This window comes from Triticum dicoccoides, chromosome 4A, assembly GCF_002162155.2.
Source record: "Triticum dicoccoides isolate Atlit2015 ecotype Zavitan chromosome 4A, WEW_v2.0, whole genome shotgun sequence".
Lineage (NCBI taxonomy): Eukaryota > Viridiplantae > Streptophyta > Magnoliopsida > Poales > Poaceae > Triticum > Triticum dicoccoides.
In genome coordinates this window covers 340858109-340930197 of record NC_041386.1, presented here as the reverse complement: position 1 = coordinate 340930197, position 72089 = coordinate 340858109, and the positions used below count along the sequence as shown (strand labels likewise).

General features: G+C 45.1%; 1 protein-coding gene across 5 annotated transcripts; it reads left to right on the top strand.

The window, feature by feature from the left end:
• Positions 1 to 26616: 26616 nt before the first annotated feature.
• On the top strand, positions 26617 to 68024 carry LOC119285891 (1-phosphatidylinositol-3-phosphate 5-kinase FAB1B-like). 5 transcript variants are annotated; one of them, XM_037565220.1, is made up of 13 exons: positions 26620 to 27045; positions 27140 to 27226; positions 36092 to 36754; positions 37027 to 37767; positions 37996 to 38149; positions 38230 to 38574; positions 38952 to 39920; positions 40021 to 40352; positions 40480 to 40603; positions 40765 to 40947; positions 59143 to 60627; positions 61255 to 61515; positions 67327 to 68024. In XM_037565220.1, the coding sequence occupies exons 3-13, from the start codon at positions 36147 to 36149 to the stop codon at positions 67669 to 67671; spliced, it is 5547 nt and encodes a 1848-aa protein (XP_037421117.1). In that variant the 5' UTR covers positions 26620 to 27045; positions 27140 to 27226; positions 36092 to 36146; the 3' UTR covers positions 67672 to 68024. The 5 variants fall into 5 exon arrangements, with proteins under 5 accessions (XP_037421119.1, XP_037421117.1, XP_037421116.1 ...); XM_037565219.1 differs by lacking the exon at positions 27140 to 27226 and having other exon boundaries at positions 36095 to 36754; XM_037565221.1 differs by lacking the exon at positions 27140 to 27226 and having other exon boundaries at positions 40765 to 40920.
• Positions 68025 to 72089: the final 4065 nt, after the last annotated feature.

The following is a 72089-nucleotide window of genomic DNA, read 5'->3' as shown; positions in this document are numbered from 1 at the left end:
AGGAAGACGGGGTCGGCGAGGGAGGACCTGAGGCCGGCGTTCTCAGCGGTCTTGGTCGCCGGCGGCGGACGGCGGGACGTGAGGGAGATGAGATCGGGGCTCTCCCGATCTAAAACGAAGGTGGTGGCGTGCAGGTTCGGGGACGGATTCGTCCAGGCCCAGATTTGGCCCAGCGGCGGGCTCCGCGGGCTGCGGTGAAGTGGGGCGCGGGGAGGCGACATGGCGGCTTGCCACTGGCCACAGGTGGCGCTGGGTGGCAGCGCAGCCAATGGCTACGCGCCAAGTGGCAGGGACAAGGCCGAGGGCGCTGGGAAGCAAGGAGGATGGCAACGGCGGCTGGTTAGGATGGCACGGGAAACGAGGGAGGAGATGGATGACCAGATTTGTAAGGGGGAGGTGGTTTAAATAGGCATGTTTAGGGTTAGGGGGAATTTGGGGGCTTCCGGAGTCCTCCAATCGTGATCCGACGGCTCCGGTCGGAGGGGAGGGGTTAGATGGGCTGCAGGTGGGCTGTGGATAGACCATGGGCTGAGAAGAGAGAGAAGCAGAGCGGTCCGGCGACTGTTCCGGAGACCGAAACGTCCGACGTTAAGACCATCTATACTGCCGTTATAGTTATCCGTTGGGGCATCAAACAGACTCCAAATGCGATGAAACTTGACAGGCAGTCTATCTACACTATAATAAGACCACACGCCAACTTTCATCCCATTCCAAGAATATTTTCTGGCCACTTATAAAATAATATTTCGGAGGTGCCGCGGGCGCGTGCAAGTGTGTCTGGGCTCAGAACGGACAACGAAAAGAACGAGGAGACTGGGACGGATGCAAGTTTTGAAAACATGATGATGCAATGCACATGATGACATGCTAATATGCGACACGCAAGCAAATGACAAGGCAACAACAACGAAATAACTGGAAGACACCTGGCGCGTCGGTCTCGGGGCATCACATGAGTAGTGTTGTAAAGGTGGGATGGTTTTTAAAGTGTACTGAAGTTGTGTGCAATTTCTTAGACAACATAATTATCTACCTGCAATAATCCACATGCTTCGCAACGGGAGAAACAAACTCACGCGCACCCATAGTGAGTCATTTGTGTTGTCACTTGTAACATCCCAAATATTCAATTTGGAATGTTATACATTAGATCATCATGCATATCATATTTTATTTTGCATTTTGGTTGATCCTAGAAATTCTATGCAACTCAATGACCCATGGAGAGAGTTGGGGATTTCGTTATTTTCATATTTGAGTTTTCTCAAATTTTGAGAATAGGATCATTTGATTTTATTTATTTTATCATCAATTATTTCTACTACAAAAATATGAGAGAGGGAATAAATGACTTTCCCAAAATAAAGAAATATTGAGGATTTAATAATAAAATCAAATAAGATTTTATTTCAGAGTTTTTTTGGTGTTTTATTTGAATTTAGGAAAAATGTGCGTTATTCAAAATTGCATTTAGGTCCCAAATAAATGTTCACCTTGTGCGGCTTGATTTTAGAAGCCCGTGAAAATTTATTTCAGAATTTTTGGAGTCCGTTTAGTATTTCTTTTTATTTTTCTTCCGAGCGGAATAATTTAAAAAAAACGAACCGACCTAGGGGCCGTGTCCGACCCGGACTCCCGGCCCACTAGGCTTTATAAGCCGGGGGGGAGGCCCAGCCGAAGCAAGCCACCCGCGCCCCAACCCTAGCGCCGCCCGCCGCCGCGCCGCTGTCCCAGCGCCGGCGCCGCCGCCCCGCCGTCGCCGCCGCACGTCGCCCGAGGTTCGCCGCCGCCTCGTTTTCCATGCCGTCGTAAAAAAAATCGGTGTTTGTCGTTTTTTTCTTTTTCTCGGATTAAATCCGCGATTTTTCTGATCGTGATTTCTGATCCGATTTTCGTTTTAGTATAACTTTTCGCTCGTTTATCGGAATCAGGCGATTCAAGCGCCTAGAGTTTCGTCTCGAAACCCTCTATCTGTTTAACCAACTTAAACAAGATTTTGCTACTGTAAACTTTGCCCTAGGTCCAGATTACTAGAACGAAGTTGTTTTCTTTCGTCGTTACTTTCGTTGCTTCGTTTGATTTGATTCTTTTTGCCAACCGGAGCTCTTAAGTTGAACCTTCTGGTTAGATATCTTATTTGAGTTTTACCTGTGCATTAGATGAGTACTTATTGTATGCTTGTTTGTTTGTTTGCGATAGAATACCCGGAGTGCGCCGCCTGTTACTTCGAATCGTTAGGTTTCGCGGATCATCAGCAAGGCAAGTAACACTTTGATCATACCTTTTCTACTACCCAGTTTTATTGCATTAGATCAATCCTCACACATTGCATGATTAGGATCTAATTAAATTGTGGGATGGGAAGTAGATGAGGTAGTACCTATTACCTGTTATTATCAAACCTTTGGGAGTTACTTCTACATTTGCTTATTATGCCATGCTATGCTAGTAGACGTGGATTGGGTGAGTGATATCCATGACAGATGTGAGATTGTTAATTAATGGTTTATCTAAGGTGGCAACTTAAATACACATCTGGGTGGATTGAGGCACCTGGGTATTCCAGGACTTGCCTATTTTCTTTTGGACCGCCACCCAGGCTCAAAGGGATCATGAGACTATTCATACTAGAAACTTCCGTGTGCAGCCACAAGCTATTATGGGCTCTAGCATAGTTGACTAAGTCGTGCGAACTCTTACAGTGGTAGACTAGCAGATGTAGGGGATGTAGGTGGTACGGTCTACCCGATCGTAAGGTGCTAGCGCTTCTAAAAGACTATGTCTCGGTCATCCGTCTTCTCAAACACCATGTAGTGCGAGAAACCAAACGGAGGCGGTCGAGTCTTGTGGGGAAAAGTGCGCAAACCTCTGCAGAGTGTAATAAACTAATCATGGTTAGCCGTGTCCCCGGTTATGGACATCTTGAGTATCTAGTACTTGGATTATCATGTGAATCTCAACATGTTACTCTAAACTAATTTTGTTGGGTTATGTTTAATGATGATGCTTAATTGAGATTGAGAATGCTGTCAACCATTCTCAATGATTAACAACCACCATGATAGTTAAATAAATTTATTCCTTTGAAGTAGGGAAAATTGGCTTTATGCAAAACTGTAACCATAGAGCTTTACACTAGCCAAATATGCATATAGTATAGCTGTTACTTTCCATTACTCTCTATGTGTTACCTTGCCAGCATATTCCATGTGCTGACCCATTTCGGGCTGCAACGTTAATGTTGCAGACTTTTCAGACGACGATTAAGGAGTTTTTAGGTCGTGGTTCTATACTCAGTGATGCCATTGGAGTGATGGACTCACCTATCTTCCAAGCCTTCCGCTGTTATAGTTATTAGATGGCCTTAAGCCATATTTATTGTAATAAGTTCTCTTTTGAGACACTTGATGTAATAAGTGTGTGATTGCTACTCTGCTATAAATCCTCCGAGTATTGTGTGGTGTCAGCATTACTGATCCAGGGATGACACCGGAGCACAGAGATCAGACTGTTTGAGGTCTGGTCGCTACAGAGATGGTATTAGAGCACACACCGACTGTAGGACACGACCACTAAGCTAAAGACCTAGATCACTATTCACTCTCTCCTCTTCTGACCTCTCATCTTTTCTACTCTTTAGGATGGCGGATGCAAGGAACAAGTTCACACAACCGGATGAAGATACACCCTTTGGACGACACTTGAAGGAAGTCACTAGATACCTGAACATAGGAGTACCAAGCTTCACGGGAACCTACAACGCCACTTTACCTGAAGAAGAGCGCTGGATGATTCAAGTTCAAGTTCCAGGAAGGACGTTCATGCCAGTCACTGAGCCCATAGAATTTTCTTTTGATGCACCAACTTGGAGTCTAGGAAAGAGCATGGCAGCTCACATCGCCATGGGACGCATTGGAGAAGGCTACCGCAAGGATCTCAAGGATACTATCTACCAGATTTGTGGGCGCCGAGATGAGCACTAGGAGATGATCAACACCCGGAAGGATAAATCAATTGCAGCTTTTATCCAGGAGTTAAACCAACACATTCAACGACAGGAGAACCAGATGTGCGCCGACATGATAGACCTGAAGAAGGCTAAGACTAGAATCAAGGAACTGGAGGAAGAACTCAAGGCTACACGTGAAGATTATGAAGAGGAAATTGAAGTATTAGTGGATAAGAATGCCGACCTAACTATGAAGCTAGCAGTATTTATGGGAGGCCCTATGCCAGTAGATGAAGACGCAGAACCCCAGGAGATTAGCCCGGAAGACTACATCATCATCGACGGCACCGACTCGGAACCAGATAGTAGCGATGATGACTATGTTGATGAAGCTGGAGCAGATATCATGGAGTCTGCAACCGAAGAATATTTCTAGTAGACCACCTCATCAGTAGTAGTAGTCCACCATGTAAATACAGTAGTCCGAGCACTTTTGCGATAGTTAGATCGATTGTACGCCCTTGTTTGATTGATTGAAGTGAATTGTTTGCTTTTGCCTCATGTGCATATGGGTAGTGTTTTCTCTTTAGACCCCCTCTATTCTTATATCTCATCTTTTCTAAACCCTCAGATGCCTCCGAGACGTGACCCTGGATTTGCCTTTCCACCGGAGCTCACCCAGTTGATCCAGCAGCAGAACACATTGATGCAGTTACTAGTACAGAATCAGAATCAGGGGAACAACAACAACAACCCACCACCAACACCACCACCTATTGACCACTTAGCCCGTTTTCTTAGGCTGAATCCACCGGTGTTTTCCAGTAGCACCGAGCCGATAGTAGCAGATGATTGGCTCCGCAGGACAGCTAGGGAGTTGACCACAGCAGGATGCACAGATGCGGAGAAGGTGAAGTTTGCCGCACATCAGCTAGAAGGACCCGCAGCAGCATGGTGGGAGAATTTCACAGCCACTTTCCCTGTCGACACTGTCACATGGGACCAGTTTCAGCAGGCTTTTCGTACTGCACATGTTTCAGCAGGAGCTATGGCCATGAAGAAGCGTGAGTTTCGCAACTTGCGCCAAGGAGGAAGGACAGTTGGCCAGTATGTGGAGGAATTTAGTAAGCTAGCACGTTATGCCCCAGATGACGTCGGTACAGATGCAGCAAAGCAGGAGAAGTTTCTGGAAGGACTGAATGATAAGTTGAGCATGCAGTTGATGGTAGAAACCTTCAACAACTACCAGGAGTTGGTAGATCGTGCTCTTATGATTGAAGGGAAGCAGCAGCAAATTGAGAATCGCAAGAGGAAGTATGGACAAGGAAAGTACAATTCAGGAGCTCAGCAGAAGCCACGTTTTACCCCTACCGGGAGGACATTTTCAGCATACCCATTTAGGAGGTAGCTCGCACAATCACAATGGCACCAAGAATGGTAATGGCAACGGAGGAAGCAACGGCCAGAACCGCACCAACCCCTCAACCCCAGCCAAGAAGGACTTGAGCCAAGTCACTTGTTTTAAGTGTTCGAAGACCGGACATTATGCCAATGAATGTCCTGAATTACAAAATGGAAATAGCAATGGAAGTTCTGGGAAGAAGCCGAGCCCTTTTAACAGGGGACAAGTGAACCACGTTAGCGTGGAGGAGGTTGAAGCTCAGCCCGATGCAGTAATAGGTAAGTTTTTGGTTAAGTCATTTACTGCACTCGTTCTTTTTGATATTGGTGCATCGCATTCATACATCTCAAGGGGATTTGTGGATAAGTATAACCTACCAACCCAAGCCCTTAGGTCACCCATGTTAGTAACCTCGCCCGGAGCAGAGTATGTGGCTAGTCTATGGTGTGATCGGTTACCATTAAGGATTGGTAACTACGTTTTTCCCTCAGACCTAATAGTATTGGAATCTCAAGGATTGGATGTGATATTAGGCATGGATTGGTTATCAAAGTACGAAGGGAATATTGAATGTGCTAGTATATCAATTTTGCTTACCATCCCAGAAGGGAGAAGGAGCAAGTATGTATCCCGGCATGTGCCAAAGAGGACTCAAGTAAATTGCTTAACATGAGTTGTGCAGGAGGAAGTACCAGTGGTAAGGGATTTCCCTGGTGTATTTCCAGAGGAGTTGCCAGGCATGCCACCGGATAGAGATATTGAGTTTTTGATTGAGCTATTGCTAGGCACAGGGCCAATATCAAAGAGACCAAATAGGATGCCAGCAAAGGATTTGGTGGAAATTAAGAAGCAGATTAAGGAGTTACTGGATAAGGGATATATTCGCCCAAGTTCTTCGCCTTGGGGATCGCCAGCACTTCTAGTGGAGAAGAAGGATGGATCGTTAAGGATGGTTGTTGATTATCGAGGATTGAATGAAGTAACAATCAAGAACAAGTACCCACTACCAATGATCAACGATCTGTTTGATCGATTGCAAGGAGCTAAGGTATTTTCCAAAATCGATCTGCGATCAGGATACCACCAGTTGAAGATTCGAGAACAGGATATTCCGAAGACAGCTTTTACCACCAGGTATGGGCTGTATGAGTATACCGTTATGTCATTTGGTCTGACTAACGCACCTGCCTATTTTATGAACATGATGAACAAAGTGTTTATGGAGTTTTTGGATAAGTTCGTCGTAGTGTTCATTGATGATATCCTGGTTTATTCGAAGAATGAAGAGGAGCATAAGGAACATTTGCGTTTGGTACTTGGAAAGCTCAGAGAACATCAATTATATGCCAAGTTCAGCAAACGTGAGTTTTGGTTGAAGGAAGTAGGATTCCTCGGACATGTTATATCTGGAGAAGGTATAGCAGTTGATCCCACTAAAGTTGAAACCGTGACCAAGTGGGAAGCCCCAACAACAGTTGGAGAGATCCGGAGTTTTCTTGGACTCGCAGGATACTACCGGAGATTTATTGAGAATTTCTCAAAGATTGCGAAGCCTATGACTGAGTTGTTGAAGAAGAGTACCAAGTTCATATGGACAGAGGAATGTGAAGCTAGTTTCCAGGAGTTGAAGAAACGTTTGGTTACCTCACCAGTGTTGATTTTGCCAGACCAGACCAAGGATTATGAGGTGTATTGCGACGCTTCACGTCGAGGACTTGGAGCAGTGCTTATGCAGGAAGGGAGAGTTGTTTCATATGCCTCAAGACAACTGAAGCCTCATGAGTTGAATTATGTCACACATGATTTGGAGTTAGCAGCCGTAGTGCATGCATTGAAGACATGGAGACATTTTCTCATTGGAAATCATTATGAGGTGTACACGGATCATAGGAGTTTGAAGTACATTTTCACACAGAAGGAGTTGAATCTCAGACAAAGGAGATGGTTAGAGCTTATCAAGGATTATGGTATGAAATTGCATTATCACCCCGGAAAGGCTAATGTAGTAGCTGACGCATTAAGCCGTAAGAGTCATGTCAATATGTTAATAATGGGAGAAATACCCGAGGCGTTAGCAGAAAATCTTCATGAACTATGTTTGGAAATAGTTCCGAGAGGCTACGTAGCAGCATTGGAGATTCAGTCAACTTTGATGGATAAAATCAGGGAAGCTCAGAAAGCTGACAAAGAGATTGTCGCTATAAAGGAGAAACTGAGCAAAGAAAAAGCTAAAGGATTTCGTGAGGATGAGCACGACACCCTATGGTTTGAAGACCGCGTTTACGTGCCCAATGACTCGGAGATCAGGAAGTTGATATTGCAAGAGGCACACGACTCACCGTATTCAATTCACCCAGGAAATACCAAGATGTATCTGGATTTGAAGGATATTTTCTAGTGGACCGGAATGAAGAAGGATATTGCGGAGTATGTAGCAGTTTGTGATGTATGTCAGAGAGTAAAGGCAGAGCATCAGAAGCCAGCAGGATTGCTACAACCATTGTCGATACCCGAATGGAAGTGGGATAAGCTAGGCATGGATTTTATCACGGGATTACCTAGGACTCGTTCAGGCTATGACTCGATTTGGGTTGTAGTTGATCGATTGACGAAGGTAGCTCATTTCATCCCAGTAAAGACCGCTTATACCAGTGCTAAGTTGGTAAAGATATACATGACCAGGATCGTATGTCTGCATGGAGTTCCGAGGAGTATCGTATCAGACAGAGGAACCTAGTTTACCTCAAAGTTCTGGAAGCAGTTGCACGAAACTTTGGGTACCAGGCTAGAATTCAGTACAGCTTTTCATCCACAGACAGATGGACAGACCGAGAGAGTCAATCAGATTTTGGAGGATATGCTGAGAGCTTGTGCGCTAGATTACGGATCTAGTTGGGACGATAATTTGCCATATGCAGAGTTCTCTTACAACAACAGTTACCAAACCAGTTTGAAGATGGCCCCTTTCGAAGCTTTGTACGGAAGGAGGTGCAGGACACCGTTGTCATGGGACGAAGTTGGAGACCGCCAGTTGTTTGGACCTGACTTGATTAAAGAGTCTGAACAGAAGGTGAAGTTGATTCGCGATAGGCTCAAGGTAGCCCAGTCCAGACAGAAGAGTTATGTGGATTCTAAACGCAAGGAGACAGTTTACGAACTTGGAGATAGAGCTTATCTTCGAGTATCACCACTTCGGGGAACAAAGCGTTTTGGAGTTAAAGGGAAGTTAGCACCACGATTTGTAGGACCATATCAAGTTTTGGAACGTATGGGAGAAGTGGCCTACAAGTTGGAATTGCCCGAAGGATTGTCAGGAGTTCATGATGTGTTCCACGTTTCTCAGTTAAAGAAATGTCACGCGGAGATGGCTGACATACCATTGAGAGACACAATGCCATTGGACACTATTCAGTTAGATAACGATTTGACCTACGAGGAGAAACCAGTTAGGATTCTCGAGTTTGCCAGTCGAGTCACTCGCAGCAAGGTTATCAAGTTTTGCAAGGTTCAGTGGAGCCACCACACAGAGGATGAAGCCACCTGGGAACGAGAGGAAGATTTGCTCAAAGACCACCCTCACCTATTTTCTAGCCAACCCGAATCTCGAGGGCGAGATTCATCTTAAGGGGGGTAGGTTTGTAACATCCCAAATTTTCAATTTGGAATGTTATACATTAGATCATCATGCATATCATATTTTATTTTGCATTTTGGTTGATCCTAGAAATTCTACGCAACTCAATGACCCACGGAGAGAGTTGGGGATTTTGTTATTTTCATATTTGAGTTTTCAAATTTTGAGAATAGGATCATTTGATTTTATTTATTTTATCATCAATTATTTCTATTACAAAAATATGAGAGAGGGAATAAAATGACTTTCCCAAAATAAAGAAATATTGAGGATTTAATAATAAAATCAAATAAGATTTATTTCGGAGTTTTTTTGGTGTTTTATTTGAATTTAGGAAAAATGTGCGATTTTCAAAATTGCATTTAGGTCCCAAATAAATGTTCACCTTGTGCAGCTTGATTTTAGAAGCCCGTGAAAATTTATTTCAGAATTTTTGGAGTCCGTTTAGTATTTCTTTTTATTATTCTTCTGAGTAGAATAATTTTAAAAAAACGAACCGACTTAGGGGCCGTGTCCGACCCGGACTCCCGGCCCACTAGGCTTTATAAGCTGGGGGGAGGCCCAGCCGAAGCCAGCCACCCGCGCCCCAACCCTAGCGCCGCCCGCCGCCCAGCGTCGCCGCCGCCACCGCCACCGTCGGACGCCACCGCCGCCACACGTCGCTCGAGGTTCGCCGCTGCCTCGTTTTCCGTGCCGTCGTAAAAAAAATTGGCGTTCATCGTTTTTTTCTTTTTCTCGAATTAAATCCACAATTTTTGTGATCGCGATTTCTGATTCGATTTTCGTTTTAGTATAACTTTTCGCTCGTTTATCGGAATCAGGCGATTCAAGCGCCTAGAGTTTCGTCTCGAAACCCTCTATCCGTTTAACCAACTTAAACAAGATTTTGCTACTGTAAAATTTTCCCTAGGTCCATATTACTAGAACGAAGTTGTTTTCTTTCGTCGTTTGACTTTCGTTGCTTCGTTTGATTTGATTCTTTTTGCCAACCGGAGTTCTTAAGTTGAACCTTCTGGTTAGATCTCTTATTTGAGTTTTACCTGTGCATTAGATGAGTACTTATTGTATGCTTGTTTGTTTGTTTGCGATAGAATACCCGGAGTGCGCCGCCTGTTACTTCGAATCGTTAGGTTTCGCGGATCATCAGCAAGGCAAGTAACACTTTGATCATACCTTTTCTACTACTCAGTTTTATTGCATTAGATCAATCCTCACACATTGCATGATTAGGATCTAATTAAATTGTGGGATGGGAAGTAGATGAGGTAGTACCTATTACCTGTTATTATCAAACCTTTGGGAGTTACTTCTACGTTTGCTTATTATGCCATGCTATGCTAGTAGACGTGGATTGGGTGAGTGATATCCATGACAGATGTGAGATTGTTAATTACTGGTTTATCTAAGGTGGCAACTTAAATACACATCTAGGTGGATTGAGGCACCTGGGTATTCCAGGACTTGCCTATTTTCTTTTGGACCGCCACCCAGGCTCAAAGGGATCATGAGACTATTCATACTAGAAACTTCCGTGTGCAACCACAAGCTATTATGGGCTCTAGCATAGTTGACTAAGTCGTGCGAACTCTTACAGTGGTAGACTAGCAGATGTAGGGGATGTAGGTGGTACGGTCTACCCGATCGTAAGGTGCTAGCACTTCTGAAAGACTATGTCTCGGTCATCCGTCTTCTCAAACACCATGTAGTGGGAGAAACCAAATGGAGGCGATCGAGTCTTGTGGGGAAAAGTGCGCAAACCTCTGCAGAGTGTAATAAACTAATCATGGTTAGCCGTGTCCCCGGTTATGGACATCTTGAGTATCTAGTACTTGGATTATCATGTGAATCTCAACATGTTACTCTAAATTAATTTTGTTGGGTTATGTTTAATGATGATGCTTAATTGGGATTGAGAATGCCGTCAACCATTCTCAATGTTTAACAACCACCATGATAGTTAAATAAATTTATTCCTTTGAAGTAAGGAAAAATTGGCTTTACGCAAAACTGTAACCGTAGAGCTTTGCACCAGCCAAATATGCATATAGTATAGCTGTTACATTCCATTACTCTCTATGTGTTACCTTGCCAGCATATTCCATGTGCTGACCCGTTTCGGGCTGCAACGTTAATGTTGCAGACTTTTCAGACGACGATTAAGGAGTTTTTAGGTCGTGGTTCTATACTCAGTGATGCCGTTGGAGTGATGGACTCACCTATCTTCCAAGCCTTCCGCTGTTATAGTTATTAGATGGCCTTAAGCCATATTTATTGTAATAAGTTCTCTTTTGAGACACTCGATGTAATAAGTGTGTGATTGCTACTCTGCTATAAATCCTCCGAGTACTGTGTGGTGTCAGCATTACTGATCCAGGGATGACACCGGAGCACAGAGATCAGACTGTTTGAGGTCTGGTCGCTACATCACTTCTCTTCGTCACCATCTTCCACTTGCAAATAAATTCATAACTGGGAAGTGACTGGATCACCTATAATAGTAGAAAGTAGAGTAGCATATACCTATTTTCATCTCTCACGCACATCACATGAGATTCAACAAAAACAACATCATTAGAAGATTCAAAAGTAAAATGGTCATTTTTGACAATCTCCTCCACGAGTCTGTTTTTGATGTATTAGTGTGATCTCATATATTCCTAGGTAGAGGCACAATGACTTTTTTATGCACGCACAACCGATGATATATTTGATCGGTCCATAATGGAATTTATTTTGTGTTGTTAATTCCTTAATAGTGAATTTTTTATTTCTTATTTTAGTTCCCAGCGAATTTTATTTTCTCTTTAATTCCTTCCGTTCATGCTTCATATAATTAGCAAAATCTATTCTTTCCTTCCGAAATTTATTTCTACTTTAATTCCTTTGTTCATGTCTGGTATATAATAGGGAAATTTATATATTCCTTCTTTAATTCTTTCCATTAATTCCTTCCCTTCCTGCCTTATCATAAAGGATGGATTTTTCATCTTTTATTATTTCCTTTAATTCCTTCACTGTCGGCCTCATAATAAGGATGAAATTCATTCCTTTTTCTTTTTTTTTTCCTTCTATGCTCATAACAGCAGAAGTTACTCCTTCATTAATTCGTTTCCTTAATTGAACTTTTTTTAAAAAATTGTTTAACTCGTATAAAACATATCTTCCTCATATTTGTCGAACAACATAATAGGCAGGTGGATTGGTTAGTGCGGGAGCTGGGTTCGATTCCCATGTGAAGCACTTTATTTTTTGCATGTTGGCGGGGCGCGTACGAAGAAAAAAATGACGTACAAAAAAAGGGGTAACGCACAAAACAATTGATTGGACCAAAAAAAGATGGAGAAATAATCCTTCCTTTAATCTCTACTCCTAATGTCTCAGTTGGTAGGTCGCGTTCCGGGTTTTATTTTCGTCCCACCTTATCCGGTCATTTTTGGTACCTGCTCCCACCTCCCGCTCAGCCGCGTGGAACCAAGGAAAACCCTCAGGGCCGAGTCCCCAACCCGCCCCCACACGCCAAAAACTCCTGTCGCACCCATCTGATACGGACAAATCGGCGACAATTAACCAGCGAAAAAAACCCGATGAAAATTAACCAGCGAAAAAAAATCTCTACTCCTAATGTCTCAGTTGGTAGGTCGCGTTCCGGGTTTTATTTTCGTTCCACCTTACCCGGTCTTTTTTGGTACCTGCTCCCACCTTCCGCTCAGCCGCGTGGAACCAAGAAAAACCCTCAGGGCCGAGTCCTCAACCCGCCCCCACACGCCAAAACCTCCTGTCGCACCCATCTGATACGGACAAATCGGCGACAATTAACCAGCGAAAAAAACCGGTGAAAATTAACCAGCGAAAAAAAATCCGATAACGAATCGCACGAGCGAGGCCTTCTGCCCTCGAGCGAGCAGTCGCACGCACCAGTCGCACACCAGATCCCTTCGCCGCCGCCCTCCATCCTTCGCCATCGCAGATCCATCCCGCCGCCGCCGCTCCATCCTCTCTTCCCTCCAAGCTTGTCGCCGGCGGCGAAGCGTACGACGCTCCATCCCTTCGCCTGCAGGAACCTATCACGCGCGCCGAGGCGAGGGCCTCGTGGACTCCGTCCGACGCCGCTTGGCCGACGACCCCACCGCTGGGCAGGAGGAGTGTTCCGCGCCGTGAGGAACCCGCCACGCGCGTCAAGGCGAGGCGCCTCCTGGGCTCCGTCCGTTTCCAGAGCGAGCGCCCGCGAATACCTAGCTAGCCGCCGTCCTCGTGACTGTTCCAGCCACCGCCAAGGTAAGGTGCTTTCTCCATCTCAATTTTCTTCCTTCCCCATCAAGGTTAATTTGGATGCGTACTTAAGTGATTTTGGTGTTGCTCATCGGATTTGTATATGTACGTACGTGTGTCTTCGATCTACTTCGTTTGGATACGTTGTTAAGTAGTAATTCACATCTTCCCTTTTACAATACGTGCATGATCTTGTCTTGTGCTCTCGGGTTTATATATTTGCTTGCATAACATCTATCCTACTGCCTGAAATCAGCAGTCAATTTGTTCAGGAAAAGAAATCCACTTATTAGGAAGTAAAGTGAAGCAACCATATTGATCCATCAATTTGTTCATTGTATTTTGTTTGATGTGTGATGTGCTTGTGTGGTGAGAGGCGAGGAGTGGCTTCAGGTCCCTCTCCTTTTTGCCTGACTGAGCAAGAAGAGAAGAGAAACAGTAGGAGGAATTCAGAACTGTATGTCCTCAATTCAGATTTACCTTTGTTCAGTGACAAGTTCAGACCAAGTACATTACCCAGCCGGCACACAGGCCCCACTCACACATGATTAACTCACACGCACACCTGTACCCTGCGCCACCGAACACCACATATGGAGGAGGTGGCGCCAGTGTACAGCTAAGGCACGGCGTCATGCATGACATGGTTCTGTATTCTGTATACAGTGTGATACAAATAGTTCGAACATGCTCTGAGTGTTGAAAAATTCAAATTTTGTACCGCAATTTCTCTTGAACGATTTACTTTTGTGTTTTTATTTATCCTGTATTTATTTTTCGATGCTGATATTGCAGGGTTTAACGACTGCATCAATATTGTAGGAAGAAGTTGGAACTAGAAGCATCGGTAGAAATAGTAATGAAGGCAAGACCGACTTAGAAAAGCTTTTGTTTTTTTGTTTACTGTGTTCTTCTTACATAATTTAAGTTTTAGATCCAATGCATGAGCAGAAAATGCTAGGTTCTTAATACCTGTGAGACGATATGCAAGATAGTATATTTATTTATTTACTTAGGGAAGGAGAGAATATAATTTAGGTATAATGTACATGGTCATTTTACTTTTACTTTGACATATGCTTATGTTCCTTTTTTTGTAGCTAGATCAAACACGGCACAGATGCACATGCACCGCGCGCCTCACTGATGTGAGGATCCATTTCCTCAATCCCCTCTTAATCTCCAACATCTCCCCCTTCCAGTGTTGGCGTACTTGACCGGAAGTGAGTGCGCCGCGGAGCAAAGCTCAGCCTGGGTCTTCATCAATGTAAGACGGGGCAGGAGGGAGCGGGAAGTTTTTCAGCCGCATGAATGTGGAAGGCGCTTGACAAATCAGAGATGTATGAAGCTTCTGCCGAGGTAATTGATGAGAGAAGCTCTCATGTTTTGTTCTTGATCCTCAAACAAAGCGACTGGTCAGCGTGTTTCTGTACTATGCCCAAATGCCCTTACATGTTTCATCTTTCATTTTTGTAGTCTTAATATATGGGTCTCATCTATTTTTGGTTGCAGATGTTTGAGAGGGGCAGCATAGACATAAGAGGGGTTCAATATTGTTAACTCACATCATCCAGACCAGGTTAGCACACATGCCATGCATATTCTACTACTTGATGTAGCCTTTCTCTTAGATGTAAGTAGTATTTTTACTGTGCTACTCTTTGATCTCGAGTAGTTTGTTCATGTATTGTTTAAGATGCCAAATAGAATTAAATGGAATATAAGTTTCAAAGTTTCATTATGACAGATGAAAAGTACACGAAGGTAAACTAATATGTCTCCTGCCACTCGTATAGTCGTGGTTGTCCTTGACTATAGTGTACTTAGGAGGAGGAGATGAACATGAAGAATGAGTTCGTAATGTGGTTGTCGTTGATTAATGGCACCCCCAGTAGCGGTGATAATGACCATGGGGAGGAGAGCACGAACATCAACAACCTCTTGGCCTTGTTGGCTTCTCCGACATCAATAACGACGACTAGCTCGCCATACAGTTGCTAGAGTGCTAAAGAATGGTCGAGAAGAACAATGGATTGTTGATGGAGCCAATCAACAAGGATGATAAGGACGGACGCAACAGTGAGAATAAGAAGGCGGAGCTCATCGCCGTCGGCCGCCAGCTCTGCAGGGAGAAGAAGAACGACAATGCGTTAATTATAAAGAAGTCAACAATGCCACCTGGTGTGCAAAGGGTCCTAAGGTATATGTTATCCACCATTGGTATTGACCAATTAGAATATGTAAGCCCCCGATACAACATACGGGCAATTTATATACATCGTAGCCCATAGCAACGTTGTCTGCACCATTGGAGTTGTATATATTAGAATTGAGTTATGATGGCATAATTTTTTCCGTCACAAGTTAAATGAGCATTGTGTAAAAGTCTAACTAAGTTTTCTTTCACATTCTTCTATAAATTGGAAGTCCAATATAGATTTCTCAATGTATCATTTTGGGATTATTTGACCATCGGACAATATTGCCATGCTGACCATTTCTCTTGTCTTTGCAATATCTATAGGATCTAATGTAAAAGTATAATGTGCTTCACAGATTTGTTATTTCTTTTGATTTTGCCTTGCTTGTTAATTATGCTTATAGCTTTATATGTGAGATTCTATTTGGCGACACCTTTTTCAATTGTTAGTTGAGGTGCTTCTGAGTTTATCAATCAGGTGAGGCATGTGGTGCCCTTTCGGAATGTCGTTTTCTTCTTCCTTGCATCTCAAATGCAAGCAACCATGCTTCTACCGAGGCTTAGAAGAAATGAAGATGTATGTTCCAGAACCTCTTTTATATTATTTCATCACAAAAATTTACTGCAATATTTGCTCTTTTTTGTAAATACACATGATAGACTTGAACGATCTTCTGTTATATAGCATGATGCCCAATTGATATGGTACGAGAAAAAAAATTCTGATTGTAAGGTTTATCTTCATATAGCAACTTCCATGAAATATGTTGCAACTTCAGAAATCTAAAATGATGGTTTTAATATTAATGTCCGGGATGAGGCCATAGGTTTTTTTGATCCATATCTAATTTTCCAAAGGTTGAAGATGTCTTTACTGTCAAGTTTATAGTCATCAAATGGTCCTTCATTACCTGATTGCAGGCTGTTGTCAAGAATTTCACCCCACCCATTGCATTGGATATCACCTCTGGCTGCAGCAATAGTGTGTCAATCTAGCTCACGTGAATTGAGCTACGCAATGTCCTATTATTACTCTGTTACTCAAAGAGTTGGTATCCCTAAATAGTAAGAACAGAGAAGATTCTTAGTGAGTTATTACACGTATTTTATTCTGATCTCCTATAAAAATCTTTTGTGGTTTAGGCACAACCCATATTATGGTTCTTTTATACCAATTAAGTTCACTATTCAACGAAATTCCTTTTCACTGAAATAAGAACCACGTAATGCTTACAATTGATCTGGTCAGCTAGATAACTAAATGAGTTAAAATTATGTGTACTATCTTTTGACATATGTAATGTGGGGTAGAAGACCAGTGTCTCTCGCTAGGGATTTCTGGAGGCAACATCCCTCTGATTGTATGCACTTAACTATTTTGCTTCTGGCTTCCTGCTATTGTATTTTACGTTGTCTGCAGATGCAAATTCTTTTACAACTAATCAGTCTCGGATAATACTTCAACCCAGACATCAACGGAGCAAAGAACTTGATTAAAAGGTACATTCCTGATTACCAATGCCTAGCTATTTTTCGATCTTGACTAACACAAAGGGTGCAATATGTAGGTTCAAGGAGCTCTGATGCTTTCTATGACCAAAGAATTCATTCAAACCGGATTTTCTTTCAAGATAACAATAATGCCTAGGAGCATCCCTATCCATTGAACAATACCGGAGAGATAGAGCGCTACTGCCTTACACTTTTCAATATCCCTAGCTTTATTTTCATTATTGTGATAATTGTGGTATTTAAAAATTTAGAATGCCTTGTGCAATTATCTGTGGATTTTGCAACCCATGTAATCTCCTATTAGACTGGATATGATCAAAATAATTCAGCTTTTCATCATTGGTTGTCATCAAGTAGAGCTTATTTTGTGGATGGATGCATTGGTTTATGTTTCCAAGCTTTTAGTTTTTCCCTTATAATATTCAGTTGATTCCCGTGAGGGGCGGCAACCCATGCTGGACGTGTGATGAGGGGAGTGTTGTTGATGCGGTATGGGAGATGTCTCGTGGAGAGAGGGGAGGGTGAAAAAGTGGTGGATCGCAAATGTTTGGATGTGCTCGATCTAACGATTGGTATGCATGCTTCAACAATAGTACTTACTTATGTTATGTGAGGAATAATGTAAGATGCAGTGAAACATGGTGAGCATGGCTTCATGACAGACCTGGCGGACAGATATCAAGGGTGATGTTGAGGCCGGCGGTGAAATAAATGGCCAAATGGGGCTCCTCAATGCAAGTGAGAAGGCTGATTGATTCCCGTGGAGCAATGCAATGTTGCATCAGAATGTATTGGGTTCCATTTTCGGGTAGAGAAGAAGTGATTAAGGCATGTGCACGATTTATTTGTTCATTCATTTAATCCTTCCTTATTTCACTCAACTTAGATTCATTAACTTTTGCACTTGCTCATGATTGATGGATTGAGAAATTTAGTGACATTAATTGCAATGAGGACTATCATATATCCATAAAACTCAGATTTTTTTTCAATAGAACATGATCATGATGAGCCAGTAAGATTTTTGATTTTTTTAAAATGCCAGTGGCAACGCGGTGGGGATAAGGGATGTGTGATGTGCTTGTGTGGTGAGAGGGGAGGAGTGGCTTTTCCTTTTTGTGGGAGGCTGTTCATATTTGTCTATTCTATTTTTAAATTCAAGATACATACAACTATTTATCATCATTATAATCGAGATAATAAATATTTATTTATTCCAGTATGTGTTGAGTTATTTTGTTTTTGATTTTAATATGCTCTCATGGAATGGTAAAAAATTGGTTCATCCAATTTACAAGTGGAGTACTCTATGTTTGCACGTTCTTACATTTTTCATGTGAAACCTTCATGCTAACTGTATGAAGTACTCATGCAGGATGGTTACAAGTCAATGAAGATTTTTTTTACTATAATTGCTCAAGTACTGTGTGAAGGAAGCTGAAGACAATATTCCTGATATTTTAGGAGATGCAAGTGAAGTGGAATAATGAAAATACATTGCACCAAGTACATTTTTTGATTGTTACTGTAAATTTTTTCTATACATGTGAAATTGGAAGTGCATTATGCTTATTTATGCAATCAGAAAAAAATTTAAAAGGCCCGTGACAACGCACGGGCATTGTACTAGTATTAGGTAGAGATAGAGATAAAAGAAGAAAATATTAGATTTCAATTTCCGTTAAGGAAGGGCATGGAACACTTTCCAAGAAATAAAATTAAGTTACCATATGAATCTATTATGAGGACTACTTACGAATTTAATACCAAAGATGACAATACCTAGATCTATGCAATATGCCTAGCTAGGGGCGTTAAACAATAACGCTTGTTGGGAGGCAGCCCAATTTTATTTTGTGTTTTTGTTTTTGCTTCTGTTCTTGAATAAATACACAATATTACTTCTATAGTAATTGTGTTTTAGTGTTTTAGTTATTGTTTGTGCCAAGTAAGACCTTTGGGATGGTCCATGGTGACAGTTGATTTGATTTTGCTGAAAAACAGAAACTTCTGCGACCAGTAACATAATTGATCTGAGCTGCTGGAACGTGATAAATTCTTGAATTTTGTACACAAGACTGATATACAAATTTCCTAGATTGTCCTAATGTTTCAGAATTTTTGGAGTTACAGAAGTATACAAAGTTTCTAGATTACTACAGACTGTTTTGTTTTTGACAGATTCTATTTTTTATGTGTTGTTTGCTTATTTTGATGAATCTATGGGTAGTACGGAGGGGGGGGGGCGTATGAACCATGGATAGATATAACACCAATATAAATTTAGAATGAGTTCACAACAGTACCTAAAGTGGTGATTTATTTTATTATACTAACGGATCTCACGAGTTTTGTGTTGTGAAGTTTTCAAGTTTTGGGTAAAGATTTGATGGACTATGGAATAAGGAGAGGCAAGAGCCTAAGCTTGGGGATGACCAAGGCACCCCAAGGTAATATTCAAGGATAACCAAGCATCTAATTAAGCTTGGGGAGGCCCTGGATGGCATCCCCTCTTTTATCTTCAATTCATCAGTAAATTTACTTGAGGCTATATTTTTATTCACCACATGATATGTGTTTTGCTTAGAGTGTCTTGTATTATATGAGTCTTTGCTTTTTAGTTTTCCACAATCATCCTTGTTGTACTCACCTTTTGAGAGGTACACACATTAATTGTGAATTTATTAGAATATTCTATGAACTTTACTTATATCTTTTGAGCTAGGCAGTTGCTCAAGTACTTCACTTATATCTTTTTATATCACGACGGTGGTTTTATTTTGTAGAAATTGATGAAATCTCATGCTTCACTTATATTATTTTGAGAGTCTTAAAATAGTATGAAAATTTGCTTAGGTTATGAATTTGGTCCTAATATGATGGGCATCCAGGAGGGATATAATAAAAACTTTCATAAAGAGCATTGAATATATGAGAAGTTTGATTCCTTGCATTTTTTTGAGATATAAAGATGGTGATACTAGAGTCATGCTAGAGAGTAATTGTGGATTGGTAGAAATACTTGTGTTAAAGTTTGTGATTCCCGAAGCATGCACGTATGGTCTATCATTATGCGATGAAGTTAGAGCATGATTTATTATTGATTATCATCCTTTGTGTGGAGGTCGGGAGCGCGCGATGGTTAACTCCTACCAACCTCTCCCTCAGGCTAGCAATGGATGGTTAACTCCTACCAACCTCTCCCCTAAGAGCATGTATATTAGTACTTTGTTTCGTTGGCTAATAAACTTTTGCAATAAGTATGTGAGTTCTTTATGACTAATGTTGTGTCCATGGATTATACGAACTCTCCCCCTTCCACCATTGCTATGTTGGAAATATGCCCTAGAGGCAATAATAAATTGGTTATTATTATATTTCCTTGTTCATGATAATCGTTTATTATCCATGCTAGAATTGTATTGATAGGAAACTCAGATACATGTGTGGATACATAGACAACACCATGTCCCTAGTAAGCCTCTAGTTGACTAGCTCGTTGATCAATAGATGGTTACGGTTTCCTGACCATGGACATTGGATGTCGTTGATAACGGGATCACATCATTAGGAGAATGATGTGATGGACAAGACCCAATCCTAAGCCTAGCACAAGATCATGTAGTTCGTATGCTAAAGCTTTTCTAATGTCAAGTATCATTTCCTTAGACCATGAGATTGTGCAACTCCCGGATACCGTAGGAGTGCTTTGGGTGTGCCAAACGTCACAACGTAACTGGGTGGCTATAAAGGTACACTACATGTATCTCCGAAAGTGTCTGTTGGGTTGGCACGAATCGAGACTGGGATTTGTCACTCCGTGTAAACGGAGAGGTATCTCTGGGCCCACTTGGTAGGACATCATCATAATGTGCACAATGTGATCAAGGAGTTGATCACGGGATGATGTGTTACGGAACGAGTAAACAGACTTGCTGGTGACGAGATTGAACAAGGTATCGGGATACCGACGATCGAATCTCGGGCAAGTATCGTATCGCTAGACAAAGGGAATTGTATACGGGATTGATTAAGTCCTTGACATCGTGGTTCATCCAATGAGATCATCGTGGAGCATGTGGGAGCCAACATGGGTATCCAGATCCCGTTGTTGGTTATTGACCGGAGAACGTCTCGGTCATGTCTAAATGTTTCCCGAACCCGTAGGGTCTACACACTTAAGGTTCGATGACGCTAGGGTTATAGGGAAAGTGTGTACGCGGTTACCGAATGTTGTTCAGAGTCCCGGATGATATCCCGGACGTCACGAGGAGTTCTGAAATGGTCCCGAGGTAAAGATTTATATATGGGAAGTCCTGTTTTGGTCGCTGGAAAAGTTTCGGGTTTATCGGTAATGTACCGGGACCACCGGGAGGGTCCCGGTGGTCCACCAAGTGGGGCCACCAGCCCCGGAGGGCTGCATGGGCCAAGTGTGGGAGGGGACCAGCCTCTGGTGGGCTGGTGCGCCCCCCCACCAAGGTCCAAGGCGCAAGGGAGAGTGGAAGGGGGCAAACCCTAGGCTCAGATGGGCCTAAGGCCCACCTAGTGGTGCGCCCTCCTCTCTCCTCCCTTGGCCGCCTCCCAGATGGGATCTGGGGGCTGCCGCCACCCCTAGGGAGGGAACCCTAGGTGGGGGCGCAGCCCCTCCCCTTCCCCTATATATACTTGAGGTTTTGGGCTGCCAGAGACACGAATTCTTCCCCTGTTGGCGCAGCCCTACCCCTCTCCCTTCTCGTCTCTTGCGGTGCTTGGCGAAGCCCTGATGGAGTACCACGCTCCTCCACCACCACCACGCCATCGTGCTGCTGCTGGATGGAGTCTTCCCCAACCTCTCCTTCTCCCCTTGCTGGATCAAGGCGTAGGAGACGTCACCGGGCTGTACGTGTGTTGAACACGGAGGTGCCGTCCGTTCGGCACTAGGATCATCGGTGATTTGGATCACGACGAGTACGACTCCATCAACCCCGTTCACTTGAACGCTTCCGCTTAGCGATCTACAAGGGTATGTAGATGTACTCTCCTTCCCTCGTTGCTAGATTACTCCATAGATTGATCTTGGTGATGCGTAGAAAATTTTGAATTTCTGCTACGTTCCCCAACATGCTAGCCTCTCTAGTACCACGCAACTTTTGCCAGTGCATTAAACCCACCATATACCCTTCTCAAAACAGCCACCATACCTACCTATTATGGCATTTTCATAGCCATTCCGAGATATATTGCCATGCAACTTCCACCATTACGTTTTATTATGACACACACCATCATTGTCATATTGCTTTGCATGATCGTAAGATAGCTAGCATAATGTTTTCATGGCTTGTTTGTTTTTTATATCTTTGCTACGCTAGATCATTGCACTTCTTGGTACACCGTCGAGGCATTCATATAGAGTCATATCTTTGTTCTAGTATCAATTTATAATTCTTGAGTTGTAAGTAAATAGAAGTGTGATGATCATCATTATTAGAGCATTGTCCCATGTGAGGAAAGGATGATGGAAGCTATGATTCCCTCACAAGTTGGGATTAGTCTCTGGACTTAAAATAAATAAAAAGAGGCCAAAGATCCCAACAAAAAAGAGAGGCCAAAGAGCCCGAAAGAAAATAAAAAAATGAGAGAAAAAGAGAGAAGGGATAATGTTACTATCCTTTTCCACACTTGTGCTTAAAAAATAGCACCATGTTCTTCATGATAGAGAGTCTCCTATGTTATCACTTTCATATACTAGTGAGAATTTTTCATTATAGAACTTGGCTTGTATATTCCAATGATGGGCTTCCTCAAATTGCCCTAGGTCTTCGTGAGCAGGCAAGTTGGATGCACACCACTTAGTTTTCTTTTGAACTTTCATACACTTATAACTCTAATGCATCCGTTGCATGGCAATCCCTACTCACTTGCATCGATATCAACTGATGGGCATCTCCATAGCCCATTAATTTGCCTAGTTGATGTGAGACTTTCTCTTTTTTGTCTTCTCCTCACACCCTCCACCATATTTTGTTCCACCTATAGTGCTATATCCATGGCTCACGCTCATGTATTGCGTGAGAGTTGAAAAAGTTTGAGAACACCAAAAGTATGAAACGATTGCTTAGCTAACACCGGGGTTGTGCATGATAAATACTTTGTGTGATGAAGATAGAGCATGACAAGACTTTATGATTTTGTAGGGATAACTTTCTTTAGCCATGATATTTCGAGAAGACATGATTGCTTTATTAGTATGCTTCAAGTATTATTGTTTTTATGTCAATATTAAACTTTTGTTTTGAATCTTACGGATCTGAATATTCATGCCACAATAAGAAGAATTGCATTGATAAATATTTTAGGTAGCATTCCACATCAAAAATATATATATGTTTTTATCATTTACCTACTCGAGGACGAGCAGGAATTAAGCTTGGGGATGCTTGATACGTCTCCAACGTATCTATAATTTTTGATTGTTCCATGATATTATATTATCTATTTTGGATGTTTTATATGCATTAATATGCTATTTTATATTATTTTTGGGTCTAACTTATTAACCTAGTGCCCAGTGCTAGTTGCTGTTTTTTTCTTCTCGTTTTTGGCTTTTAGAGAAAATCAATATCAAACGAAATCCAAATGGAATAAAACTCTACGATGATTTTTCTTGAACCAGAAGAAACTTAGGAAGCTTTGGGAGGAGGCCAAAAGACCTATGAGTAGGCCACATGACCTAGGGGCGCACTCCGAGGGGGGCACGCCCCATGGCTTGTGGGCCCCTCGGAGACCTTCCAACCCTAACTCCACCACTATAAATTCTCAAATATTCCCCTTGAAGGAAATATGCCCTAGAGGCAATAATAAAGTTGTTATTTATATTTCCTTATATCTTGATAAATGTTTATTATTCATGCTAGAATTGTATTAACCGGAAACTTGATACATGTGTGAATACATAGACAAAACAGAGTGTCCCTGGTATGCCTCTACTTGACGAGCTCGTCGATCAAAGATGGTTAACTTTCCTGACCATAGACATGTGTTGTCATTTGATGAACGGGATCACATCATTAGGAGAATGACGTGATGGACAAGACCCATCCATTAGCTTAGCATAATGATCGATAAGTTTTATTGTTATTGCTTTCTTCATGACTTATACATATTCTTTTGACTATGAGATTATGCAACTCCCGAATACCGCAGGAACACCTTGTGTGCTGTCAAACGTCACAATATAACTGGGTGATTATAAAGACGCTCTAAAAGTGCCTTCGAAGGTGTTTGGTGGGTTGGCATAGATCGAGAGTATGTTTTGTCACTCTGAGTATCGGAGAGGTATCTTAGGGCCCTCTCGGTAATGCACATCATGATAAGCCTTGCAAGCAATGTGACTAATGAGTTAGTTGCGGGATGATGCATTACGGAACGGGTAAAGAGACTTGCCGGTAATGAGATTGAACTAGGTATGAAGATACCGAGGATCGAATCTCGGGCAAGTAACATACCGATGACAAAGGGAATAACGTATGTTGTCATAACAGTTTGACCGATAAAGATCTTCGTAGAATATGTAGGAACCAATACGAGCATCCAGGTTCTGTTGTTGGTTATTGACCGGAGATGTGTCTCGGTCATGTCTACATAGTCCTCGAACCCATAGGGTTCGCACGCTTAACATTCGATGACGATTTGCATTATGAGTTATGTGTTTTGTTGACCAGAGATTTTCCGGAGTCCCGGATGAGATCACGGACATGAAGAGGAGTCTCAAAATGGTCGAGAGGTAAAGATTGATATATTGGACGATGGTATTAGGACACCGGAATGGTTTCGGAATGTTTCAGGTGTTTTTCGGAGTACCAGGAGGTTACCGGAACCCCCGGAGGAAGTAATGGGCCTACATGGGCCATAAGGGAGAGAGAGGGGAGCCCACAGGGGTGGCGCACCCCCCATGGGCTGTCCGAATTGGACAAGGGGAGGGGGCGCCCCCCCCCCTTTTCCTCCCCCTCCCCCTCTCCTTCCCTTTCCCCCCTACGAAAGGAAGGAAGGGGGGGACTAGGACTAGGAGTCCTAGTCGGTTTCCCACCCCCATGGGGCGCCCCCTGTGGCCGGCTTCCTCCCTCTCCTCCTTTATATACGGGGTCAGAGGGGCACCCCAAAGCACAATAGTTGTTTCTTAGCCGTGTGCGGTGCCTCCCTCCACAGTTTACTCCTCCGGTCATATTATCGTAGTGCTTAGGCGAAGCCCTGCACGGATCACATCACCATCACTGTCATCACGCCGTCGTGCTGACGAAACTCTCCCTCGACGCTTTGCTGGATCAAGAGTTCGAGGGGCGTCATCGAGCTGAACGTGTGCTGAACTCGGAGGTGCCGTACATTCGGTACTTGATCGGTTGGATGGCGAAGACGTTCGACTACATCAATGGCGTTAACCTAACACTTCTGCTTTCGGTCTATGAGGGTATGTGGACACACTCTCCCCCTCGTTTCTATGCATCTCCTAGATAGATCTTGGGCGATCGTAGGATTTTTTTTGAATTGCATGCTACGTTCCCCAACACCCCTTACATCAAAGGGCACACAAAAAAATACTTTTCTGCCGCCACAAGCTTCTGTTCTCGTGCGATCCTGTCTTGGAGCCTTTTTCGGCACTCCGTCGGAGGGGGATTCGATCACGGAGGGCCTCTACACCAACCTTGCCGCCCTTCAGATGATGCGTGAGTAGTTTACCACGGACCTAAGAGTCCATAGCTAGTAGCTAGATGGCTAGCATCAACATTATTAATACTTACTAGCAAGATGCCCATGCGTTGCACGGAACATCAAGGTGCATTTATATGAGTAGTTTATCTTGTGAGAGAAAAGGATGAACAAGAAAAGACCTTATTTGCAAATATAGAGAGGTGTGGGTATCTTTTTGCAAAATTGCCATAGTTTCCTTTCTATCCATCAGATATAAATCGGACGGCCTATATTGCAAGATGGCAGGCACACCATCATCACCAACTCTATTTTTTATAAGAGTAGAGATTCACCATTTTCGAATACTCGTTCAAATTATTTTAATACTTATCCAACATTTTCTTCAAATACTCGTTCAACATTTTAATACTTATTCAACATTTTTCAAATTGTTTTTCAACAATTTTTAAATACTTGTTCAACATTTTTAAATACTCATTCAACATTTTCAAATACTTATTAAATATTTTTAATACTTATTCAACATTTTCCAAATAGTTGTTCAACATTTCTTAAATACTCGTTCAACATTTTTCAATACTTATTCAACATTTTTTAAATATTTGTTCAACAATTATTTCAAATGTCTTTTGAAGAGTTTTTTAATATATATATATATATATATATATATATATATATAATATTTGAAGTATAAATAAAAGTACAAAAATAAATCAAAAAACGAGAACAGAAAACCGAAGAAAAAACAGGCCGTGGCTCCCGCGCGGCTGGGCCGGCCCGTCTGGGCTCCGCCAGAAGCGAGAAATAGGGGTGCCCGGGAAGGAAAGCCAGCGCTACAGATTCGCAACTCGCAAGGAGCCCCACATGCCCCATCTTCGCCCCACCTCCCGCCTCTCTCTCTCACGCCCCACATGCGAAAAACAAAACCACAAAATTGAAGAAATATTACAGAAAATATAGAAATAGAAATTAACTCTCTCCCCACCTTCTCTCTCTCTTCCCGTTCGTCTCTCTTCCTCTCCTCCGCGGATTCAACCAAAAGATCGATCTTCTGGCCCCATCCCGATCGGATTCTGGCACCGCCCTTTACACGGCACCGCAGCTAAACGGGTTCCCGTTTGCATCGCGCGGTGCGCCGTCTCGTGCCGTGTGGCCCCGGCGTCGCCGGCGCCAATGCCCGGCGCGAGCAGCGCTGCCGCCCCGGCCCCGCCGCCTCAACGCAACATGGGCGCGGGTCGCGACATATTGTGGTGATATCGTACTTTGTTTTCTCGTAGGCGGCACCTGATTGATCTTGATTCTCTTGGAGGCCCTTCTGCGGATTCCGATGCAATTTTTGCCACGGCCCTGGTGGTGCTAGTTCTGATCAGTTTTGTAGTCTTGATGAGGTATAGCCCCCCCGGCAATATTATTGATTCAGTATCTCACTTGCATAATTTTTTGGGTTAAATTAAGGCTGAACTTGTGGTTGCTCTAAAATAGGCAAAAGCCGGTGGGGAAACAGGATTAGGCTAATGTACCGCAATGCCAAACACAGCCTAAGTGCAGCGAGGCATGATGCCCTAGATTGTTAGTGCCATATCTGAACAAATTAGATTAGATACTGTATACTGAAACCTGTGGATTCTTTCTAGGTGCTTATACTGTTGTGCTCTGTATGTATTATTGATTCCTTGTATGCCCGTGGACTAGCGCATGTATCTTTAGACAACTTAGTAATGAATTATAAAACTGGAGGTAAAATACCATGTTAACCATACGATAACTTACAGCAGTTTTAGTTTGTCATGCTCCTGCTATTTTGTCCATTGTGAAAAAAATCTTTTTGCATTACAAATGCAATCATTTTTTGGTGGTGGGTGTCCGTACTATATTGTGGACAAGGCACACATTATAATTTAGTTTTAATAGAACATTTCTGTTAGAGCATCTACAGCCGGACTCCCCCAACCCCTTCTTTACGCCCGGGCGGACGGCCCGGTCACTGATTGGTCCAAAAACCCCATACCTGCCCCATATGGCTGGGCTGACCAGCACTCCTCATATCCAGCCCATATCTGGGGCGGATATGGGGAGGCCCGAGTGCGACCGGGCGCGTTCGATTCGTCGGATTGACTGCAGGGACCCATGCGGAAACACCCCAAAACCCATCGGTCCGACGGGCATCTCCTTCGATTTTCGATGAGGGCGGTGAGGACACATTTATGGCGCCGCGTGGCGCGGCCCCAGCGCGCCGCCCGATGGCTCAAGTCCGGCTATTTAAGCCGGACAGCGACCCCCAACCCTAGCCGCATCCCATTTCCCTCCCCTCCGTGTCGCCACACACCCATCCGCTCGCAGCTCGCCATCCGTAGCTTTGGCCCGACAGTGGATAACCACCTACGCTTTGCTCATTCTAGAGCGCCTTCGTAGATACAGGCACGACGCGCTGCTCGGTTTGCAGCCGGCCTGCCTTTGGACTCTCTGAAGCATGAGGAGGAGGAGGAGGAGGAGGAGGAGGAGGAGCAGGCGTTGGCGTTGGATGCGATGATGGAGGAGGAAGAGGCAGAGCTGGCGCTTTCGGTTGCCCAAGCCGGATTCGGCATGACCAAGCGAGTTTGAGGTCATCCTAGACTCCATCCGCTCGGAGGCGGAGGTGGAGGCAAACCGCCGCTACATACGCGACCAATGGGCGGAGGTGGACGCAATCTTCGTGGACATGGAGTCTGACAAGGAGCCAGAGCCGCCGCGGGAGGCGGCGATCCGCTAGGTGGGAGGTTCGTTCGGCACTGCTGGCATGGACGTCGTGTACATCTCCGACGATGAGTGGGCTAGGCTTATCTTTGTAGCATGTATTTACGTAGCTTTTGTGTGTTGCTTGATGTAGTATGCATTTGAGGAGTGAAGTTTGAGGTATGTGGTTGCAATGGACCAAAAATGAGTGCTGACCGGTCATTGTCCGCGGACGCGCCCGGGCGCATCCGTGGACGTTTGGGGGGCGGATTTTGCTAGGTTTGGCTGTAAATGCTCTTAGATAGTTCTCCCTGCAAGATCTTTCTTAGGGCAAGCCTGGATTCATTTTATTAATTTAATAGAAAATAGGCTTAGATAAAGTGTCTAGAATAAGTGTTGGCGCTACACTGAAGCAGCACAAAGGTTGTGGAGGAGTAACTCCACCATGCTGCTACAATGTGTACAACACAAGTGCTGAAGGAACAGCTTCAACGTGCTGTGTTAGATATCGCTCTAGAGATGAATGTAGGCCAATAGGGCAGCAAAAGTTCAATCCAGAACTCCTAGGGCACAAGATCTACTCCAAGATCTTAGATAAGAACAACCAGTTCTATTATAGGTAGTGGGTGCATAGTCTGGGTACAAAGTAGAGGTGAGGACCTCTATTTATAGGGCTTTGGGAAGCCTTCACATACTTCTACTTATAGCTAGAATACTCTAGAAAACATTATTTAAGTTCCACCATTCTACTCATAGCTACTCACAACTAGAAGACTCTAGAAGACAGTAGGCAGGGTAGAAAAGGAAAGAAATACTACACTGGAGTGGAAGCATCTAGAACTCTAGAAGTAGCCAAACAGATTTGGCATGTGTTTTTCATCTTTTTCTCTCATCTATTGTTCCTCATCATTCTCCCCTGGTTGTTTGGAACTCGCCCTCGAGTTATCGTCATAGAGCATTTCTCTTACCTCAGAAATGGTCTTCGGAGTTGGCCATTCTCGGATTGCTTCAACCTTAGAATCATCAACACGAATACCGTCACATGTTATGACGAATCCTAGGAAAAGAAGTTGTGTTTGCAGGAAAACACATTCCTTCAAGTTGACGTAGAGCTCATTTTCCCTTAGTACTTCTAGCACCTTCCGAATGTGATCAAAGTGTTCATCCTCATCCTTGCTGTAGATCAAGATGTCATCGAAATAGACCACAACAAAGTGGGACAAGAAGGGTCGAAGGACTTGATTCATTAAGCACATAAAGGTACTTGGTGCATTTGAGAGTCCAAATGGCATGACTAGCCATTCAAACAACCCTTCCTTTGTCTTGAAGGCGGTTTTCCATTCCTGGGTCTGATACGGATTTGATGATATCCGCTTCTTAAATCTAGAACTCCGCCTATGTTGTCTCAACATAGCCGGTCCCAAGCCCGGGTAAAGGAGGAGGGTTGTGATAGGCTTGGCGAGCCAACGTAAAAACTCAGCCACTCTTATGGAGATGAAACCCAAAAGATTTTCGTTGGGGCGTAACCCTCTCAGCGACGCGCCACATCGGAACCCGGGTGTGGTGGAAAATGGGCAAGGGCCGGGCCGTCACCCCCCAAGTGGCGCGCCGTATCTTGATCCGGATACGGTGGCAAGTGAGCGAGGATCGGGTCGTCGCATCCTTCGTGGCGCGCTACATCGGCGCCCGGATGTAGTGGAAAATGAGCAAGGGTCTTCGCATTTGACTCGACGAGTGCGAAGGGTAAGGAAGCTAGCCGAGCCTAGGAGGATTCGCTTAGGTAGCTGGAACGTAGGGTCTCTGACAGGGAAGCTTCGGGAGCTAGTTGATGCAGCAGTGAGGAGAGGTGTTGATATCCTTTGCGTCCAAGAAACCAAATGGAGAGGACAGAAGGCGAAGGAGGTGGAGGATACCGGCTTCAAGCTGTGGTACACGGGGACGGCTGCAAACAGAAATGGCGTAGGCATCTTGATCAACAAGAGCCTCAAGTATGGAGTGGTAGACGTCAAGAGACGTGGGGATCGGATTATCCTGGTCAAGCTGGTAGTTGGGTACTTAGTTCTCAATGTTATCAGCGTGTATGCCCCGCAAGTAGGCCACAATGAGAACACCAAGAGGGAGTTCTGGGAAGGCCTGGAAGACATGGTTAGGAGTGTACCGATCGGCGAGAAGCTCTTCATAGGAGGAGACCTCAATGGCCACGTGGTTACATCTAACACAGGTTTTGAAGGGGCACATGGGGACTTTGGCTATGGCATCAGGAATCAAGGAGAAGATGTCTTACGCTTTGCTCTAGCCTATGACATGATTGTAGCTAACACCCTCTTTAGAAAGAGAGAATCACATCTGGTGACTTTTAGTAGTGGCCAACACTCTAGTCAGATTGATTTCATCCTCTCGAGAAGAGAAGACAGGCGTGTGTGCCTAGACTGTAAGGTGATACCTGGAGAGAGTGTTGTACCTCAGCATAAGTTGGTTGTTGACTTACGCTTTCGGATTCGTGTCAAGCGGGATAAGCGTGCCAACGTCGCTAGAACGGAGTGATGGAAGCTCAAGGGGGGAGGTAGCTCAGGCGTTCAAGGAGAGGGTCATTAAGGAGGGCCCTTGGGAGGAAGGAGGGGATGCGGACAATGTGTGGATGAAGATGGCGACTTGCATTCGTAAGGTGGCCTCGGAGGAGTTTGGAGTGTCCAGGGGAAGGAGAAGCGAAGATAAGGATACCTGGTGGTGGAATGATGATGTCCAGAAGGCGCTTAAAGAGAAGAAAGATTGCTTCAGACGCCTATACCTGGATAGGAGTGTAGACAACATAGAGAAGTACAAGATGGCGAAGAAGGCCGCAAAGCGAGCTGTTGGTGAAGCAAGGGGTCGGGCATATGAGGACCTCTACCAACGGTTAGGCATGAAGGAAGGTGAAAGGGACATCTATAAGATGGCTAAGATCCGGGAGAGGAAGACGAGGGATATTGGCCAAGTCAAATGCATCAAGGACGGAGCAGGCCAACTCTTGGTGAAGGACGAAGAGATTAAGCATAGATGGCGGGAGTACTTCGACAAGCTGTTCAATGGGGAGAATGAGAGTTCTACCATTGAACTGAATGACTCCTTTGATGAGACCAGCATGCGTTTTGTGCGGCGCATCCAGGAGTCTGAGGTGAAGGAGGCTTTAAAAAGGATGAAAGGAGGCAAGGCGATGGGCCCTGATTGTATCCCCATTGAGGTGTGGAAAGGTCTCGGGGACATAGCGATAGTATGGCTAACCAAGCTTTTCAACCTCATTTTTCGGGTAAACAAGATGCCAGAAGAATGGAGACGGAGTATATTAGTACCAATCTTCAAGAACAAGGGAGATGTTCAGAGTTGTACTAATTACCGTGGAATTAAGCTGATGAGCCATACAATGAAGCTATGGGAGAGAGTCATTGAGCACCGCTTAAGAAGAATGACAAGCGTGACCAAAAATCAGTTTGGTTTCATGCCTGGGAGGTCGACCATGGAAGCCATTTTCTTGGTACGACAACTTATGGAGAGATATAGGGAGCATAAGAAGGACTTGCATATGGTGTTCATTGACTTGGAGAAGGCCTATGATAAGATACCGCGGAATGTCATGTGGTGGGCCTTGGAGAAACACAAAGTCCCAGCAAAGTACATTACCCTCATCAAGGACATGTACAATAATGTTGTGACAAGTGTTCGAACAAGTGATGTCGACACCGATGACTTCCCAATTAAGATAGGACTGCATCAGGGGTCAGCTTTGAGCCCTTATCTTTTTGCATTGGTGATGGATGAGGTCACAAGGGGTATACAAGGAGATATCCCATGGTGTATGCTCTTTGCGGATGATGTGGTGCTAGTTGACGATAGTCGGACGGGGGTAAATAGGAAGTTAGAGTTATGGAGACAAACCTTGGAATCGAAAGGGTTTAGGCTTAGTAGAACTAAAACCGAGTACATGATGTGCGGTTTCAGTACTACTAGTTGTGAGGAGGAGGAGGTTAGCCTTGATGGCCAGGTGGTACCTCGGAAGGACACCTTTCGGTATTTGGGGTCAATGTTGCAGGAGGATGGGGGTATTGATGAAGATGTGAACCATCGAATCAAAGCCGGATGGATGAAGTGGCGCCAAGCTTCTGGCATTCTCTGTGACAAGAGAGTGCCACAAAAGCTAAAAGGCAAGTTCTACAGGACGGCGGTTCGACCCGCAATGTTGTATAGCGCGGAGTGTTGGCCGACTAAAAGGCGACATGTTCAACAGTTAGGTGTGGCGGAGATGCGTATGTTGAGATGGATGTGTGGCCACACGAGGAAGGATCGAGTCCGGAATGATGATATACGAGATAGAGTTGGGGTAGCACCAATTGAGGAGAAGCTTGTCCAACATCGTTTGAGATGGTTTGGGCATATTCAGCGCAGGCCTCCAGAAGCTCCAGTGCATAGCGGACGGCTAAAGCGTGCGGAGAATGTCAAGAGAGGGCGGGGTCGACCGATTTTGACATGGGAGGAGTCCGTTAAGAGAGACCTGAAGGATTGGAGTATCGACAAAGAGCTAGCTATGGACAGGGGTGCGTGGAAGCTTGCTATCCATGTGCTAGAGCCATGAGTTGGTTGCGAGATCTTATGGGTTTCACCTCTAGCCTACCCCAACTTGTTTGGGACTAAAGGCTTTGTTGTTGTTTGTTTGTTTGTTTCGCTTCTTAAATCTAGCTTTGTGAACACTCTTGCTCCACTAAGCTGATCCAACATATCATCCAGACGGGGAATCGGGAATCTATACCTTGCGGTGATCTTGTTAATGGCTCTACCGTCCGTACACATGCACCAAGATCCATCTTTCTTTGGCGCGAGTAGGGCTGGTACAGCACATGGGCTAATACTTTCTCGAATGTGCCCCTTTTGCAGCAATTCCTCCACTTTCTCCTTCAATATATCATGCTCCTTTGGGCTCATTCGATAGTCTGGAAGATTAGGAAGACTTGCTCCCGGAATTAAGTCAATTCTATGTTGAATTCCTCTCATCGGTGGCAAGCCTTGTGGCTCTCCAAGTATGTTCTAAAATTCTGCCAATAAACCACGTACCTTTGCTGGAATTTCAACAGTCGGGTGCTCTTCTCGTTGTACAACAAGTGCAACACACAAATCTGCCTCCTTCAAGCCTTCCATAAACTCATGAGAGGTATGGGAGATAGTTAACATAGTTTTCCCTTCCTCCTTAGAGGTATTACCTTCGGTTTTGTTTGGTAAGATAATGATCTTTCTCTTGTTCCAAGTGAAAGAGTTAAGAGTTTTCCTTGCCCTTGTGTGTAGTATCCACATCAAGTTGCCAAGGTCTCCCAAGAAGAACATGGCTAGCGTCCATATCAACTACGTCACACAACACATTTGAGCGATAATGCTTGCCCAAGGAAAGTGGAAGGTTGCATTGTTTGGTGATCCTCATATTCAATCCTTTCTTGATCCACCCAATAGTGTAGGGGTTTGGATGATCATGAGTATCAAGCTTTAAATGGCTCACCAACTTCTGGGAGATAAGATTCTCGCAGCTGCAACTATCAATCACTAACTTGCATACCTTGCCATTCACTATGCATTTGCTCTCAAATATTTTCTTCCGTTGTGTGTCGTCAGGTTGTGGTGTGGAACATAGGAGATGCTGAATCACACATACCACCTCTTCACCTTCTTGACAAACCTCTTGTCCCTCTACATCTTCATATTCGTATTCTTCCTCATCGCCTTCACCATCATGGGTAGTTGTGTTAACAAATTTCCTTAGTGGGCAACTGCTGGATATGTGTCCCTCTTCGCCACATTTAAAACATTTCGGGCCTTCATTGGACTTACCCTTGCCTCTAGTTTGCTTCTGGATGGGTCGTTTTGCCTTTGGTGGAGCGGTCTTTTCTTCCACTCTATTAGGCCGACTCCTAGACAAGCCTTTGGTATGAGGATATGGAGGATATGGAGCCTTAGTTGCCTTTATTGTCCTCACAAACCTCTCGGCCTTTAAGGCTAGAGCTTGTGCTTGATCAACGGACCAGATTTGTTGCAGCATCAATTGATCTTGAATAGCATCATTGAGACCATTGATGTACCTTGCAACTTGTTGATCTTCAGTTTCAGCAAGGTTGCACCTCACTTGTAGCCTTAGAAACTCCTCCGTATAATCTGAAACAGTCCTATTTCCTTGAGCACAATTTTGAAATTGGATAAATAGGATCTGGTCATAATCAGCGGGCAAAAATCTCCCTTTCAAGAGACTTTTCATTTGCCGCCAAGTTCTCACACAAGGTTCTCCTCTCAGCCTGCGCTATTCTTGAACGCGATGCCACCAGGCACCGGCTCCTCCTTTCAGCTTGTATGCGACCAAAGGGACTCTACGATCTTCCGAAACCTCCATGACCTCAAAGAAAGTCTCCACTTCATATAACCAATCTAGGCACCCTTCAATATCAACATTTCCATTAAAAGTTGGGATCTCAGCTTTCACCATGTATGTATCCCTTGCATATGTAGGGCTGGGTACTCTCCGATATGCATAGTGATCAGCTTCTTCAAGGGCTTCATCATATTCTTCACCTTCAGAGGTTTCAACATAAATTGGCCTTCTTGAAGCACGTTGAACAACACGTTGTTGTGGCGGTCTTGCTCCAAGATTACCTCTCCTTCTTCTTTGATGAACATCTTCTTCTTTAGATGAATCTCCTTCATTGGTAGCAGGGGGAACACCCTTTCTTATCATCTCAACCAGCTGGTCAAATCTCCGATTAAGATCTTCACGCAGCTCTTTGATTTGTTGTTCTGCAGCACCCATCCTCTTCTCCAATTGCTCCATTGCTTGCTGCAGCTTGCTCTCGAAGAGGACAACAAGAACTAGTATGGGTCAACGAGGCTCTAATGCCATCTGAAGCAGCACAAAGGTTGTGGAGGAGCAACTCCACCTTGCTGCTACAATGTGTACAGCACAAGTGTTGAAGGAACAGCTTCAACGTGCTGTGTTAGATATCGCTCTAGAGATGAATGTAGGCCGATAGGGCAGCAAGAGTTCAATCCAGAACTCCTAGGGCACAAGATCTACTCCAAGATCTTAGATGAGAACAACCAGTTCTATTGTAGGTAGTGGGTGCATAGTCTGTGTACAAAGTAGAGGTGAGGACCTCTATTTATAGGGCTTTGGGAAGTCTTCACATACTTCTACTTATAGCTAGAATACTCTAGAAAACATTATTTAAGTTCCACCATTCTACTCATAGCTACTCACAACTAGAAGACTCTAGAAGACAGTAGGTAGGGTAGAAAAGAAAAGAAAAGAAATACTACACTGGAGTGGAAGCATCTAGAACTCTAGAAGTAGCCAAACAGATTTGGCATGTGTTTTTTTCCTTTATCTCTCATCTATTGTTCCTCATCATACACTGCGTCTGGACTCCCACAATAAATAGACATTACAGCCAGACTTAACCAATACATGAATGAACTCACTCTCTACAGGATTGGATGTGTCGTTGCAGCATTATCTACATGTTATACAAAACATGACTTTTTGACGACCAATTTCTATTGCACTTTATATGCACTACCTAACAAAAATTATAATATTTTCAATTTTTTTACCACCAAGTTCAAATAGTTTGACTGCATGCGTTCTTGAGCAAAACTCTTTTCATTGTCAGGGATTATGTCATATTGAGTGCATTTCTGATTACATTTATCATTTTGCAGCAGATGAGGATGCAACTATGAGGATTTCTTCAAGGTGGTACCATTGCAGCCACCCATGGAGGCCTCGGATAAAACTTTTGCTGATGTAGTTAAGCTTTTGACATCATGGCTGCCTCGACGGTCGAAACCAGACAATGTCTCGAGGGACTTCTGGATGCCTGATCACAGTTGCCGAGTGTGTTATGACTGTGATGCACAATTCACCATATTCAACCGCAGGCACCATTGTCGTCGTTGTGGGCGCATATTCTGTGGTAAGTGCACAGGGAATTCCGTCCCAGTTCCAAGCGGCCCTGATAAAAGCGATGATGAGGGGGACAGGATTCGTGTCTGCAACTTTTGCTTTAAGCAATGGGAGCAAGAGCAAATTGCTGCTGTCAAACAGATACTGCCGGTGCTCAGTCCTTCCCTGTCTGAGGCGAGCCTGTTCAGTACAAAGTCATCTATCACCATTAATAGTGTTAGCACACCAGCTGCATCTTACTCTACTGGAAATTATCAGCATGTGGCTCGTGCTCCCAACATTGCCCCCCCCCCTCCCAAATTTTCCCAAGACAAAGTTTCCCTCAGTATGCAAGACAGCCATGTGCCTGAGATAAGTATGTCCACTATTTCAAACAGAGATGACTCTACCTTGATGCAGTTTGGCTATTACACAAACAGGTATTCTGAATAAGATCTCGTATCTTATAACATTACCCAGTTAAATTGTAGTGTAGTATTGTTTGTTTTCCTTAAATACCCTGCTATATCATATTATGCACTATGTTTTTCTTAATTACCATGAGTGTAGCTTCAGAAAAGGAATACAATTAGTTTACTTAAGATTTAAAGATGAAACTGTATTGATTTTCTTGTGTGGTACTTGACTAATTAACAAGTTATGTTGCTTGAAAAACTCCTGCCTCATCATGTGATGTCACATTCTTCTTCAGGAGTGACGACGAAGATGAAGAGTTTGGTGCTTACTTCTCTGACAGGCAGGTGCAACGTGAACAGCATAATAACCAATACTTCCGCTCAGTTGAGTTTGATGAGTTCAATGCATCGTACAATACAACAATATCAAAGACCATTGAAGTAAATGTACTTCCAAAAGAGTTATCAGCTTGTGCTGTTGACCATGGATTCCCTGGTACATTGCCAGTCACCAAAGTGGAGGATGAACAAGAACTTGATAATAGTTCAGACTGCGGGGCTGCATCGTCCATTTATGCTCTGGAAACTGCTGATACAAATTCAGTGGATTTTGAGAAGAATGATTATTTTTGGATTCCTCCAGAACCAGAAGATAAAGAAGATGAGCTAGAAACTGATTTGTTTGATGACGACGATGACGATGATGAGCCTGTATCTGATGGTGGACGGTGTTACCTTCAATCATCAAGTAGCTTCGGTAGTGGAGAATTTCGAAGTAGAGACCGCTCAACTGAAGAACACAAGAAAGTAATGAAGAATGTTGTTGACGGACATTTCAGGGCTTTGATTTCTCAGTTGTTGCAGGTGGAGAATATCACATTAGAGGAAGGTGATGACATGGGTTGGTTGGAGATTGTTACTTCGGTATCATGGGAAGCTGCAAACTTCCTCAGACCAGACACTAGCCAAGGTGGTGGCATGGATCCTGGTGGATATGTCAAAGTTAAGTGTTTAGCAAGTGGACACCGCAGTGAAAGGTGAGATATCTCTTGTTTATACATTAGACTCAACTAGCTACAATTGAGATCCTGGTTGACACTTCATGAAGCTCTATCTGTAAATATTTCCCCCCTTATGGGGTCTACATTCAATAAATGGTGATCCTGTTCATCCCGTCAATTAGCATTGGACAGTGTTGACTTTGATGCTTCATTGAGACATAACAGTTTGAATATTATCTGAAACATGTCTCCATTTTCTTTCAGCACTGTTGTGAAAGGAGTAGTCTGTAAGAAGAATGTCGCACATAGGCGCATGACTTCCAGAATAGAAAAACCTCGCCTTCTTCTACTTGCTGGAGCTCTTGAGTATCATCGAGTTACGAATCAGCTGTCAAGTATTGACACATTGCTCCAGCAGGTTCATGAATCTTTTCATGCTTCTTGTTATGCAATCTTAAGCTTGCATTGGCCTTACATGTATTTTTCTATGATATACAGGAAACAGATCACCTTAAAATGGCGGTCGCGAAGATTGTAGCTCAAAAACCTAACCTACTTTTGGTCGAGAATACTGTTTCTCGCTATGCTCAAGATTTGCTTCTAGAAAAGAACATATCACTAGTTTTAAATATTAAGCAATCCCTCTTGCAGCGTATAGCTCGTTGCACAGGTGCTCAGATAGTTCCTTCCATTGATCTCTTGCCGTCTCAGAAACTTGGTTATTGTGAGTTGTTTCATGTAGACAAACATATTGAACATTCCGTGACTTCGGGTAATAAGACTAAGAAAATGCTGAAGAACATGATGTTTTTTGAAGGATGCGCAAAGCCATTAGGTTGCACTGTAAGTGATATAACTACTTCCTGTTATTTTTTCTTGGACACTTGAGCTCCAAAAGTGCATTTACTATTTTATTTACAGAAAGAGACATAGTGCTACTTAGGATTAGGGTGATCATAAGTCGTAACAATAACTTGTTTGCTTATCACCATTGCTTGTGTATTGCAAACCAAGTAGTGTCACAACATTAACATTTTTTTCTCTAAAAAAGATCATCCTATTTGAGATGGTGGCTTTCAGAGCATTTTATTTTTATTTTTCAGCAAGATACATAAAATATCTGTACATTTTTTTTTCCTGTCATCCTCCAGTTTGTCTGCATGAAACATTGAAAGATAATATCTTCCTGAAAATATCATTTTACCCTATGTGACCTGCAGGTTCTGTTGAAAGGTGGTAGCATGGATGAGCTAAAGAAAATTAAGCATGTGGTCCAGTATGGCATATTTGCAGCATATCACTTGGCCTTAGAAACATCTTTCCTTGCAGATGAAGGTGCCACTCTGCCAGATCCCTTGAGGTCTCCACTGACTGTAACCTTACCACATAAGCGATCTACTGTAGACAACTCTATTTCAACGGTGCCAGGTTTCACAATTAATATTTCCAACAGCCAACAGGCAACTGATAGTTTTGAGCACCTGGACACAGACATTGTTTTATCAACTGACCCAGGTGGAGCAGCTGTGGTTGAACCACCAGTAGACAGTGATTGCCTTACTTCTCAAAAGGCCAACTCTCATTCTTTTGGACCATTGTGTACCAGTGGTTGTAGCTTTAACAGCAGTAATGGTGATAAATTAGAGAAGGTGACTGCAACTGCAGATTCTGTATCCATGTCTTCAATCACTACGCATGATGTACCCACGGATCCTTCACATATATATTCTACTGTAGAAAAAAAGTGTGTGTATTCTGGTGATTACCATGCTGATTATTCAACCAGTTCAGATGGTAAGGCAGTGAGAGCAGATTCAATCAACACAAACCATCATCAGAGCACGTCTGCAGTCAGCACAAATATTACTAATTATTCTAATCTCAAGGAGCCATTAGAGGGTTCAAATGCTTTGCCTAATGTGAGAATCGTCAATGCTAATAATTTGTTGGTAGTGCAACCAATGTCTAGTCCTGCAATGCAAAATCAAGAAACCAGTCAAGGACATGATGTCACATCAAATAAGACGGAAATTGTGCCTTCTGACCATCAGAGCATCTTAGTCTCTTTGTCCATACGTTGTGTATGGAAAAGATCTATTTGTGAGCGTTCCCAGTTGTTACGCATCAAGTATTATGGTAACTTTGACAAGCCTCTAGGAAGGTTTTTGCGTGACTACCTGTTTGATAAGGTTTTCTCCCTTTCCTTTTCATTTCCTGTATGTGTAATTTCATTAACTTATTCGTTTCTAATCTTCACATGTCTCACAGTAGTTACAATGATTTATACAGGGCTATCAGTGCCGATCCTGTGATAAGCCACCTGAAGCTCATGTCCATTGCTACACTCATCGCCAGGGGAGTCTAACAATATCAGTTAGAAAACTTGCAGATGTTGTTTTGCCAGGAGAACGGGATGGAAAAATTTGGATGTGGCACAGGTGTCTAAAGTGCCCCTGGAGTGATGGATTTCCACCAGCTACTCATAGGATTATCATGTCTGATGCTGCTTGGGGTTTGTCACTTGGTAAATTTTTGGAGCTTAGCTTCTCAAATCATGCAGCTGCAAGTAGGGTAGCCAGTTGTGGCCATTCTCTCCATAGGGACTGCCTTCGGTTCTATGGGTAAGCTGTGTTCAGATGATTGCCTTTCCAAACTGGATTAATCTCAGTTTACTTCCATAGTGAGTAGACACCATAAATTATAACAGATTGGACATCTTGGTTTCTGATAATCTGCTTCTCTATATAGGTTCGGAAAAATGGTGGCTTGCTTCCGATATGCACCTATTAATGTTCATTCAGTCCATGTACCACCTCATAAACTTTATTTTACTCACCAGCCTTTGGACTGGATACAGAAAGAAGTAAACGAGGTGTGTACCGTATAGCAATAGTAGGCTTGGTTTGCATAAAAAATGCGTCTGTTTCTGCCTTCGTCAAACATGTTAAAGTTATTTCTTCATTTTTAATAGTTTGCTATCATAGAACTGTTTGGTTTTCAGCTCAATGGCTAACATTTGATCAAATTTGACAGGTTATTGACCGGGCAAAGGTTCTGTTTGATGAAGTATCACGTACTTTACACCTGATCTCCGAGAAAAAGGCTCACTGCAGTTCTCTCAATGTGGAATGTACCAATTACATTGCTGAACTTGAAAGCATGTTTCGGAAGGAAAAGTTAGAATTTGAGGTGCGCTGCCTTTTTTTTTTAACTCAGGTGGGCTGCTTTTTGATACCACATTCTTGTAACATATCCATTAAAATAGAGCTTAATTGTAATTTCAACACATGGAAAAGTCACACCACTATAGACAGCTCCAACGGCATGGACAGATGGCTTGAACTATACCACACTAGTAAGCTTGCACATGCGACGCACGTCTCACTTGTTATCAAATAATTATCAAAATACGATTTGATATTTACATAGTTTTTCATCCATATACATGATATATCTCCAATAATAATGTTTCTCATGTGGAGGCAAAATAAATGACATGGACAAATGACGAAGGTGCAAATAAGATGAAAGATCAACCCATTTATACGTAACATACAGAGCTACTACCTAGGGATCACTTATTAGCATTCTTTTGTAGTCATGTTATAAGTTCGCTTAGTTTTTCACGTAGCTTGATGAATGTATTGTAAGTCCCGACGGAAATACAAATATCCAAATCGAAACTTCAGAGTCAAATTAGGGTGGACAGACATCCAAGTCCCCACTTTGCATGTTCAAATTAAGTCCAAATAAAATAATGTTAAGAAACATAACACATGTCTACCCAAAAAGGAAATGACTAAATATAATAGATATATCTGGTAGTATGGTAATATTTGATATGCCACATTGTTTCTTTATTTCTCAATGATTATCATAAAGAAAAATCAATAAAAAAGACATCAAACTAAAATTATACTTATAATAGACTCAGGGATCATCACTATCTTTTAGCAGTTCACGCCCCTGGTAGTCAAACAATTAATCTGAATATGGCAACTTACTACAAAGTAGGCGTACAAACATGCAAATCTTCATTGGCAAGAAAACAATATTTTTCAAATGGTCAAAACCTCCTGAACAACAAGATATTAATCGCATGCCATCATCTTACTGAACCCGTCATACAAAGCATTGACTAAGGACGAATGATTTAGAAGCTGATCTGTTGATCAGTATACTTTGGCAATGGTTGTACTGAATATTAATTCCAAACAAAAATCTGAAAAAGGCACAATAATTCAGGTTACCCACAGAACTCCATGTATCCATCACATATTTTTCATGTGATCATGAACTTACCTAAAACAAAACAATCAAGAGGAAGACTGTCATCCAATAATCCATGAGAACATCGCAACGAAATTCCTACTGGTAAGGCATTTCTAGTATTCTTCTTGAGCAACTTCTCCTTTTCCCTGTCCCTTCTCCCCTTCTTTGCTTCCCGTGTCTCCCTCTCCTCTTTCCTCAAACGCTCCTCTTCAGTTTCCTGAAAATCAAGAACTGGAACTCCTATTTCAACGCACTTCAGAAAGTGGCAAAGCTCAGCATACCCATTGCCTAGTATCAAAGTTAAACTGCTTTAGATATAAAGGTTGTAGACTTCGCTCCATACAGAATAAGGAACATCAATCAAATATTCAGTACTAAATGTAATTCTACTACCACAAATTATATATTGTAAAATTTGACGTACTCCTCATCATAGGTGCAATGTCACAGGCAAGGTTATGAGATCGTTTTTGTAGTTAGAAACTTATGCTTCAAATATTTTTGAGGTCAGTAAGCAAAAGGTTGTCTGTCGCAATGTCCTGATTTCTCTCGGGCCAATCAAAATCTTCAACAGTGCACCCTGATCCACCTTTCAGTAATGCAACTATGAGAAAAAAGAAGAGATGTTAGCTAATAATGACACGCACACATGAACACGGCCGCATAATTAGCAAGTTGCAACCTACAATCATATACTCTTCTCACTTAGTCCACTTGTACCTATACTCCATAGAGACTGGCAAGTACCAGCTACAACATCAATGGAAGGGAACCATGCAAGTGAAAGAATATATAGGATGATAATAGCTGTTATCACCGAGTTGAACATGTATCACTAAATATAGGATGCTATAGCTGTAGCATTGGTTCTGTTGGATTCCATTCAGCCATGTGTTTCCAGAATCGGCGGAACCTGCACCACATCGTGCCCATCCAAATATAATCATTAAAAATATATTTCAGAATAGGATCAAATAATCCTACTTCTATGGAAATAATGCATTCTAATCTTTGGCAACATAGCTCTGTATTCAATCTGAGGCTTTCTGAGTGGAGGGTAGTTGTATGCGAGGATAATCAACTTCCCTGAACAAACATACAAAATAGACTATTTGAACAGAGGCTGATGTAGAAGATAACCACTACTATTAATTTGTAACATAGCTCACAGTATTCAATCTGAGGCTTCCATCTCATGTTTTAACTACAACAATCTTTAAAGTTAATGAAGAAAAACATAAACTCCCAATCTGCAAACTATCCCACAAAATTTCCGTGTACAACCACCTGACATCATAGGTAGGCCTCCAACCTGACATCATAGGCTGGCCTGCAAATATCTTCAACTGCACATGCATCACAGGTAGGCCTCCTTGTCGACTACAGCATAGAACAACGGAAAAGTTAAGATTACAACGGAAGATATTTATAAACAGTAATAACATGAACATAGATCGTCGAAAGCAAAGGGGAAGAACTGAGAGACAGGGGGGGAGAAGAGGCTTACCACCAAGTTTCGTCTCCGGTGGTGTACCAGACCATACCTCAACGGGAGTTTTCTTATTAAGTGGAATAGATTGTGACCTGTTGATGAGGTACCAGGCGGTGGAGGCGGCTTCAGCCCAAAAACGTTTGCCCATGCGAGCATTGGACAACATGCAGCGAGCCCTGGAGATGACGGTTCTGTTCATGCGCTCAGCCACACCATTCAGTTGAGTGTACAGGACGGTGTGGTGCCTGACGATGCCCAAGTTTCTGCAATAACTGTTAAAAGCTTTTGAACAGAATTCCATACCATTGTCAGTACGAAGTATTTTTATCTTCCTCTCAGTTTGCCTTTCTACCATAACTTTCCAATCCATAAAGGCATCAAACACATCATATTTATTTTTCAGAAAATAAGGCCACACTTTTCGCGAGCGAGGGTTTACGGGAAGGTCCCCACAAATCAGCATGTATGCAATCTAATATACCTTCTGTTGTATGAACAACAACATTGAACTATACCCTCTTGTGCTCAACGTTTACGAGTCGAAGAGTCGACGAGTCGTTCCAAGGTTGAGACTCATGGACTAGTCTAGACTAGTGCGAGACTAGTCGACATGGTACAGTAGCACTGAACTTACAGTACATAACTAATAATACCTAGTAGTAGTATGTAGTATTACACTATATAAGTATACAAGTACAGGATACAATACAAATGAATGCATGGGAAGTGGATGAAGAACCTGAGGCTGTGCCAATTGCAATATCCAATGGCCAGGGCCTCTGCTTCTCCACAAACCAGCAACAATAGTCTACAAAAGATAAAACCAGTCAAATATGCACTATCAAACAACAGTCCAGCACAACAGCACTAGCATGAAAAACAAGTTCAGAACTCCATAATCCATAGGAGAACACCTTAGTGTGACAACTTGACAAGACCAACATAAGGTTCAACAAGTAGTCCAACGTCAAAGTCTGAATTACAAAAGAAAGGTTCAACAACACCACAAGCAACAAGTCCAGTCCAGCAAAAGAAATCTTGTAGCCTTAGCCCTCAAATCAATCTAGATCTATATCCAGCTGAAAATTAGGGTCTATATCATTCGCTCGTGTAGGGCCATCATTGTCTTCACCATTGGCCTCCATGTCACTATCAATATCTTCAGCTTCCAATTCAGCCCGCAAGTCTTCATCATGGACAACCACACTTGTCCTTCGAGTGTAAAAGATATTAGAGCCAGCGGGAGAACTAGACTCACTGAAATCACCACGAGCCCTCCTTGGAAGATGGCGTCCACTTAGACCATCGGTCGCGCCAACGGCCTCATCAACATGGGACCAAAGTAGTGGATTGTCATCGTCCATAGCGTCATTTTGATGAACCAATTCAGCAGTAACATCAACCCATTCATTATTCCATTGAAATTCTTCTAGGATAAGTGCATTAGCCCTCTTTCCTTTGGAACCTTGCTCGCGTAACTTTTCAAACCTAGTTGTCATTTGCCGGTTGTATGAGACATATGCTAGCTTGTTCAATCTCTTATACCCAAACGGTTTCTTCCTTTGGTATGGATCTGCAAGCAAATCCTTTTGTGAGAGCTACTATAGCCTGCAATTATCTATCAAACCATCCAATTGCTAGATACTTACATGAGAAAATGCACTCCAATTGCGCTCACAGCCAGACGATGAACAACATAGACTAATGATCCGATTTGCAAAAGATTGGAGGTCATAAGCAAGGCCACCATATGCATTCCACCAAAGTACTACAAAAATCAGCAAGTAGGAGTTGAAACAAGCAAGTAGAAGTTGAAACATAGAGTCAAGAAGATAAGCTACAAGCTGCATTCTCATAGATACTTACGAGGGCTCTTTTTCTCGCGGTCTTTAATTGCCATTTGCTTGGTGAAACATTCACCCTCCGTGAGCTCATAATCATCAGCCAATTTACTTATCTTGGATTGTAGTTCATCATCCGGCACCATCTTCCATAGCACATCATTGAACATTGAACGCATCCGTGCAGCTTGTCTTCTGTTAGTCTCCTTCATTTTAAAGAACTTGCTGGGGTTCAAAAACATTGCAGCCCCATGTAGCTTTTGCTCCATCTGGTGATCCCACCTCTTGTCAACAATTGCTAGCACTTGACTTTGTAGGCTTGGCCTTTGTGACAATGCATCCTTTATGTGTGTCTTCGCAACATCCATGGCTGCCCAAATTTCGGGCATTGCTGGATTGTCATCACCATCAGCAATCCTCAAAGCAACAAGAATGGGTTGTGAAGCTCTCATGCAGTTCTCCACCGATTGCCAAAATGTCACAGAGAGCACGGTATTTTCAGCCATCTTCCCTGGTGGGGTGAGCTTCAACTTGTTTGCATGCCATTCTGTGCTAACAAATAGTGCTTTCAAATGTTGGCGTTGTTTCCACATGCTGGCCAATGTGAGGAAGGAGGTTGCAAAACGAGTTGCTCCAGGCCTTACAAGATCTCTCTTGCCATTCAAGGTTCTCATTTGATCAAGAATCCTACCATGGGCATAAATAAATCTGGTTGTTTTCTTTGCTTTAACAATGCAATCACGGAACTCTCTTATCTTCCCAATGTCCTCTAGCATAAGATCCAAACAGTGAGCAGCACAAGGTGTCCAATACAAAGATGGATACTTATCCATTAGAAGTCTCCCGGCTGCCTTGTAGTTGGAGCCATTGTCGCTAACGACCTGGATTACCAATTCAGGCCCAATTGCCTCAATCTGTTCACCCAATAATTTTGCTACCAATTCAGCAGTAACAGACTCAGAAGAAACATTGGCTGTCCCTAAGAAGAATGTACCTGCAGGACTATTGGTGAGAAAATCGATCAAGTGTCGCCCACTCATGTCCATCCAACCGCCGGACATGAGAGTGCAACCATACTCCTTCCATGCCTTTTGACGCTTGGCCTTCAAAGTGTCAGTCTTGAGCTTTGCCTTCTCAAGTAATGGTACCCTCACATCATGGTAAGAAGGTGTGATATAATCTGATCCATACTGCCTTACAGACTCCAATAGGATCTCCCAACTTCTCGAATTGATAATATTGAGTGGAAGGCAATTCTCATAGAGAAAGTCAGCTACATGACCATCTACTTCATCTTTTTGTTCTTTTGTCTTTGTTCCATAGTCCTTGATTTTTAACTGCTTGCTTCCTGCTCTATGCCTCTCAGCAACCACCTCCTCTGGTGTCTTCCTAACCTCATCTGCAATTGACTTGCTTGTCCTCTTTGACGCCACCGGCGCCGTCACAATAAAAGAAGCCTTCCTTTTCGTGGAGGCTGCGGTGCTGTTCGACGCCCTAGAACTTGCTTCTACCTACTCCTCTCCTCCATCTCCATCAGTTGCTTCAACTTCATCCCCATCAAGTTGCATGGCTTTGAACTTGGTTGAGTTGGTCTTCATGTACAAATGCATCTCTTTCCTGATCTCATCGGTTGCTTTTAGACACATTTTCACCTTTGTGTAACCCCCACCAAGGTGCTTCTTTGTCCTTAGCACTCCAGAAGTGATGTTTTTGCCACACAAAACATACTGGAGTGTCAATTTGTCCTGCAGATCAGGCCAAAAGGCATATTTCCATGCTGGGTCCTTGCTCCTACGTGGCTTCCTTGCAGGATCCTTCGATGGATCGTAATGCTCATCGGCTTGAGCTGCAGCTGCTGCTGAACACACTACTTGACATATCTCCGGTGTTGTAGACATTGTACCTCAGACCTCAGGACCTGGAAATTGAAACACAGTCAGTCTAGCAGCACCAGCAACCAGCAGGAAGCAGGGCAGCACCAGCAAGCAGCAGGAAGCAGGGCAGCACCAGCAAGCAGCAGCAAGCAGAGCAGCACCAACAGCAAGCAGAGCAGCACGAGCAGTCCTCCAGCAGCGAGGCAGAGCAACACCAGCAGCAAGCCAAGAAGAAAGAGGAGGAGAAAGGAGGCACTGAGGCTCACCTGCCTGAAGAGAAGAGCACGAGGGGCCGTCGACGCGAGACGAAGGAGCAGGAGAAGAGCACGAGGGGCCGGCGACGGTGGAGCTTCAGATCCGCGACGTGGGGCTGGCGACGGTGGAGCTTTGGATCCGCGACGTGGAGCCGGCGACGGTAGAGCTTCAGATCCACGGCGGCGCGCGTCCAGGGGCCGGCGGCACGAGGAGGGCTCGACGGGCGCGTCCAGCAGCCGGCGGCGTGAGGAGGGTGAGGAGAGGAAAGAAAGGATTAGGTCTCGTCTCACACGGGATGAGCCATCGTATTTATACTCCCCCAGTTTTTTGAGTCGTTCGACTCGAACATGTCGACTAGTCCAGACTAGTCGTCGACTAGTCGATGACTGGCTCGACTCGTATTTGTAGTCTACACGAGAAACCGAGTCGACAGCCACTTTGCGACTCATAGACTAGTCGAGCGACTAGTCTAGACTAGTCGTTCGACTCGTAATCGTTGTTGTGCTTACCAAAAATGCAGTGCTCACAAAACTCCAACTCACTTATGTTGCACCCATCCAGAAGTTCTCTCCTGGTTAATTCTGCCATGCCAAGTTTACTCATATGCCCAAGGCGCAAATGCCAAATATTTTTTGACAAATATCTCCTCCTTTATTCATTGATCAAAATAGTGGCATCGCTTACAAGAAAGGGAATAACCGCACTAGGGGCAGTATCCATCCAACAACTAGGAGGAGAAAACTTAGCTAACCTAGCCAATTCGTGAGCTACTTGATTGCTCTCTCTATTACAATGTTCATAAATGACTTGATTGAAATCTAATGACATGAAATAACAATCATCGAATATAGCACTAGCAACTGAAGAGAAATTGCCCTCTTTTAAAGCTTCAACCACCTCTACACTGTCGGAGTTGTTTTCGATCTTGCTACATCCAGCAGAACGGGCTAGATTCATTCCAAATCTTACCGCAATAGATTCTGCTGTAAATGAATCAAGGCATATGTCTATTGTTTCATTTGCAGCAGCAATGAACATGCCGTTGTGATCACGAAGGACTGCTCCCACCGATCCTTCAAGTGTATCCATATCAAATCTAGCGTCCACATTCAGTCTAGCATATCCGAACCTTGGTCTACTCCACCCGCCTACCTTCTGTTTAGCTTTGGGTGTACATGAGATAATGTAGTTCGCCGCTAGTCCTCTCACAGCCACACTGATTTGTGCTGCTGTTTGGGTGGCCTCTCCATGAGTTAATTTCCGCCGTTCATACCACAGGTACCATGCTGCAGTGGCTACTGTTTCTCTCAATTTAGGTAGGCCCAGGATATGAACTTCATGATCCTTTAAACACAACAGGTGTTCAAGTATCACTTCTCCAGCCCGATCCACTCCGATGGCCTTTTTGATGATATCATCCACGCCTAGCATTTCACACATCCATAGCTAGCTTGCATTGAAACAACAAATGTTTGATGTTGTCCGGCCCTAAGTCGCACGCAGGGCAACTTGGATTAATTTTTATATGCTTATTAGCATGGATTGATCTAAAGGGAATCGCACTATGAATCGCATATGCCAAATATTAATTTTACTGGATTTATCAGAAGTAACAGCAGCAACAGCAGTACCAGTAATTGTGCTTCCTCTAAGAATATATAACATAGCAGAATTCATGTCACCTATCATATGAACGAGGGAACCTTTTGTTACCTTCAGAACTGCACTTGAACCGGAGTGCTTGTACCCTTTGACGTCAAGAGTACTCTGCGAGATGAGTTTTCTGGCCATGCCTGGTATGTGTCTCACATCTGTCAATGTGCGTATCATGCCGTCATGCATCCTGATCTGAACAGAACCAATGCCCACAATCTCATGTGAGTTGTCATCTCCCATACGCACAACATCTCCACTCTGCACAAACTCATAAGTACTGAACCAATCTTTTTTTTTCTCAAATATGCACGAGTGTGCATATTATATATTAAAGAAAGGCAAGAGAATGCCTCCACCAAGTTTTAAACAAGTACCTTACACTTACTCCTCACTGCTCGTCCACCTATGTAAACTATGGAAGAAGGGGTCTACATTCCCTTTAAACTTCCCAGCTACCGACCAAGTCATTCCTTCGGTCCGAACTCTACCTAGAAGCACCTCCATCGACGGTGATGCTCCGTCGAACACAAAGCGTTTCGATGTTTCCACAGCTCCCATAGTGTAAGAATAAAGATGGTATGTAGATCCTTTTGCCGTAGGTTATTGGGCCCTTGCTTATCCCGGAGCCATGTGTGCAGGGAGTCTTGTGCCGTCGGTGTCCACTTCGGCTTTCCCAGAGCCGCACATACCACCGCCCATGTTGATCTAGCAAACACGCAAGTAGTACGTGGTTAATCGTTTCCTCCTCCTGGTCGCATAGGGGGCATGCATCCTGATGCGGTAGCCCTCTCCTCGCAAGTCTATCCGAGGTCCAGCACCGGTCCCGTAGAGCAAGCTAGGTGAACTTGCAAGTGGAAGGTGCTCTGGATGTCCAAGTCAGGTCCGCCATTGGCTCCATCGTATGGCCCCAAAACTTTGCCGCGTATGCCGACCTCACCGAGTATTTTCCATTAGTCTCCCAGGCCCAAGAGATCTTATCTGGCACATCCACCTCTGGCTCCCACGTGCTTACTCTTAGCCATAACGAGAAGAATTCCGTCAGTGCCTCCTCCCCCATCTCCGGGCCAACATCCAAAGCCCAGGATCCATTCTCCATTGCCGGGGCAACAAGCCTCGTCGATCTGGTGCGCGGCGGTACCATGCCATAAATATTCGGCGCAAGGTCTTGCACCCTCATGTCATCTATCCAACGGTCCTCCCAGAAGAGCGTGGTAAGCCCACAATGCACCTCGCTCATAGTCGTTGCCTGGAACAATAGTTTTGCTTCCGGCGGAACCCTAATCTTGAACTCGCTCCATGGTCTGCTCGAAACACTTTGAAGCCAAAGCCATCTAGTCTCCATGGCCACATTGAGCCATCTGAGGTTTGGCAGCCTCAATCCACCGGCCCATTTTGGTGTACATACCGAATCCCAAGCGACTGCGCAGTTACCACTGTTCGCAGTGGCCCTCCTACACCAGAGGAATCCTCTACACACCTTGTTCATTGCTGCAATAGTCTTCACCGGGAGGTCCAATGCCATCATTGCATGGATGGGCATGGCGCATAGCACAAACTGTAGCAAAGTAAACCGTCCACTCTTTGGCATAAGGGCCGCCTTCCACTTAGGTAGGCAGTTTGCCATCTGATCAACCAAGTACTGCAACTGTGCCGGTGTTTGCTTTCTCAAAGCCAGAGGTAATCCCAAGTACTTGATTGGGAAGGACCCTCGTGGACAACCCAACTCCTGACTTGCCATATTGATTTCCTGATCATTGCATCTTATTGGGAGGGCAGCTGATTTTCTCATATTTATCCGCAATCCCGACGCCTCCCCAAACATGGCGAAAATACGCTTGCTAACCTCAAGCTCCACCGGTGTAGGTTTGAGGAACACCACCACGTCATCCGCAAAGATGGACAAATGTTGCCTCAATCCTCTCCGGGCCAGGGGTTCCAGAATACCTCTACTCGTGGCCCGATCAAACAGCCTCTACAGGGGCTCCATTGTAAGAATAAGGAGCATTGGCGAAATCGGGTCACCTTGCCGCAACCCCTTGCAGTTGTATATGGTGTCCCCGGGGTCCCCATTCACCATAATCTTGGTGGTGGATGTTGCAAGTATTCCACATATCCATGATCTCCACCTTGGGCCGAAGCCAAGTTGTTACATCACCTCAACCAAGAAGGGCCATTGTACAGCGTCGAATGCCTTCGAAATATCGAGCTTGAGTAGCACCGTAGGCATTCGTAGGGCATTTAGTCTTCGAGCCATGCTTTGGGCCAACATGAAGTTATCGTACAAAGATCTACCCTTCACGAAAGCACTTTGGTGATTCCCCACAAGTTTCGAAAGTTGTGTCACCAACCTACAGGCGAGCACCTTCTCAAAGATCTTTATTGCCCCATGGATGAGGTTAATCGGCCTAAAGTCAGCCACCTCCAAGGCACCGTCCTTCTTGGGCAAAAGAGTAACAAGGGATTTGTAGCCAAACCTCGGACATCCCCATTGTAAAAGCAGTTCATGGCCTTCATAAAGTCTCCCTTAATGATGTTCTAGCAAGTTGCATAGAACCGGCTCGTGAACCCATCCGGCCCCGGTGCTTTGTCCGAGGGGCATATCCTTGATTACTTTTTCCACCTCCTTAGAAGAAAATGGCTCTTCCAGCTGCGATAGATCCAGATGCGGCAAGTCTAGATCCTGGAGGTTAAGGGTGTAGTTCCTTGATTCCGTAGTGCCAAAAGCCGTGCCATAGTAGGCATCCACCGCTGACGCCACCTCCTCTTGCCCGGTGTAAATGGTCCCATTATACATCACCGATCGGAGTAGATTCTTTCTTTGCCGATGGCTTGCTTGCTGATGAAACAGCCTTGTACTTCCATCTCCCTCCCGCAGCTGCAGCATTCGAGACCGTTGCCTCGCGATGGTTCTCTCGAGCGAACACAACCCAAGTAGCTTTTTCTTCAAACGACTCCTCAAATCCCTCTCCGCATCCGATAGTGCTTCAGTGTCCATAGCAACATCCAGCTGTTTTATCACTTCCATGGCAATTGCAATTTGGAGTTCGACATTCCCAATCCAGCGAGCACTCCACCTCTGAAGACTAACCGCCGTGGCCCGCAACTTGTTATGAAGCATGAGGTAATCATTCGACGCCACCGGCGTCGATTCCCAAGCCAACTGCACCGTGTCCATGAATCCCTCCGCTTTGGTCCAAAAAGCTTCAAACTTGAATCTTTTCCGCATGCTAATCTCAGTGTTCATCTCCAACATGAGCGGGCAGTGGTCAGAGATCGCCGTCCCTAGAGCGGAGAAGACAGGATGGGAATGCTTCATCCCACTCATTTGAGACAAAAACGTGATCGATTCTTTCCAATGTAGCATTTTGCCTCTCGTTGGACCATGTATAGCGCCTCCCATTGAGATATAGCTCCTTGAGCTCCAACACATTTAACTTAGCTCTAAATCTCCCCAACATCCTCCGGTTAATCAACGCATTGCTCTTGTCCTCCTGCCGAGCCAAGAGGTTGAAGTCACCAGCAACCAACCAAGGCCCGGCGTGCAGGTCCCGGATATCCACCAAGTCCTGCATGAACTCTATCTTGTCTGCTTCATCTTGTGGGCCGTAAACACAAGTAAGCCACCAAACCTGCTCATCCTCTGGGCACTTAACAAGTGCGGTCAGCGTGTGATTAGTGTAATGCGGGCTAGATAGGTGGGTAACAGACTCGTCCCAAGCTACCAAAATCCCACCACGAGTACCCGCAGCCGGCAAGTAGAAGAAACTTTCATATGTATTTCCGAGACATTGCCGAACGATGTTCATCGATACATCTTGTAGCTTAGTTTCTTGAAGACAGATGATGGCCGGATTAGCCGCCACCACGACCTGTAACAGCGCATTCCTCCTCGCTCGAGCATTGAGACCACGGACGTTCCACACTAGCACTTTCAACGGTTGCATACTCATTGAGACGGTCTACACAACCACCAAGCTGCCCAAGCAGCTAGACCACACACGGTCCGTCCACCAGTGGCACCGGAGGCGACTCCCAACCGAACAGGGCCAGCACCGCTGTGATGTGCGCATCCGAGAGGGGGCGGGAGAACAAGTTCACGTACATCCGTAGCGCATCATCCGAAATTGCCTCACCCTCATGTGCTAAACATAGCTTTCTAATAAGCACTTGCTGTTGCTTGGATGCAGCATGCTTGGCGATCCTTGCGCTACGCCTTGGCGTGTATTCCAGCCTTGGTTTCTTTCTTGCCTGCCTGCTCGGGTTAGCAATAGCACGAGCAGCGGGTCTCGACAGGACCGGGGAAAGCGGCCTGCGCAAATCGGCACAAAAAACTCCCACTTCCATGTGAAACTCGCCCGCGTCCCTAGCCTGCATGGGTGTGGACGTGCATGGCCTTGGATCTCTCGCCCGGTCCGCCCCATCGATGCCTTGTGGGGCCACCAGCACCCCATGCAGAGGCGTGCATGGCCTGGGATCCGGCGCCCGGTCAGCCTCCTCCACAAGTGGGGCCAGAACCGCACCCTGCAGAGGCGTGCCAGCCCTTGGAGTTGGTGGTGGGCTGCAGTCCCCACCAGATAGACCGACTTGGAAAGTATCCCAGGCCTCCACTTGCGCGTTCCCCACGGTCTCACCGCAGGACAGCGACAACAGTTCCGAATCTGCGCCAATCCCAGTGCCGGCCGAATCCACCTCGGGCAGGTCCAACAGATGGATATGCATGGAGCCAATTTGGACTGAATCACCCCGCCACTGATCCCTGCATGGCACCAGCTCCAAAGCACTGGGCCCATCCAGCCGCAAAGCAACCGGTCCTAAATCTTCCAATTGTCGCCATCAGACCAGTTGCACCGATGGAGGGGAACCAACAGTCACCTCAGCAGCATCATGGGCCCGCATACTGGAACCGCTGGCACCACCCAGCCAATCACCGCCGCGCAGCTGATCCACAGGGCCCGCAGGGGATCCGTTGACGTTGGCCACGCAGCTGTTGCTGACCACGCGACTCCCCGGCGCATGCCTAGTTTGAACATGCGCGCGCGTGCCCGCCGGCAGCGCCACCGCGGTCGAAGATTCCGCCGTGCTCGCCGAGCCTCCACCGGTGCCATCCGCGCCGTGACCGTGGCCTCCCCGACTCCTCCTACCAGCAGGTCTAGGGCCATGGTCATCGTCCCCCGAAGACGGGGATGGGGGAGGCGACGGGGGTGGCGCCGCCCCACCGTCGTCCAGCTCGCCGTCCGCCAGCACGGTGATGTCGATAGGATACCAGAGAGCCGTAGAGCACCGCGAAGCAGCAGTTCGCCGTCCCTCTGCCTCCGACCAGAGTGTTCGCCTGGGCTTGTCGATGAAGAGAATGCGCCGCCTTGGAATCCGGCTTGGTATGTCCATGGGTAGCCAAACCCTGAAGTCCGCCCTGCTCGCCGTGTCCTCGTCCACCCGACGACATACCCCAGGCACCGTAGGATCGTGCTCGCCGTCCGCTGGCTCCAAGCATGGGTAGGCACACCCCGCAGCGAGATTGGGACCAGGAATGGTAGGGACGCCGCCGTTGCTTGGGCTTGCCGAAGCCATGGCCGCAGGGAAAGCTCAAACCAAGACGCGCTCGCACGCCCGGCGCGCACCATGCGCTCACGGAGAGCCCCGTCGTGGTAGAGCACCAGAAAGTCCTTAGGGAAGAAGCGACGGACAGACATCTCCGCCAGCCAGACGCCAAACGCCGCGTGCAGCGCGTGCGCCGCCGAGTCGACATCCACCACCGGCCTAGTACCAATGACGGTGACCAGCACAGCCCGTGCCAGTTCCGCCTCGAGCAACCTTGTGTCCTTAGCCGCCTCCAAGAAGCACGCCCCCACCAGCTCATCGCCGCAAGGACCCGCCCGAGGGACCAGGCCCTCCGGCGAAGCGAATGGCGCCGAGAAGACTGGGCCTGCCGCGCCCCCCACTGACAGCGGCTGCGCCGCGGCGGCTCCTGCACCACCTGACTCCACAAACGCACCGCGCCAGGCGGCGGAGGTCCCGGCGGCGGGGGCGGCAGGACCGAAAGCGAGCGCCTGGGCGAGGCCGGCAACTGCACGGGCAAGCCAGCGGCCACCCCGGACCGAAGAGCAGGCGGCGGGCGGAGTGGAGGGCGGCGAGTGGGGTGGCCGCCGGCGCCAGAGTGGCGACCGGCGCGGCGCGCTAGGGGAGAGGGGTTTGCTAGTTCAAATAAATGTTTTCACTGAACCAATCTTTGTTACAACATATATGAAACGAACAGGCAGAATCAAGTATCCATTCATCATGACATGGAAAACATCCAGCAAAAACAACTAAAGCATCATCTGTATCAGACTTATTACCCGATATAACATTGACCTTACCATCACCATCGGATTTGTTTTTAGGTTTCCACGTACCGTTCCACTTCTCCTTATTTTCCAACTTCCAATAGTCATCAATGAGGTGGCCCTCTTTCTTGCAATACCTGCAGAATTTTTCCTTCCCAGATTCTCTGGACTTCGAGCGACCTCTGCCGTTCTTGCTTTTATCTCTGTTGTTGTAGTATTTTTTCTACTCAGGCCTGCCTCGTACCTGCAAAGCTTCTCCTTGAAGATCGATAAGTGGTTTAGCACCGAACCACCTTCTTGCAACTTGTGTGTGAACGACTTATCTTCATGTGCATCTTACTGGTTAGATCCTTGGACATGCAGACCGACTCCAGTTTCAGCCAGAGAGCTGCTGCAGATTTCTCCTCCAGCACTTCTTGCAAAATATTGTTAGATAGATGAAGATGAATCAAAGATAGAGCCTTACGATCTCTGTGCTTCTCAGTTCTTTTCCACCGAAGCCATCTAGCGCCTCATCCAGATCGGGATGCGCTAGCACAACCCGCATCTTCACTTGCCACAAGGAAAACCTCGTGTCGTAGTCCAGCAGCAGAAGATCGAACTTCATCGATGCCATGTCGTCGAAACCCTAGACAGAAACAAGGCTCTGATACCACTTGTTAGAGATACGACAGGCAACACGACGAAGAACGAAAAACAAGCAGGAGACACAAGATTTAATGTGGAAAACCCCTCCAACATGAAGGAGAAAACACCATGGGCGCCAGCCAACAAATCTTCACTATATCAGGGGAGGTTACAAACGCCAGGGATTTACAAACAACTAATCCTGTGCGGCGGCTTACAAAGGATACATATATATCACACAGGTGACCTAGGCCGCTTCGGCTCAAGCCTACTAGCGACGGGCCTCGCTCCGCTCGCTCGTTATAAGTTAGCCTTTCTCTTTATACTTGAATTTGGATCACAACATAACACCTCTGGTGGCAGCTTCCTCCTCAGATCTGCAGCAACTTCCTCCTCTTCGGCAATAGCTCCTCCCCCTCCTCTCTAGCTCCAACTCCTCCCCCCTCCTCTGGTGCAACCCTCTTCCACCAGACCAGCAGCATAAGGTATGGCTCCTGCCCTCTGCATTCTCTTTGGGGAGAAGAGCAAGTGCAAAGAGGGTGGAATGGATGGATGTTATGTGGGCTTTACAACCAGCAACATACGGTATATATGTCTCACTAAATGGTTCTCTAATCTACCGCCCATTAGGTTTAGATCAGTCTAAACCGCCGCCTCGCTTTACGCTTAAGCGGTGAGCCCCGCCCCCAACCAGCGCCTCGCTTCGCTTTACTGCTTTAAAAACATTGGCGGGCCCAACTTCTGAGGGACAGACTAAAGCGTGCTTCACCTCCGCCCACACGTGGTGCAGGCCAACCTACACCTCTGAAATTGTTAACAGTAGCTTAATTTGTGCAGCGTTCGTCAAACACCCAAGAAACAAAACACCAAGGCCCAAGAAAACAACATGAAAATAGATTGAAGCACACGTACAATTGAGGCTGCAGCGGAATTTGCCACAGATGAACGGGACCTTTGACGCAGAATAGATCGATCAAAGGACCTGAAAATTACAAAATACACAAGACCTTATTATTGATAATTGTTGCAATTACACATCATGCCTCTAAAGTATTTGCAATTATGGCATTCTCAGTAATCTGAATGTGTAGGAAAACTCTGAATTTTGTACCGTAGGAAGTTGTGCTGACTCAGACCAGCAGCATGTATTTGTACAAATTTCAAGAAAAATGACACTTCTCAAGTACTAAAAAGTGAAACTCTGAATTACATGCCATAGGATAATTGTGCTCACTCAGGGTTGCGGCTTTTGTATGCGTACAACTTTTAAGAAAGGTAGCGCTTCAGCAAGTATGAAAAGATGATGTGCAAATGCCAACTGGAAGCATCAGAACCAAACAAGTTCTGACAATTAATTTCTCTGGTTTCCTAGGGCGGGCACTTGTCCTCCACGGTTTATCAGGTAACCACAGTCGAAACTAAATGGAGGTGGAACAGAAAACAAAATCTGCTGGAACATTCACTCGTCTCTTGCAGAACGACAAGGCCGGAGAAGAATACCTTCAGATGACTTGTGCGGATCTTGAACCTTCAGATGAGGCCGACGACGGAAGGGAGGAGACCTTTTCCCATTTGTGATAAATACCGGAACATGATTTACTGGAAAGGATATGCGTGTTGTCGGCGCACCAGTTGGTGAGGGATTTATCGTAGAAAGAGCTCCCCGGGCGTCTCGTGGGAGGTGAGGGCCGTCGGCGGCGTGAGTGGGTAGGTGTGGAGCGGACGTGCACTTGCGGCGGCCGGGCGTGGAGGCGCACGAGGCGGCGGCCGAGCGCGGCATGGCTCTGGCAGAGGAGCAGCGGCGGCCCAGCGTGGAGGTGCGCTGGCGAAGGAGCAAGGGCTGTTGGGTGCGGAGGCGCACTGCTGAGGAGAGGGTGCGGACGGGCGCCGCGCTGGATGAGGAGCAGGGGCGCCCGGGCGCGTGGGAGATCTAGCGGGCAGAGGAGGGATTGAGTGGTTGGCGTGGGATCCAGCATTTAGAAAATTTTAGTGGGATAACCGTACGCTAACCACGCGTGGTTGATGCTAAACATCAGGACGAGTTTGATTGTTAGATCCGTTGATTACAAGGACGAGGTTAGAACTGAGAAAATCTAGCATCTGTCGATGCACAACTCATCAAAATATAACTGTGACCATTAAAGCCCCAACTCATTTTGCCTTGTAGAGAATAAGACCCAACTCATTTGTTTTCAACTTTCATGTGCATAGATGCAAATATGAATCTTTTGGCTAATGGTATATTTATGACTAGTAAGTTTGTGCATATTGTTGAAGTATGTTTGGATTGCACAACCATCTCCATCAGTTTGGACTTTTGCTTCTACTGGTTGGTGCAAGGAACTTAATATGGTATCAGAGCCAAGAAATCTTGGGTCTACAAATATGAATCAGATGCAAATATGAATCTTTTTGTAATTTGAATATTAAGGTGCCCAGATATTAATATGAATCTTTCAGAGCCAAGTATATGAAACTTTCAATGTGGATTTACTCACGTGAGTGTGAGTGCTTCTGTAATTTGATTTAAAAACATTACTCACCCTCTTTCTGTCCATGTTTAAGTCTTATCCATATTAAGTTTCATATACCAAAAGTAAGAACTGACGGAGAAGCTTAGGTAAATCCACATATACTTAAAACACTCATACTCACGTGTGTCTCGATAAGGCCTGCATGTGAACAGAAAGAGAGCAAACGATTTTTATTTGAATTGTGAAAGCCGAGACTTGAACCCAAGACCTCTTGGCTTTGATATCATATTAATAACTTTTGTGCACCAACCAGTTGAACCAAAGGACCGAACTGATGGAGAAGGTTGGGCAATCCTCATATACTTCAACACATATTAAGTAGGGGACAGATCTAGTGTTAACAAACACAAAGACAAAGGTGTTACCATGTCAGCCTTCTTTGTTTGAACATGAAATCAACTAGAAATTTCCAGAACATTTGTGTAAGTGGTCATTGAAATGATTTGAGCACCATAAAAGATTCCATTCCTTTCCTCTAGTCCTGGATGTATGTACTTTTAAGAGGTCAGTTGATTGATTTCTAATTCTACTAATTAGGGATGTCTGAATAAAGTTTTGAAAAAGGAAGTGCTGAAATGTCAACCAGACATTCTCGAGATTAATAGGCTGAGGAGACAGTTACTTTTCCATTCATACTTGTGGGATCAAAGGCTGTTATTTGCTGCAAGATCAGATAGGAATCGCCATGAACTATCTAACACCAGGCAAGGCGATAAGGAGACAATCCATTCCGTGGATGGTGCTGCTGATCCAAATGTCACAGAACAGCCTCAAAGAGAAAATAGTGGCAGTGTGGCTGCTAATAAAGATGTTAAATATGCTGAAAACCTCCAGGTAAGCATTTGTGGACAGAGTTGCAGCGGAGTTGATCCAAGTAATAGTTATTGTAATCTTGACCAGCGGATACCGACAAGTGAGTCGGATTTCCTCCAAAGAAATATCCAAACACCTTTGTACAGCAGTGTCAGTGTGAATGGGGATTCAGTTCCTTTTGAGCCTGATCTTGTTGCTCGACGAACCCTTTCAGAAGGGCAGTTTCCCAGTTTATTGGATGTGTCAAATGCACTGGACGCAAAATGGACTGGTGAGAATGATCCTGTCACTAGCAAGGTAACATTGCCAGATTCTACGGCATTGTCAGAGGACTCAGAAGAACATATCAGCGATACTACACCTTCGTATGCCTCTGTATTGCTGAATAAGCTAGGGGATAGTGCAGAGGACCATTCCAATTGGATAGGAATGCCTTTTCTACAATTGTACCGTTCTCTTAACAAGAAGTGGAGTCGTTCAAAAAGGTTTGATGCGCTAATTGAATACACACCTGTTTATATTTCTTTCTTAAGGGCAGTGGAGCGACAGATTGGGCCCAAATTTCTCTTTCCTATAGGGATCAATGACACTGTTATTGGAGTATACGATGATGAACCTACTAGCATCATCTCGTATGCACTTGCCTCTCATGAATACCATCTTCAGCTGTCAGATGAGCTGGAAAGAGAGGCACCAGATACTTCACCCCCACTTTGCGATTCAAGAAGTGTATCCTTAACTGAATCAGTGGATGATACTACTTCTGAACTTCTAAGAACTGTTGTGTCAACAGACGACAATATTGTCTCCATTCCAGGAAGCAAGAACCCATCCACTTCGGATCCACTTGTATATGGTAAAGTAACTCACATAAAGGTTAATTTTGGGGATGAAGGTCCTCTAGAACAAGTGAAGTACACAGTAATTTGTTACTATGCGAAACAATTCGATGCATTGAGGAGAATATGCTGTCCATCGGAGCGTGACTTTGTCAGGTCACTAAGTCGTTGCAAGAAATGGGGTGCTCAAGGAGGCAAGAGTAATGTTTTCTTTGCAAAATCACTGGATGACAGGTTCATAATTAAACAGGTTACCAAAACGGAATTGGAGTCTTTCATGAAATTTGCTCCAGATTATTTTAAATATCTGTCCGAGTCAATTTGCACTGGCAGTCCTACTTGCATTGCAAAAATTCTTGGTATTTATCAGGTAGTTTCCATTACTGTTTTCTGCATGAATTCCTTTGTGCCTTTTCCACTGACTGAACAATAAAATTTATTTGCTCTGCCTTTCGGATATAATTTTCTGATGGTCATATTACTGTTTAGGTGACTTCATTTTGTATTTATCAGGTAGTTTCCATTACTGTTTAGGTGTATTCTTGGTATTTATCAGGTAGTTTCCATTACTGTTTAGGTGACTTCATTTTGTTGAGGATCGCTTATATTGGAAAAGCCTATATCTGATTGTTATTTTTCCGGATGGAACTGAATATTCTATTGTTATTAGTAGTCTTTTCCGGAGAACTATTAGTGAGTGAATGTATTGGAAGGTACTAGCCCTCTTTCTATACTGATGTTATTTACGTAGTCACCTGAATTCGGATGGTTAGCCATGTAGAAAATGAACCTCTACATTTTGCATTACATGTAATTTCAGATATAATGCTTTACTAACATTCTGTTCAGAAAGTAGCGGCCAAAGCTATATTTCTCTTTGCAAAGTCACAACCTCATTTTGGGTTTTTGGAGTGGGAAATTTTGATTTGTATGTGTAATCTTCAGAAGTGTTTATTTTTAGATCTCTTACTCAATATTATCCTTTGGGAATGAATAGGTTAAGAGCCTGAAAGGTGGAAAGGAGGTGAGGATGGATGTTCTGGCCATGGAAAATCTTTTATTTGAACGTCGTGTGACAAGATTATATGATTTGAAGGGCTCAACAAGATCAAGATATAACCCTGATTCAAATGGTAGTGATAAAGTACTTCTTGATGAGAACTTGCTTGAAGCGATGCCTACTTCCCCTATTTTTGTCGGGAATAAGGCAAAGCGGCTTCTGGAGAGAGCTGTTTGGAATGATACTGCATTCCTTGCTGTAAGTACAACTTATTTGCATACTTGATTGCCATATATTGTGTTCCTCTGTATAATATAGTATATAATCCGGAGAGCGGCGTTGCAAAGACCGAGCTCCATGGAACTCGTTTCAAAAAAATAAAAATCAAAATATATTTAGAAGTTTCAAAAAATGTCAAAATTTCTATAGATAAATATGTATATTCTTCAAGTATGTATAAAATTTCATCAACTAATTTGATTATTTGCATGCTACACAAAAAAGGCAAATACAACAACAACAACAACAAAGCCTTAGTCCCAAACAAGTTGGGGTAGGCTAGAGGTGAAACCCATAAGTTCTTGCGACCAACTCATGGCTCTGGCACATGGATAGCAAGCTTCCACGCACCTCTGTCCATAGCTAGTTCTTTGGTGATACTCTAATCCTTGAGGTCTCTCTTAACAGACTCCTCCCATGTCAAATTCAGTCTATGTCGGTGGGAAACGACACCTATGGGATCACAAGAATCCCTACTACGGTTGCCGGGGCGCGGGTCGTCAGAAGAGCAGGATTAGCAGTCAGCACGAGGATCGTTTACCCAGGTTCGGGCCGCGAGGATGCGTAAAACCCTAGTCCTGCTTTGGTGGATGTATTTAGTGTTCTTGGGCTTTCGAACTAGCTACGGTGGCTAGTTCAAAAGAGCTGAATCCCCCTCCAATACACCATAGGCCTTCTTTTATAGTCGAAAGAGGCTGCCACAGTGGCACACAGGAGATGGAAAGGCCTACAGTACTGCGAGCTTATCGCCGGTATTACAGGACAAGACACATTTAATGCATCGCTTAGGTGTCCCTTAGCTTTATCGGGGACGGGAACGAGGCCTGTCTTGTCCGTTGCCGCTCCTCCTCGCTTCGACACGCGCCCAGGCTAGCGATGCATGCAGTGCCATGTAGACAGGCTGGCAGCTGAGGTGGCACGGTGGTAGGGCCTTCATTAAGGTCCGCACGCCGCCACGCGGGTGCCTGCTGATTTGGCCTGGAAGCTGCATGTTGCCACGCAGGTGCCTGCCCAGCTGGTTGGGCTGGCAGCTGCATGCGAACGGCGGTGGTAGTCTTGGCTGGTACGGGTCTGGCAGTGGCCCTGCTGATGCCCTCGGCAAAGGCCTTGCCGGGGGCCCGGCAAGGGTCTTGCCGGCGTCGCCGTCATCTCCGGCAAGGGTCTTGCTGGGGGCCTTGCTGTCATCCCCGGCAAGGGTCTTGCCGGGGGCCTTGTGGACTTCCTCGGCTGGGATCCCGCCGAGGGTCGTCGTCTTCTGGTCCTCATCTAATCCTGAGTGTTTCTCTGTCTTCACAAAGATCTGCATGCCACCCTGGAGGTGTCTCCCGAGCCCTGGCCCAATGTGGTTGATGGTGTTGGAAACCGTGGGCTCAAGGGTGGTGCGCTCCGCTGGCGTTGGGCGAGCTGCCCCGGCAAGGATCTTGTCAGGGTCGATGAGGCTGCCCCGGCAAGAGTCTTGCCGGGGGAACCTGTTTCGTCCCTCTGCTCTTTGTGCTCTCGGCCTTGGCGTTGTCTTGTTTGCCTTGGTGCTTCGGCCTCTCTCCAGCTTCCCTCCTCTGCCCTGCTAAGTGTGGCCGCGGCGCGTGGCTCTGATCGCCTGCGCACAAGTAAAGGGGTCAAAAGGAGAGCCCCTACTTTTGTACACCGACAGGAGCCCCGGGCCTGGGCCATATATAAGCGTGACGCGTTGTTGGGCTAGGCCCAGAACGATGTGCGGGCAGGTGGGGCGGATTCTACCGTAGTAGCTTCTCATCCGCTGCGCTACCCTGCCACTCTCGGCCGCTTGAGCTGTTGAGCGGACTCGAAACAGAATAAGAGCGTTGCCAATTGCGGAAGGGCCCCTTTGCGTGCAGGCTTTCATACATAGGGCAGGACCTCCGAGGACAATAACCTCGTATATAAAAAGGAAATTGCTTAAGGTTTCGTATGACTAAGCTTTCCTGTCGCCGCACCGGCGTCCTTCGCGCTTGCAGGCGGCGTCGTTCCTTTGGCTGTCTTCTTCTCCAGAAGCCATGGCCATGAGGAACTGTTAAGCCGGCTGCTAGACCAGGTTCTCACACCTGTGCCCCCTACCTAGCGCGCCAAAGATGTTGGTGAAAAACGACACCTATGGGATCACAAGAATCCCTACTACGGTTGCCGGGACGCGGGTCGTGAGAAGAGCGGGATTAGCAGTCAGCACGAGGATCGTTTACGCAGGTTCGGGCCGCGAGGATGCGTAAAACCCTAGTCCTGCTTTGGTGGATGTATTCAGTGTTCTTGGGCTTTCGAACTAGCTACGGTGGATGTGTAGTTCAAAAGAGCCGAATCCCCCTCCAGTACGCCATAGGCCTCCTTTTATAGTCGAAAGGGGCTGCCACAGTGGCACACAGGAGGTGGAAAGGCCTACAGTACTGCGAGCCTATCGCGCGGCTTTCGAACTAGCTACGGTGGCTGTGTAGTTCAAAAGAGCCGAATCCCCCTCCAGTACGCCATAGGCCTCCTTTTATAGTCAAAAGGGGTTGCCACAGTGGCACACAGGAGGTGGAAAGGCCTACAGTACTGCGAGCCTATCGCCCGTATTACAGGACAAGACGCATTTAATGCATTGCTTAGGTGTCCCTTAGCTTTATCGGGGACGGGAACGAGGCTCGTCCCGTCCATCGCCGCTCCTCGCTTCAACACGCGCCCAGCTAGCGATGCATGCAGTGCCATGTAGACAGGCAGGCAGCTGAGGTGGCGCGGTGGTAGGGCCTTCATGAAGGTCCGCACGCCGCCACGCAGGTGCCTGCTGATTTGGCCTGGAAGCTGCATGTTGTCACGCAGGTGTCTGCCCAGCTGGTTGGGCCGGCAGCTGCATACGAACGACGGTGGTAGTCTTGGCTGGTACGGGTCTGGCAATGGCCTTGCTGATGCCCTCGGCAAATGCCTTGCCGGGGGCCCGACAAGGGTCTTGCCGTGGCGTCGCCGTCATCCCCGGCAAGGGTCTTGCCGGGGGCCTTGCTGTCATCCCCGGCAAGGGTCTTGCCGGGGGCCTTGTGAACTTCCTCGGCTGGGATCCCGCCGAGGGTCGCCGTCTTCTGGTCCTCATCTGATCCTGAGTGTTTCTCTGTCTTCACAAAGATCTGCATGCCACCCTGGAGGTGCCTCCCGAGCCCTGGCCCAACGGTGGGCTCAAAAGTGGTGCGCTCCGCTGGCGTTGGGCGAGCTGCCCCGGCAAGGGTCTTGTCGGGGCCGCTGAGGCTGCCCCGGCAAGAGTCTTGCCGGGGGAACCTGTTTCGTCCCTCTGCTCTTTGTGCTCTCGGCCTTGGCGTTGTCTTGTTTGCCTTGGTGCTTCGGCTTCTCTCCGGCTTCCCTCCTCTGCCCTGCTAAGTGTGGCCGCGACGCGTGGCTCTGACCGCCCGTGCACAAGTAAAGGGGTCAAAAGGAGAGCCCCTACTTTTGTACACTGACAGTCTACCCCGACCTCTCTTGACATCTCCGAATGCTTTAGCCATCCGCTATGCATTGGAGCTTCTGGAGGCCTGCGCTGCATATGCCCAAACCATCTCAGACGATGTTGGACAAGCTTCTCTTCAATTGGTGCTGCCCCAACTCTATCTCGTATATCATCATTCTAGACTCGACCCTTCCTCGTGTGGCCACACATCCATCTCAACATACACATCTCCGCCACACCTAACTGTTGAACATGTCGCCTTTTAGCTGGCCAACTTTCGGCGCCATACAACATTGCAGGTCGAACCGCCATCCTGTAGAACTTGCCTTTTAGCTTTTGTGGCACTCTCGTCATAGAGAATGCCAGAAGCTTGGCGCCACTTCATCCATCCGGCTTTGATTTGATGGTTCACATCTTCATCAATACCCCCACCCTCCTGCAGCATTGACCCCAAATATCGAAAGGTGTTCTTCTGAGGCACCACCTGCCCATCAAGGCGAACCTCCTCCTCACACTTAGTAGTACTGAAACAGCACATCATGTACTCGTTTTTTTACACAAAAAAGACAAATATTTGACCCAAATACAACAAAGAAAAAACCTATTTTGACCTGTTCAACAGTTAGGTGTGGCGGAGATGCGTATGTTGAGATGGATGTGTGGCCACACGAGGAAGGATCGAGTCCGGAATGATGATATACGAGATAGAGTTGGGGTAGCACCAATTGAGGAGAAGCTTGTCCAACATCGTTTGAGATGGTTTGGGCATATTCAGCGCAGGCCTCCAGAAGCTCCAGTGCATAGCGGACGGCTAAAGCGTGCGGAGAATGTCAAGAGAGGGCGGGGTCGACCGATTTTGACATGGGAGGAGTCCGTTAAGAGAGACCTGAAGGATTGGAGTATCGACAAAGAGCTAGCTATGGACAGGGGGTGCGTGGAAGCTTGCTATCCATGTGCCAGAGCCATGAGTTGGTTGCGAGATCTTATGGGTTTCACCTCTAGCCTACCCCAACTTGCTTGGGACTAAAGGCTTTGTTGTTGTTGTTGTTGTATTTGTCTTTTTTGTGTAGATCACATATGACTGTGTATGTTTATGAAATTTTATACGTGTATACTACAACTATATGTGTACATGTATACTTTTTTTCAGAATTTATTAGGGAATATAGAAAAAGTATTTTCTCTGAAAGAAAATAAAGGGCTCTATGGAACCCGGCCTTTGCTTGCACTTTTTGACATAGTCCATCCTTATTTGTTATATCAGCAGTTAGCTACGATCACTTTTCTACCACCGTGGGAAATCACACACAATAAAAGTGTGCCTCTTTATCATTCTCAATATACATTGAATTATTCCAAGATACCACAATATAAGGTTTATGAAAAAAATTCATCGGAAGCCTTAGATTATGCAAGATACCATTTTTACATACAAAAACAGTATATGTGCAAATAAAATGAAACATATTGACTTAAATGAATTTTTTCATAAAATCCATTTTGGGGTTTCTAGCAATTATCTATACCAATATAAAAAGACCCAAAGAGGCAGATCCGATTAATCTCGGCCATCAAATCATGTCAATCCAACGACCTAGACTGCCTCAATGTCGAGCGCTCAACACGTTTAGCATGCAGTTAATTTCATGCCAAATATAATGCTAATCATATAATAACACGCAAATAATATCCTACCTAATATCCGCATGCACTTAATATATTTCCAAATTAACGTGCATTGCACGTGCACATTGACTAGTTAGATAAGTATATGAAAAATAATAAAGAGTTATATAATCAGTTCATCTCTGTGGTATATGAGGAGCAGGTGTACATCATCATTTTCCTATTGCATCTGATGGTTTGCATGGTCAGACTTTGATCATCAATCTGAATGAAAATATGTTTCTTCAAATGAAACTGAGTATAAATTACTCCCTCCGTTCCACAATGTAAGACGTTTTTGCAAGCTAGTCAGCGTCTTATATTATGGGACCGACGGAGTATGAAACCACATTTCATGAAAGATCCAGTAATAGAAATGCGTGTTGTAGATATTGGTACGTTTAAGACGACAAATGTATTATTACTCATTTAGTCATTCTCAATATTGGTAACTCAATCCCGCTAGAAATATTTGTTTTTCAACAAGTAATGCCTTTTGAAATGCGGAAAAGTTATTAACATATAGTCAAAAGATGAATATTATAACAAATAAAAAAGTTGATCTGATATAATGTTTGCTTACAGGTAGTGCCTTGTCTAGGAAGTATCTAGTCTGGTAGAATTCTGAATGAGTTAATATGTCATGCTTTTAGTTGCACAATAAGCAAGTGCAATTTCTGACACAAACATTGGTAACTTTGTTGCAGTCTATTGACGTAATGGATTACTCTTTACTTGTCGGTGTTGATGAGAAGAAGCACGAGCTTGTTATGGGAATCATTGATTTTATGAGGCAATATACGTGGGACAAACATCTAGAGACATGGGTGAAAGCTTCAGGAATATTAGGTGGACCAAAGAATGTATCACCAACTGTAATTTCACCAAAGCAGTACAAAAAGCGTTTCAGGAAAGCTATGTCAGCCTACTTTCTTGTTGTCCCAGATCAATGGTCGCCTGCAGCAATTATCCCTAGCAAGCAAGTGTCTGACAGCGCCCAGGATAGCGATCAGTTCGTCTCCACGGGATCATCATCCATGCTGGACTGTTGAGATGCAGGGAACTGTCGTGGAATAACTACTACTTTTCTTTTGATGACGTATATATATATATATTTTGATTCGTTGCAATTTTGCTCATCCTTTTTTACTGGCCGTATTTTTCCGGTGCCTTCATTCTTTTCTTCTTTGGAAGATCAAGATGTACAAAATCAAGCTGAAGTTATAGATAGAAACTTAACAAGTTTATAGTGTGTATAAACATTAGTTTAGTGCCTTGAGGTATCATGCCCTGTAGAAAGAATCGAATAATTTTTGTTACCATTGTAGACAATATTTTACTTGTTATTTTCTATCCTCTCTGCCCGAATTACTTGGATGTATCTAGACAAATCCAAGACAAGTAATTTAGGATGGAGGTAATACCCCCCTGTAAAGAAATATAAGAGCATTTAGGTCATTACTTTAGGATCTAAACACCCTTATATTTCTTTAGAGGGAGTGCATTTAAAAACATGTTATTGTACCCCTTTCTTGTCTAGGTAGTAATTTACACAAAACAGAAGTGGCCCCGTCGTCCGTGCCGATTCGTGCCGGTCCTGGCAACTTCTGCAGTGACTAGCGCTCTCTGTCGGCGACTCTTGCTGTTCAACCTCGTCTCAGATCCACCAATCTTATCTTAAATCTTGCTTTTTTCCCTTCGATTCATCCAGCCTGCTCTCAGATCCAGCTCTCTTGCAACATCTCGTGAGCCAAAAGCCTTGGGGGAGACAATCATCTTAGCTGCGGGAGGTTTCAAGCCTGAGAGAGGAACCAATCTTTGAGGTACCGGCGGCAACTGGGGTTGTGTAGCTGTAACACCCCAAGAGTGATGGGTCCCATTTTGTAATATATCCAATCTTGGTCATGATCTAGTTCCATGTGGGTTCTATCATTTATGGCTTCATCATCTTTGGCTACATTCTTTTTAAATAATACACTATTTTTTAGTAAATTTGAGAAATATTACGCTGCCGGTAAGCCAAGTAGGACTCAGTCGGCCACCGGTAAGCTGATTAGTGGCTGCTCGGCCAGGTGCGCATGCAGTCGGCCAGCGGTAAGCCGATTAGTGGCAGGTGCGCATACAGTCGGCTGATAAGTGGCTATATGCCTCGATGGATGGACGGATGGGTGCAAGTGGTATTTTAATCGCTTCTTCTTCCTTGTACCAGGATGGGTGGCGAGCTCTGCAGTGTAAGACAATAAGTTTTGGGGAACCAGCACAACCCTCTAGGGGTGGCTTATCTCATTATATATAATGGTTGTGTTACAATATGTACCATATACGTACATAGGTACAGAAGCTATACATAGTCTAACACCCTCCCTCAATCTTAGCCACTTTCTAAAGAACTGAGAAGGGTAAGATTGCGCCTACAAGCCTCAAACTGTGGCAGCGGTAAAGGCTTAGTGAAGATGTCTGCAAGTTGATCCTTAGATGAGATAAACTTGATCTGGAGTTGCTTCTGTGATACACCCCGTACAAAGTGATAGTCAACTTCAATGTGTTTCATTCAGGCATGAAATACTGGATTTGCAGAAAGGTATGTAGCACCGATGTTATCACACCAAAGAATAGGAGGCTGTGGTTGAGACAAACCCAACTCCTGAAGCAAAGACTGCACCCAAATAATCTCTGCAGTAGCATTAGCCACAACCTTGTACTCAGCTTCAGTACTGCTACGTGACACAGTAGCCTGTTTCCGAGCACTCCAGGCGATCAAATTAGAGCCAAAGAATACTGCATAACCCCCCGTGGATCGCCTGTCATCTGGGCTAACAGCCCAATCTGCATCAGAGAAGGCCGAAAGGACCCGAGAGGAAGTCGGCCGAATATGCATACCAAATGTCAGGGTGAACTGAACATAACGAAGAATGCGTTTAACAGCAGCCCAATGAGTATCTCTGGGAGCCTGAAGATACTGACAAACCCTGTTAACAGCATAAGAGATATCTGGTCTCGTGATCGTCAAGTACTGAAGTCCACCAACAATGCTCCTGTACTCTGTGGCATCCGCAGGAGACAAAAGCTCACCATCAACAGCTGTTATCTTGTCGGTAGACGACATGGGTGTGGTGGTCGGTTTGCACTTCAGCATGCCAGCTCTCTGTAACAACTCCAAGGAGTACTTCTTCTGCGTAAGGACAAGACCAATAGCACGAGAAGTGACCTCAACTCCAAGAAAGTAGTGAAGCTTCCCAAGATCTTTGACCGCAAAATCAGCACCAAGAGAGCAGACAAGAGCATCAGCAGCGTACTGAGAAGAGCTGACAAGAATAATATCATCGACATATACCAAAAGATACATAGTGACTTCTGGCTTCTGTAGAAGAAATAACGAAGTGTCAGCAGTAGACGGCACAAACCCATGAGCACGAAGGGCAGAGGCAAGGCGGGCATGCCAGGCACGAGGAGCTTGCTTCAAACCATATAGTGCTTTGGAAAGACGACAGATATAGTCAGGACGATCAGGATCAGAGAAACCAGGCGGCTGTTTCATATAAACCTCTTCCTCCAAAAATCCATGTAGAAAAGCATTCTGCACATCAAGTTGACGAAGTGACCAACCACGAGAAACAGCAATGGAGAGAAGAAGCCGAATAGTGGTAGGCTTGACGACAGGACTGAAGGTGTCCTCATAGTCAAGACCATGACGCTGCCGAAAACCGCGAGCAACAAGTCGCGCTTTGTAACGCTCAATAGATCCATCCGAATGCTTCTTCACTTTGAATACCCATTTTGAGTCAATAACATTTACCCGTGGTGGTGGATGAACGAGAGTCCATGTCTTGTTACGAAGAAGAGCATGAAACTCCTGCTCCATAGCCTCTCGCCAATGTGGAATGCACAGGGCAGCCTGATATGAGCGAGGCTCAGAAGATGGATCCGCAACAGCAGCAGCCAAACAAGCAGCCAACCAAGCAACCGTACCATCCTTACGTTCCTTAGGTTTGAAAATGCCACTGCGACTGCGTGTATGTGGTCGGGACACAGGAACCACCGAGGTCGACGGAGCAGCCTGCAACGGGCTGGAGGACGGCGACGTTGACGAGTCAGCCGGTGACGAGGAGCCAGTCACGGTAGCCTCGGACTCGGTTGGCGAAGAAGGCCGACCCACCGGCGAAACCGGCAGAGCAGACGAAGCAGCTGGCGACTCCGGCATCACAGACCGGGCCGATGGCGAGCTCGGCATAGTGGGCCGTGGCGCGGCCGGTGTCGCGGGCCGATCCGCTGATGAAGGCGACGTGAGGACCTGAGCCGCGGGCGAGGACGGCGTGATGGGCCGAGCCGCAGGCGAAGACGGCGTGACGGGCCGAGCCGCGGGCGACTCGGCGGCCGCTGGCGAAACGGACCGAGCAGTGGAGATGCTCGGCACGACGGGCTCGTCGGGTGACCATGCATGGGCACGCGAATCGATGCCATGCAACATAGGGCGATTGACGTGCCCACCAGAAGACGACGATGATGATGGTGAATCCTCCAACAGCTCCAAACGAGCTCCACGTCCGGTTCCTGCACCATGGTTAGGTAACAGCAAAGGAGAGTATGCAACATCATCAAATTGGTCAGAAGCAACAGAGGATGAATGCAGGGATGGTGGTTCGACAGTGGACACAGGAAGGTTGGCAAAGGGAAAAACATGCTCATCAAACACGACGTCCCGAGATATATAGACACGATTAGTGGGAACATGAAGACATTTGTAACCTTTATGAAGAGAGCTATAGCCAAGAAAAACACACTTCTTAGAACGAAACTCAAGCTTGCGCTTGTTATATGGACGAAGATGCGGCCAGCAAGCACACCCAAATACCTTGAGAAAGGTATAATCAGGTTGTTCATTAAGGAGAACCTCAATGGGAGTCTTCATGTTTAAAACACGAGTAGGAGTACGGTTGATGAGAAAGCATGCAGTGGTGAAAGCATCACTCCAAAACCGAAACGGAACAGATGCATGTGCCAAAAGAGTAAGACCAGCTTCAACAATATGACGATGCTTACGTTCGACTGAACCATTCTGCTGATGTGTATGTGGACATGCTAAACGATGAGCTATCCCAAGCGACTGAAAGAAAGAGTTGAGGTTGCAATACTCGCCCCCCCAGTCTGACTGGACATGAACAATTTTGTGCTTGAGAAGACGTTCAACATGTTTTTGAAACTGAACAAAAATATCAAACACATCAGATTTGCGTTTAATAAGGTAAAGCCAGGTAAAGCGACTATAAGCATCAACGAAACTGATATAGTAATTATGACCACTGACAGAAGTCTGAGCAGGACCCCATACATCTGAAAACACAAGTTCTAAAGGATGTTTCACCTCACGATTGGACTCCGAAAAAGGAAGTTGATGACTCTTCCCCTGCTGACAAGCATCACACACTGCTACATCTTTATGACTAGACAAACTAGGAAGCTCATGACGACG

What these genes read in the sequence shown, in the direction of transcription:
- LOC119285891 (XM_037565219.1), top strand. Translation starts at nt 36,147, where the DNA reads ATGGAGGCCTCGGATAAAACTTTTGCTGATGTAGTTAAGCTTTTGACA. An exon ending in TTGACACATTGCTCCAGCAG is followed by an intron (nt 38,150 to 38,229) that starts GTTCATGAATCT and finishes TATGATATACAG; the next exon opens with GAAACAGATCACCTTAAAAT. An exon ending in CAAAGCCATTAGGTTGCACT is followed by an intron (nt 38,575 to 38,951) that starts GTAAGTGATATA and finishes TGTGACCTGCAG; the next exon opens with GTTCTGTTGAAAGGTGGTAG.